Genomic DNA, 72,089 nt, shown 5'->3' on the forward strand with positions numbered 1-72,089 from the left:
ACAATTTATATATTATATCTTAAATTATATATTATACTTATATAGTTTGTGTATATATATATTCAAAATGTTTAATATTTAAATAGATATATTGATATATATTTGATTAGTATTTTAAATAAAAATATCTAACATATTATATATGAATGTTTATATAAACGTTGTTAATTTGATTAAAAACATACTTACAACCTTAATAATATTTTTAAAATTTCTATTTTCATAAACGTAATTAGTTTTGGTGATATTAATATAGATAATACTGGTAATAATAATAATAATAGTTTTAATGGAAATAATAATAGTTTTAATGGAAACAAAATAATAGTTTTGGTAACAAAAATCATAGTACTAGTAATAATAATTATATTAATAATGATAGTACCAGTAATTTTTAATATAATGGATAATTTAATAATAAATGATAATGTTACTAATAATACTTATGTTAATAATAATATAAGTAAAATAACATTAACTAATATCGATAATAACCATAATAATAATAGTCTTGATAATAATAACAATAATAATAATAATAATAATAATAATAATAACAATAATAATAATAAGAATAAAATCTACCTTTAAAGCTTTTCTAAAAATAAAATGCCTTGAGCAAGGATCGAACTCGCAACCTCTAGCTTATCCAATACACGCCCAACCAATGCTCTATTTCTCAATTTCTATTTTGATTACCCCCCTAAAATCGTTTTAACCCTTAACTATTTACGTTTTCATAATCCAATCCCCATCTTGCTTATATAATCAACATCTTTTTTTTTCACAATTCATCATGGATCCGTCCGTGGCCCAACAATAAACAAAAAATAGGACTCGGCCCAATTATATAATCTCTCCAAAAAAAAAAAAAAAAATATGAACCGGTAGCTTAGGATTCGTTTCTCACTTATCCCACCATGTAAATTTAAGTGACTAACAACAAAGAAATGTTGGCCACTTATATCTCAAACACGTACCACACTTTAACTTTATTAGCATCTTTAAATCTCTAAATTCTTCATCTATTATCACATGGTGTTTTTTTTTTATTATCATAATTATAATCATCTTCATTTATCATGAACTATCATTTTCCATAATCGATCATCTTTAATTCATCACTTACTCTCTTCGTCTCTGTTACATCGTGATAAAAATAAAGAATGGCGAGTTGCAGGTTATAAAGGTTGTTTGGTGTTGGGTTGAAGTTTGTGGTGTTTGATCGAAGAAGAATACTAGATGGTGACGGTTTTTGATGGTTCTCGATTAGAACAGAAAACGTATAGCAGAATGATTTCATCTTGTTATCCTTATCATCATCATCGTGTTAAAACAGAAACGGAAGCTGTAACAGAACAGTTTAGTAGCAGGTTTATCGAGTGATAGTGATGGTGTTATCATGAAAAAGAGGGTGATGTGGTTAAGGTGGAAGAGATTGGTGTTTCAAGGGTGAAAGGATGGTGATATGGTGAACCGAGAACTAATAAATTAAATTTGTTTGTTCTTTGGCATGAGGCTGTTCGAATAGAAATAGATACAATCAGAAGAATGATTCAGTTATGGTGGTTTATTGGGTGGCGTTTGTAACGGGTGGTGATGGTTTATTGGAGGGTTTCGATGGTGGTGTCCATTTGAGTATGTGTATGTATATTATATAGAAAGGTGATAATCGAATAAGGTGGTCTTGTAATATAGAAAGGTGATAATCGAATAAGGTGGTCTTGTTCTCGTTTAACAGCAAGCAACAAGTTTGTTGATATAGGTGGGTCTCGAAGGGGAAAGGCTGTTGCACTTGATCGTAACAGGAAAAATAATAGCTGTAAATAAGTGATAGTTGTGTGGTGTGATAGAAACCAAGCGATAGAAACTGCTGTAGCAGTTGATGGGTGGCTACAATATGGTGGAGGTGATGGAAGCGTGGTGATTGTTGGGTGGTTTATGGTGGCGGTTTAATAAAAGTGGTGGATGTTTTCGAAAGGAAACAACGAAACAGAAAGATGATAATTTAAGTGGGTTTCTTTGGTTCTTAAATGGTGATTTTTCATGGTGGTGGTGTGTGGGAATCGTTCTGATAGTAGCAGGGAACATAAGAGGTGTCGGTTGTAAAACTTGCAACAACAAGTGACAGTTAATAGGGGTTTTAGGAGTTGCTTGATCAAACCATATCAGCAGTAGTTCACGACGACATAAATATATATATAGATGCAGGTTGTGGTGATATGGTGGTTTCAAGATTTTGATGAAGGTGTTGGATTTACAAAGAGACAGAAAATAGAAGTGGTGACGGTTGTGGTGTGTTCACGGTTGAAGAGGTGGTGGCGGGTGTGGACGAAGAAGAGTGATTGATCCTAGTAGTAGAGAAGAGAGTGAATGACTTGGTGTTTATGTGTATTCATAAATATATGCACGTATAGGTATATATATATATATATATATATATATATATATATATATATATATATATATATATATATATAATATAGATAGTGGTAACAAAAACAGTACATATAAATCATTCATATTATACAGTATCAAGATAATTTTCAAAAGAGTAACAGTGGGTGTTTTGTCATAAAAATAAAATATTAATCTTAAATCACATAATCATATAAACGTGCACAGATATACAGTTAGCAGCCTATTATTTGTATCTTAGCTACCGACAGATTATCCCAGATAGTTATATCATGTTCATTGCTAAACAGTTGAAGTATAAAAGTGTTCCTAAAAACACATTGAGTAACCCTATAAATTATATAACTCATTTTCGAATCACCGTTTATTTTAAAAATCATATAAGTTCGTATTAAACTTGTTTAGGATTCATCCAATGACAATTGAGTGTTACTATCGTTTACTAAATAGCTTCGAAATAGCGAAATATATATTTAATATACTTTTTTTTATATGTATAGATATGTTTTAAATAGTAATTATTATAATACCATATTTCATAACAACAACATTCAATGTTTCAAATTATACTTCCAAGTATTATTATATATATACACACATATCTATTAACAAATAGTTGTTCGTGAATCGTCGAGAGCAGTCGAGGGTCAATTGAATATATGAAACACTTCAAAATTTTTGAGACTCAACCTAACGGATTTCTCTTATCGTGTCAAGAATATTAAATCGTATCGAGAGTTTCGTTTAAAATTAGCCGGAATTTTCCGGGTCGTGACAAAATTTTACGGAATATAGAAACTTAAACAGTTTTCTTTATGATGTAATAAAGATATTGCAAAGAGATAATTAATTGCGGACAAGAATCGTTATGAAGATATCTTTAGAAATATCGAGGATATTTATAACGAAAGATATGATGATATTTTAGAATTTCTAAAATCGATGGATAATGAAGAAATTCTTCTGTAAGGATTTAGAATGCGTAAAAAGATCTTCTGTGATTTCCTTCAGAAATCGAATCATCTAGATTCTTTGGTTATAGGTTTAGTCCTTGGGATTTGTCCTTGGTCTCCTTCATGTTTTGCTCAATCCGTCTTTCAATACCAGATATTCTTTTGAGCTTTTCCAACACACAATTCTTTATTATCAAGCTTCTGGTCATTAAGGCCATCTACAGCTTTTGCTGCTTCATCAGCATTCTCAAGGTTAATTGATCTGAATCATTGATTATCAATCTGATATGTTTTCAAGGATTTTGAAGAATGTACAATGTAATATATTAATGTGAATGTTAGATATTTCTTCGGTATTACCTACCCGTTAAAATATTTTCACAATTAACAGTTTGTACAAAAGAATTTTTAAATACAATCTTTATGAAAATATACATACATATATATTTTCTTCAGATGTAATTATGGATTTAATAAGTTAATATAATATTAAACTCATTTGATTTACGGTTGAAACGAGAATAAATAATCTCCAAAACTTTAGAGATTACATAATCGTCGCGGAATATTTCTTTAATGAAGTTATGAATCAATACTTCATCGTTCATTGTTATTAATATACCTCAGTAAATGATGTTGATGCTCGTGGATTTCTTGTGAAATTCATAAGGCACAAATGATGTTTTCGAGAAATTTTCGAGTACATCGAAAAATAGGATTGTAAAATCACACATGCATTTGAATAATACACTTAGTTTATTATGAAATGGAGTTTATTGTACTGAAGCAGTGATTAATGATTGTTAAGTCATTAACGAAGGATGTACATCATAGCGTATTAGTGATATGAATTAACCAAGTAGTACATACTAGTTAAGATTCACACGTAATAGTTTAGTACGAAAAGATTTATTATTGTTCCAAACCATATATATATAAAGTATACATATATAATTCTTCAGGAAGAATGAGTCAATACATCTTAACTCATTATTACTAATATTCCTTAGTATCTATGGGCGTATGATGTCGATGTTTGAGGTACTGATTATGATGTTGAGACGTGGGATGCTGATGTTGTTGTTGGTGAAGCTGATGCTGTTGGTGGTGATGCTGATAGTACTGGTGGTGCTGGTGCTGGTGCTGGTGCTGCTGTTGGTGCTGCTTGTGGTACTTGGTTAGTAAGTGTGAGCCTAGCTACCAAATCGCGCACTATTTTCTCCAGGGTTTCTACTTTACGCTCGAGTCTATGGATTTGTTCTACCCATTCCTCTGTAAGGTTTGTCAATTCTTGATATTTAGTTCGAAGTCTTCTAACTTCTTCTAATAACCCTTTCTGGTTAGAATTCGAGAGTAGAGGACGAATATTGTCGTTGGTTACATCGAGTCGACCTTCGAGGCGGAAAATCCTTGCGAAAAGAGTGAAAACGGTATTGCGAACAGGTTCGCCAGTAAGAGGATCAAGTACTCCGACGTTTGGTGGTAAGTTTGGCTCGTGATAAGGAGTACCTTCTTCATTTCTCCATAGGGTGAGTATTTCGCGAACCCATCCCCATTTTCTAAAGAAATCACGGTAATTGATCGGTGGGTGTGCTCATGTCACGCTATCTTTGGAGCTAGAAGAACTTGAGGAATTAGGTGAGAAATCCATATTATGTGTTTGGAATAGGGTTTGATATGAAATGGGTGTTGAATATTGAATGATATATTCATCTCCTTGAATACGTATATATAGCAGAAAGATTTCCGTAATTTACGGAGGAAATTTAGGAAAAGTGTTAGACATGGTCTATTGGGAATAGATATGCTAAGATATGATTTGTCTATACTCTAATAATGGCAGTATGACGTGTTGAGATTATAAAATGATAAGTATGTAATCTAATAATCTTTCGATTAAAGACTTTCAATTCGTATACTGTGATAACCCAATGACATTTCCCGGTTCGCAAACCGATGCATAAAGGCATAAGGCATATAGGTTCGTGATATAACAGGGAGTTATATACGTTTGAGTATGAATTATAGGAGTTTCAAAAATCTTGGATAATATTTCATGTAATACATATGTAATACACAAAACCAGGATAGATGACTAGGTGAGTTGTTCTTAATAAGTTCACCACTTATTAAGTGCGTAAGTGACTAAGTGTTGTATGATCACTATAGTCAGGTTTGATATTGTGCACCATACCCAAACATCTATGCCACCGCCGAGTCACTTGAATGATCAATTGTTACCGGTTGGCCCAGGAATTCTCGACCAAAATCTAAGTTTGGCATTCGAAATCCACAAGCGTCCCATAGTGGTACCAAGGATCACCCTAGGCCTTAAGTAGCGTTGACGTTCGAGTAATTTCACATTATCGTGTATGTTATAATCTTAAGATTTAAGTATAGTTTCTAAGGTATAGTGTAGCATTTATCAATTAAAGGCAACAATTAAAGGCACTATGGTCAAGGAAAGTTGTAGTCCTACATTGCTAAGGTACCTAATTGTATAAGGCACACATAAAATGCAATCCTGGTTCTCTACAACAACCTGCTCTGATACCAATCTGAAACACCCCCAAATTAGGGCCTAGGGTATTTGTGACTAATTATATCAAATCACAGTTGTATAAACGAGAACGACTCTATATGAGACATTTTGAATAAAACATTTATTAATAAAACAGTGGAAGCATTAAAAGTTTTACATCAAATTTAAACTGAAATAATAATAATAGTCTTAATGCAAAGTAAATGTAATGAAATGAAGACTCCATGTAGCAGCATTCAATTCATCAGGTAGCAATCATGGCAATCATCTTATTCGTCACCTGAGACAAAACATGCTTAAAGTGTCAACCAAAAAGGTTGGTGAGTTCATTAGTTTATCAAAATCAATCATTTTCGTTATAATAATAGGCCACAAGATTTCAGTTTCATAAATATCCGTACACTAGCAAGTGTATAAAAGCATTCTATAAGTTGTAGGCACCCGGTAACAAGCCTTAACGTTCATGTTTTACCCTCTGAAGTACACCAGATCAGGTGTGTTTAAAATAACCTCGAAGTACTAAAGCATCCCATAGTCAGGATGAGGTTTGTCAGACCCAATAGATCTATCTTTAGGATTCGCGCCTACCGTACATAGACAAGTAGTTTAATGTTACCAAGCTAAGGGTATATTTCTGGTTTAAACCCACATAGAATTAGTTTTAGTACTTGTGCCTATTTCGTAAAACATTTATAAATCAGCGCATGTATTCTCAGCCCAAAAATATATATAAAAAGGGAGCAAATGAAACTCACCTTAAATAGCAGTTGAAGTATTCCACGCAAGAAAGGAAAGTAAAGCAAGTAAGTGACCGAGATATCAACTAGAAGTAGTTCTTTAAGAGAGAAATGAGAGATTAAGGTGTAAGTTTGAAATGAGAAATGTATGTGGTATTTATAGTTGAAAATGTTAGGTAAAAAAAAATTAAAATAAAATAAGTAAATCTTAAAAGTTAAAATAAGAAAAATTATTTTGTATTTTTATTAAAAGTAAATCTTAAAAGTTAAAATAAGAAAAAGTAGTTTGTATTTTTATTAAAAGTAAAATCTTAAAAGTTAAAATAAGAAAAAGTAGTTTGTATTTTTATTAAAAGTAAAATCTTAAAAGTTAAAATAAGAAAAAGTATTTTGTATTTTTATTAAAAGTAAATTTTAAAAGTTAAAATAAGAAAAAGTAGTTTGTATTTTTATTAAAAGTAAAATCTTAAAAGTTAAAATAAGAAAAAGTAGTTTGTATTTTTATTAAAAGTAAAATCTTAAAAGTTAAAATAAGAAAAAGTATTTTGTATTTTTATTAAAAGTAAATCTTAAAAGTTAAAATAAGAAAAAGTAGTTTGTATTTTTATTAAAAGTAAAATCATAAAAGTTAAAATAAGAAAAAGTAGTTTGTATTTTTATTAAAAGTAAAATCTTAAAAGTTAAAATAAAAAAAGTATTTTGTATTTTTATTAAAAGTAAATCTTAAAAGTTAAAATAAGAAAAAGTAGTTTGTATTTTTATTAAAAGTAAATCTTAAAAGTTAAAATAATAAAAAGTAGTTTGTATTTTTATTAAAAGTAAATCTTAAAAGTTAAAATAAGAAAAAGTAGTTTGTATTTTTATTAAAAGTAAATCTTAAAATAAAAGTAGTTTGTATTTTTATTAAAAGTAAATCTTAAAAGAAAAAGTAGTTTGTATTTTTGTATTTATTTATTAAAAGTAGATATAGTTTTGATTTTTTTTTGTATAAAATTCTAAAAAAAAATTTGTTTAATATATTTCTAAGAACATTTAACATTTTATTTCTATATTTGTTTAATTATTAAATACGAATTTTATATAAAAATTATTATTATATTTAGTTTTTATAAAAATTAAAATTTATGATTTTTAATTTATAGTTTTTATTAGTTTTATAAATGTTATAATATTATGTATTATTTAGTTAATTATATATTCTATTAACTAAATAACAAAAGTAATATAAATATTATATATATATTCATTGATGTAATTATGTTATATTATATATCATAATCTTATTTATAATATTTATAATTATATTATTTATTTTAAGCGTACGTTTATTCGGTCAACGTTAAATTTATTCGTATATAACAACTCTAGGTATTTTAGTAAAATCGGAAGTCAAAAAGTGAGGGTTGTTATATCTTCCATGTTCTTGAAAGATTCATGCTTGAATCAACAAGATATAAGCAAGATCAAAGCTAAAAAGAACTTGATCTCCATAAATGATGATGATGGTACACGAAAATGATAAGGAAAAAGAGGAAGAAAAAGAAAACTTACAAGAAGAACTAAAGAGGAAAGAAAGAAAGAACAAGTGTGTGTGAAAATCAAATGATCAAGTATTGGAATGAGAGGCTAATGGCTAGTATTTATAGGCAAGGAAATTGACATGGATTGATGACATGGCAAAGGCCACATGGGCCGTGATTTTTGAGGAGGGGAGGGGGAAACAAATTGTTACTTTATGGATAATGGTTGTCTAAAGTGTGTACTAATGCTAGAATCTCATGTGACAATTTGATAATCCTTATCCATTATGCTAGTATGACTCATTATTTATTTATTTATTTATTATTATGGGTCACTAGTAATAATACTTGGGCTAAATAATTGGGTCACTAGCTAGAGTAGGGTGGGCTTGAGCCCAACAAGGTAGAAAGTCTAACAAGACTAATTATTGGGCTTTAGCAATTAAATAAATAAAATTAAGCATCCAAAGGTCCAAGTAATTATTATTATAAAATAATAATTAATATTTCACTGCCTAAATATTCCGGTTCCGACAAAAGTCAAACGTGCACGCAGTCCGCGGTTTATTCGTAACGGGAAGTAACACTAACGGGTATAAAGCATCTGGTGGACAAGTTAAGCATTCTACATACACCAAGGCACGTTTTAAACTATATATGAATATAAAACATGTGTGCCAAGGTTTCGGAGTAATAAAGTAACACAATACGTACAAATACGCAGTTTCGCAAAAATACAAGGCATAAAAGCAAGTCGAAAAAGCTGGGTCGTTACATTACCCACCTGTTAATGCAAATTTCGTCCCGAAATTTGAGGAGTGCTCAATAATGGTACCGTATTTGAATAAGAAGGAGCGTATCAAATTTTCGTGAGACTTGTGGGCTCAGAAGTGAGTTATTTACCTTGAAAGGTACTCGGGCGTATGAAAGTAGGAATAGGTATATGCCATTAATTAAGTCTCTTGTCCTAAGAGATCAACAAATTGATTTCGTTTCTGGCTAACATGAGTATGTCATCCGAATATATGTATCCACAGAAGGAAAGCTGATGTTTTTAGCCTTACAAGCATCTTCAGTAAGCTGGATGCATGGAATGCATCAAACTCATCTAAAACATTGAGCGCTTATGTCGCAATACAAGGCTGACAGGTAGAATGGAAAACATGGTGATCATAACCATGCGATTTGATGTCTGGATAGTGTTAGCTATGTATTTTGTACTAATCCCTTAATTTCGGAAGGAGACCATAGGTATGAAGAACCCGATATTTAAGAACGTTTCATTTGACTATATGAATTGATACTTTTGCTGAAAGTGAAAAAATGGACTTATATGCAATGCAAGCCATAATTATCTATAGTGCCTTCATGACGGTCTGAACGAACAATGAAGGATATCACCCAGTTTACCATACTGCAGGTGAACTTATCCTTAGATGGAATGAAAGAACAGTTGCATAATGTAACTTTATCCTTTCAGTTACATGTTGAAGTTAGGGTTAACATTAACTAGAACAACATATAGTTGCAACCAACGAAGGAAGGAATGTGTAGAGTAACCATATCCGTATTACAGATGTTTTAAGCAGTCCCTTCCAAGAGGATAACAAGATTCATAGATTCCTAAAGTATGTTACTTTACATTTCCGAAAGAGAATCGCACGAAAGGTGTGATCTTTGAACCAGGGTGGACTCTTCGAGCGGTTTGTTCTGAATTTATCCTTATACTTAAGGAGATGCGCGGACAAGAAGATACGTGGACCCTTGGTCGTAAAGAACGGTTTACTCTAAGTGAAAAGAATCTCAAAACGATTCCTTGTACCTCAACCTATTAATTCATAGAGATGATGTTTACGAGGATGTTGCGATTAGCCGTGAAATATTGAGAATAGAAACCCACCTAGTGCCCTTCCTACAATGGGGTGACCATTGAGTGTACCTCAGAAAACTGATTTATCGACCCGCGATTTTGCCATGTTTAACCTTAAAAGGAACATTTTTCGAGTACAAAGACTTCCTAACAAATTTTTATAAATCTGCCACCCAAAGTGGCTCAAGCGTTTTTAACAAGGATTTTAATAGTAAGCTTCATCCCTAACGGAGGGAGAGAAGAAGTGTGATCCCTACATGGTGTAGTCTAATACGGAAACCTTTAATAAAATCAACCAAGGAAGTTTTGAAAAATCTTTAAACGTTTGATGTGACAACATAAACGGAACGAAGTTCTTAGTAAATTAAGAAGTATGTACAACGTGTACCATTTTGCACAAAACTATTTGGCTTAAGTTAAACAACTCGAATAAGGAGTGATGTTTAAATAATTTGAAGGTATAACTTGGTATGTACTAACCAAAATAAGTAAGGGTGAATTTATACATATAAAATTTTATAAATCGTATCGGTGACAGAAAAATTTTATGACTTTCATTTGTCCGTAAATCTCGTGAGGACCGCACGAATAAACAACGTGTAAAAATTTTGATAAACATAGTTTTTCGTATTTCAAAGGTTACGAGTTGAAAAAGGTCGAGTGAAAAATCTTTGGATCATCGGTTGACATGTTACTTGGTAATGAAAACTAATGAATTAAATGTAGTTTTGATAACACGAGTCTTTGGGCAAAAATGTTCACGTGTGAAGCCGTTGCTAAAAAGTGAGGTATGAAGGATAGAGCATGAGGATGAGAAGTTAATCGCTTCTTGACTTTGTAAAAATGCCAAACAGGTTATGGCTAATAATAAAGTCGGAATACTAATGGTGTTAATATCGCTAGGTGAGAATCCCTTGGAATAGGATAGGACAAATAAGATTCCGGGGGTAACGCATTAATTTTGAATGGTTTAAGTGTTAGTGGATGCCCGAGGGCTCTGCATGACGTGGTAGTAAGTGCCTTCATCACATACATACACATATGAATCTCTCAATTTCGACGGTTGTAAAGTCTTCATGATGACTTGGATACGAATAAGCAACGAAAAATTTTATATAATAAGCAACGAAAGTTTTATAGAAACCGTTTTTAGGTGACAATGTAAGAAAAGAAACGAAGTTCTTAGTAAACTAGGGTTATGTACAAAAAGTACCATTTAAAGTAAAATATCTTTTGAATAAAAGATTTGATTTGTAAATGCGAAAGTAAAATTTCATATGTATTTGTCAAACATAAGTAATCATTTACTTTATTTTATATAACATATATGATTTCAAAAATTTTCACGAATGACAAACAAAATAAATTTACTTTTATAAAACCTTGGGAGGATCGCACAGTAAAATAGTGTGTGAAAAATTTTGGCAGCAAAAATTTTCATATTTCGGAGGTTACAAGTTGGAAAAAGATCGAGTAAAAGATTTTTTTTGAAAATTTTGGGTGACATTTGAGCATCAATATCACGAGGTAATGAAAACGGTTGAATTTAAATGTGGTTAATGACTATTAGTAGGGCATAAGTCCTTTGACCAAAAATTCTTAAGTGTAAAGTTGTTGCTTATAAGTGAGATACGAAAGGGAGAGTATGAGGGTGGGAATTAACTACCCATTGATTTTGGAAATCTCGAACTGGTATGACTAATATCGACGTAAGAAGGGTGATGGTGTGATTATCATTGATTAAGAATTCTCTCGGAATAAGTTAGGATTCAGTGTCGCATAAGAATGAGCATCAAATACGATTCTTGGGTAGTATAGAATTTGAATTGCTGAAGTGACAGGATACAATTTCCTTTATGTATCGTTGTCCAATGTATCGGTTTCTTTCATGGTTAGAAAGTGAGCAGACTTGGTGAGGCGGTCAACAATAACCTAGATAGTGTCATAACTGCCTATTGTTTTTGGTAGTTTCAGGATGAAATCCATCGTCATCCCTTCCCATTTCCATTGTGGGATCTCGGGTTGTTAAAGTAACCCAGATGGCTTTTGGCTCACCATTCTTGCGAGGTATACGAATAATCTTCTTACTATAAATAACTTTCACTTTCATCCTTGAAAGTCAGCCCATTCTAACTATTTCCTCAAAGCTTCCTAACTCGATGAGTATTAGGTTAATCTTAAGGTCCATTCCAACCAAATCTTATTATACTGCCGTGAAAATTTTTATCAACCTTCTCAAATAACATCTGCTTGTGCTCAGGTAACTAATCCTTTCCAACTACTACTATAAAACTTCCAAGTTTTGTTGGCATGAGGTCATCTCCAAATGACCCACCTGTTAATTTTTAAGGTACTATCTTAAATTACTCCTCTATCTCTGCCAACTTACCATTAGCTTGTCCTATAGAATACTTAACTCTCATGGTTGTTAATGGCTTATTAGTCATCACACTCGGATTCTTAGATATAAGGTTTCTATCACTCTAGTATTAAACAATTCCGAGACGATAAATCGTTGTGAAGAAACGTACCCTAACTAAAATCAGGATCCATGCGAGTCTCCATAGCTGAGATAATGATTGCTCTATCGTATGTGAGTCCAAAGTTTTTCCTATTTGAGAACTTTTTCCTTAAGTATCCAGGGTGTCTATATCTATAACAAATTTTCGGGTTATCAATTCTGCAGTCCAGGCCCTTCTCGTACAGTATCTAGACTAAATGGTTATTCCTGCCTTTATCAGACCATAATGCGTATACTCAAGTGGTTCCTACCAAAATTTCCTTTGAATCGCTTCATATTCCTTATGTAGTAACATTGGGACTTCTGCATGATTCACTTCAATATAATTACGCTGGCCTGGCATCATTATATTGTACTAAATCGTACGTTCATTCCAATATCACTCCATATGGTCAATGCAACGTGATCACTTCCAGTTCTACTCAATTTCATCCAACGGTGCTTTATCTATGCTATCTCAAAACAAAATCTACATAATTAATCTCAAGGTTTCTCGGTGTGGGTGCGTAGGTTCCGTAGGTCATGCCTCAATGTCTAAATGTCCCGAAATTTCTTCAAAATGTCCGGGTTCAAGTAATGTCGTTAGGTTCCTTTCTAGAAATTCAAGCTGGGTCTCGTGTTGAGTTGTACATGTAGCAAGTAGTAATATGATATGTCTTGAGGTGACTCCAAAGTCTTTGGGTATGGCTGAACATCAGTGGAAGGCACTCTGACCTTGTGAAAGGAGATGTCCTCCCGACTTCTCCAATGCCTAAGAGTGTTAGGGACCTAAGTCCAGAAGTGTCGTTAGATCGTCGAGTAGTGGTGGAGAATGGAAGAGATAAGTGACGGTCACGAAAGTGTATGGGATACGGGTCGTCTTGCAGAAACTGACCATCCTTCAAATCTTCATACGTTGTACGTGGCTAAATAGGGTGAGCTTGGGGTTCGGTTACTCCGACAAATCCTCGCATATCTCCTCCTCCGAGGATCAACTTTAGTGGGCGTGTAATCCAAGGGGTACTCCTCCTAGATTGCGTAAAGTAATGCTTCGATCTCTGGAACGGTGGAACAGTAGTAACAGGTGGATTACAATACTAATCCTTAGGGTTAGACGTGTGGGAAATGGGTTCAGAAGAACATCTGAACTAGGAAAGGTAAGTTTTTCCAAGTCGGTGCAGCGAATAGCAGGCATGAAGCAAGCACGTAATCAGGCACTACAGCAACCTAGCTCGTTTACAGCAGTATATAGCATGGCAATATTAACACTACTAAACAGAAGTAACATGCAATCGAAAGCAGATAGTAGCATGCAGTAGCTAGAATAAGCAAAAGCATGCAGCGAGTTTACATAGCAGTAAAAGGAAACGGTAGCATGCAGCAAGTTCATACAGTAGTAAAAGTAAGCAGTGGCATGCAGTAGTAGTAAGCAGTAACACGTAGTAATATAACACAGTAGCATACAGCATGTTCCGCAGAAACAAGTAAACTAGCAAGTTGTAGATTAGTCCTATTAGTGAATCCTACTCGGGTCGGTCCTAGACTCACAATGCAATCTAATTCCCTACAACCAATGCTCTGATACCAACTGTGACGCCCCATACAAAATCATCGTGTACGGTACATCAACAACAGGATCATTACAAGGTCAAACACTATATGCTGTTTGAAAACCAGTTTTGCATTCATGAACAGATAACGTTTTACAAAAGATGAATAGGAAACATTAACATGAGTACATGATACTAAGGTCATTACAAAGCTATTGTTTTGAAAATAACATAAGTTGCAAATGCAAAGTAAAAGTTCCATGCTTGAGACATCTCTAAGTAATGCAGCGGAAGTCTAACACAGCAAGTCTGTAACAGCAAGTCTATACACCGAGACTAGAACAGCAAGGCTAACAGCGGAAGCAACAACGTCTAAACAACTGAGAAATATATGCTTACAAAGTCAACACGAATGTTGGTGAGCTATAGTTTGTTTGTAATTAGTAATGCGATGTAGGCCACGAGATTTCAGTGCTTCAACCAGCAGTATAAATCAGTATTCAAAACAGTATGTAAAGTATATGTATAACCGTGGGCACCCGGTAACTAGACTTAACGTTTATAACCCCCTGAAAGTACACTTGGCGAGTGCGTATGTCTACGAAGTATTAAACACCCGTTAAATGCTAGCGCGACTAGCCCGAGTGGGGATGTCAAACCCTATGGATCCATATCTAAGATTCGCGTTCACCGGTTCAAAAACCAATGACTAAACGTTACCGTGCTAAGGGGAAAGTTTATGCCGTTGTATAACCCACACACATATAAAGTTTTAGTACTCGTGCCTAACATGTAAAACGTAAAAAGCGCATGTATTCTCAGTCCCAAAAATAGTAAAAGTGGTAAAAAGGGATGCTATAACTCACAGTGATAAAAGCGGTAAAGTCGGTAATGAAAGTACGCAAGTAGTAAGTCGGTCCGAAAGGTCGTCAACCTAAATCAAGGGTTACAAGGTCAGTAGGTTGTCTTTATAAATTCTAATAGTGCATAAAATAAGTTTAAGTGTTATCATCATCATCATTCATCATCATAAAAGCTAAGTAAATTCGACAAGAATAGAGATCGAAACAATAGGCTGACTTCGGTCAGCTGCTACAACCTCTACGTAAATTGAAAAGACGCATAGTCAGTGGCTATGGCTCCGTATATGAGTCCCCTAACCACTGACCAATTTCCAGAACCTAAATCTTCTTCGTTTGACCGTGGCAATGGTTTAAGTGCGAGTAGGTCAGAAATTTCAGCACAACGTTAATAGAGTGTAGTGACTCTCGGAGGGCCATAAATCCTAAACCGTAACTCGGATTAAGACGAGGCCTAAACGGAAAATCATCTACTCGAACCGAACTAACTGAAAATCAACTTTCCAGTAGCCCAGGTGGTCTGATCAGATACGAAAAACAGAAGCTAAGGTGCTCCGGTGGGATTCTTAGTGCTTGATGCTCATCACGGTTCTCATCCTTGATGCTTGTAGCTTCAAGTGTACAACTCGTTGATGGCTTAGCATCACCTTGACTAAGAATTCACCATCAATACACAATATGTTAAGACCAAGTAAGAACACAACTCATTCATGAGTCTTAGATGGATGATGAACCAAGGTTACATCATATCCTTAGTCTTAACACCAATTCAAGTCACAATTACAACTAAAACTACAAACTTTACATCAATTCAACAAGTATAAGCACAATCTAAGTCAAAAGAGGTGATGAGACCCTAAACTAGAGAGCTTGGATCCATTTCACACAAGTTACAAGGTTACAAAGCTAGAAAGCTTGAACCTTTAAGTGTTCTTGAAGATCTTGAAGCATAAAGCTTGGATCTTGAAGATACATGAAGATTACAAACAAAAGTTTGAATCTTTATCACAAAATAGAAAGATTAAAGTATAAAAGAAGTAGATCTACAAAAGATATGAAGATTCAAGCTAGAAAGCTTGAATCTTCCATGTTCTTGAAAGATTCATGCTTGAATCAACAAGATATAAGCAAGATCAAAGCTAAAAGGAACTTGATCTCCATAAATGATGATGATGGTACAAGAACATGATAAGGGAAAAGAGGAAGAAAAAGAGAACTTACAAGAAGAACTAGAGAGGAAAGAAAGAAAGAACAAGTGTGTGAAAACCAAATGATCAAGTGTTGGAATGAGAGGCTAATGGCTAGTATTTATAGGCAAGGAAATTGACATGGATTGATGACATGGCAAAGGCCTCATGGGCCATGATTTTTGAGGAGGGGAGGGGGAGACAAATTGTTACTTTATGGATAATGGTTGTCTAAAGTGTGTACTAATGCTAGAATCCCATGTGACAATTAGATAATCCTTATCCATTATGCTAGTATGACTCATTATTTATTTATTTATTTATTTATTTATTATTATGGGTTACTAGTAATAATACTTGGGCTAATTAATTGGGTCACTAGCTAGAGTAGGGTGGGCTTGAGCCCAACAAGGTAGAAAGTCCAACAAGACTAACTATTGGGCTTTAGCAATTAAATAAATAAAATTAAGCATCCAAAGGCCCAAGTAATTATTATTATAAAATAATAATTAATATTTCGCTGCCCAAATATTCCGGTTCTGACAAAAGTCAAACGTGCGCGCAGTCCGCGGTTTATTCGTAACGGCAAGTAACACTAACGGGTATAAAGCATCTGGTGGACAAGTTAAGCATTCTACATACACCAAGGCACGTTTTAAAGTATATATGAATATAAAACACGTGTGCCAAGGTTCCGGAGTAATAAAGTAACACAGTACGCACAAATACGCAGTTTCGCAAAAATACAAGGCATAAAAGCAAGTCGAAAAAGCCGGGTCGTTACACTTTCGGACATCGTCAAGAAATTTCGCTCTTTACTTTTTAATGATGACCTCAACTTTGGCCGTGAATTCAGAGTCATCGCTCGGGCCTCCAGTTTCGGTATCATGACCATTTCTCATCTTCATTCTACAAAATGGAATAAGTTAAGCAACAGAACAAACGAGAACGACATACATATATATCACACCACCCCATCTTGCTTGACATTCGTCGTACATTGCTTGATTGACACGATTTGCACCCGTAACAATGGTAGCTAATCATTGTTACGCGAGCACGTCGCATTAACTTGCTAGTACAATGCCTATCTCGCTTGATGTTCGCAATACAACACAAAAACAATTAGTGCAAGGTTAGTTCACATAAACCTAAGCACTAAACAATCCTCGGTCCGACCCGTGTCCTACAAGTCCCGCAATAAGTGCATACACAATAAAGTCTAAGCCTAGGCACCTATCTCAAGTCGCCTAAATCCCTTAGACCATGCTCTGATGCCACTTGTAACGTCCCAACCCTCGTTATACCAAAATACGAACCTAAAAAAAATTTTGTTTCAATACATCTGGACGGCGTCCAGCATTCTGGACGGCGTCCAGATCTGAAGGCATGGACGGCGTCCAGCCTTTTGGGACGGCGTCCCAATGATCTACCAGGGACTGATCACCGTGCTCATCTTACATGAGCGGAAAACCCGCTTCCCGCCACTTTCAAACGTAACCCTTTTTACAACATGTCAATATAGATTAAACTAAGAGATTTCCACAATAAAATCGAGTTTTACAACTTCGGGCCCACATCGGCCGTTTTACGAGTTTCGTTCAAAATACAAGTTTCGACCGTACGAGTTTAATTTCCAAACTACACTAGACCATGGTGTTTGGGGTTAAACTACCCACATCTTGGCCAAACTTCAAAAGCTAAACATCACAAATGCATCCCGTATAAAAACAAAGCGGGAGGCCACTAATCCAACCGAACACCCTTACCCTTGTCCACGTCGGAACCTGAAAAGAGTAAACAACAAGAGGGTAAGCATGACGCTTAGTGAATGCAATAATTATACATATACATATATCACTTACTTACTTGCAATCACTTCCAACATTTCCGCATACATACTAGCAATATAATTAGCATACCATCAAAAAGTATAACGCCAAGACTCCGATATCACAAGCTAGCATATCAATAGCATATAACACAAACAATATAATATGCTATGCACAATACACGACATTGATGTTCACAACATCCATTAGTACTCAAATCCCAGGCTAGCCCTACGAATGGTATCGTCAACATCGAACTTAAACCCCATCCGTCCCAATTAATGTGGTATCGTCAACATCGAACTTTAAACCCACACATGAGGTATCGTCTACATCGAACTTCAACCCCTCATCAAAATCACTTCAATAGCGGTATGGCATCGTCGACATCGAACTTCAACTCCATACATGAGGTATCGTCAACAATGAAATTAAAACCCTCATCCAACAAACAATAATGGTATGGCATCGTCGACATCGAACTTTAAATCCATACCCCACAAGCAAATAAATCATATATATACATATATAATTATTCCACTCACCTTAACGTCTTCGGTGAGATGATCAAGCTCGCAACCTTCAACGCGACATACCTAGACATATGATGCATATAATCAATGACACAATCGAGTTGGTCAACCAACTCACTCGTCATCCTAGTATCGTTTTGACCCGTAGTGCAATTTTGACCCATTTGCACTCTTAATCATGATATTAGGTCGACTTCGCCAAAACCCTAACACTAACAAGTTTTGGGTCTTAACTCATTCATTAACACAAGGTTATCGCATTTTCACACACATTTAGACAACTTAGGTCATCAAAGACCCTTTTGACCCATCTCAAGGTTCACACACCCATTTGATCACCAATTGCCCAAAAAACACCCACTTACATCACATCTAGGTGTGCTAGTAGTTACCTAACCAATTTAAGAGTCACAAACACCAATTTACACTTTGAAACCCTAGGTTAGTCACTATTGAGTCTTCATGACTCAATCTTACCCAAGAGCACCCAAAATCACGAAATATGGGTTTTAGGTTCAACTATAACCCAAACCCTAACCCTTAAACAACTTAGAATAAGGAAATTAGGTTTTGGACTTACCACTACTATCACAACGTAGCTAGGAAGTAGATGAATAACTTTAAAACACGCACTTTGGCCCGAAACTAGCTTCTTCCTCTATGGATTGAGCTTTCTCGCACTAGAACTCTTCTCTCTCTCTAGAATTGAATTGGAAGAGGTGTGGTTGTTGGAAATGGAGTAAATGTTGCTCAAAAACTGAATCTAGGGCCTTAAATTCATCCACAAAGTGAAATTACCAAAATACCCATTTGTAATGTCTAAAACAAGACAGCTGGCCCGCCAGTTAATCTGGACGGCGTCCAAATTGCTGAACGGCGTCCAGTCCTTCACACTTGGACGGCGTCCCATCCATTTGGACGGCGTCCCATACAACTACAAAGACAGGATCTTACAACTCTCCCCCACTTGAACCGGATTGCGTCCTCACAAACCAGGACGCATGACAAGCAAGAAGATACACTAAAACAAACTCTTCAGGCTCCCAAGTAAACTCAGAACCTATACTGCGACGCCATTGAACTTTAAAAGTTCTCACCTCTTTATTCCTCAATCTTTTCACCTTTTCATCGAGTATAGCAATCGATTCCTCAATATACTCTAACTTGTTGTTTAGCTCAATCTCGTCTAATGACACCCATGAAGAATCATCCGCAAGACACTTACGGAGATGGGAACATGAAATGTATTATGGATCCCCGCAAGCTCTCCGGGTAATTCTAAGCGATACGCAACTTCACCAACACGAGCTAAAATCTTAAATGGCCCAATAAACCGAGGAGCTAACTTTCCTCGTTTTCGAAACCGAATAATACCCTTCCATGGCGAAACCTTAAGCATCACCATGTCCCCCTCTTGGAATTCAATCATTCGCCTACGTTTGTCGGCATACGACTTTTGTCTATCTTGAACCGCTTTCAAATGAGTCCGAATCATCTCAATTTTACTATTCGTCTCTAAAACCAAATCGGTACTCCCGATTTCTCTTTGACCCACTTCACCCCAACAAATTGGAGTTCGACACCTACGCCCATAAAGCATCTCATAAGGTGGCATCCCGATACTAGTATGATAACTATTATTGTACGAGAATTCTACCAATGGTAAGTGCTCATCCCAACTTCCGCCGAAATCAATAATACACGCCCGTAACATATCATCCAACATTTGATTCGTACATTTGATTTGACCTTCTGTTTGAGGATGATACGCCGTGCTCAATTTCAATTGTGTACCCATATCTTCATGAAACTTTTCCCAAAACCGAGATGTGAAACGAGTATCTCGATCTGAAATAATAGATATAGGAACTCCGTGTCTCGCTATCACCTCCTTGATAAACAACTTAGACAAAGCCTCCGATGATATCGCTTCCCGGATGGGAAGAAACAAGGCACTTTTCGTCAATCGATCAACTATTACCCAAATCGAGTCAAATTTGGTTCTCGCCGTCTTTGGTAACTTTGTGATGAAATCCATGGTAATGTGCTCTCATTTCCATTTCGGGATTTCTAACGGTTGTAACTTACCATACGGCTTTTGGTGCTCGGCCTTAACTTGCAAACACGTAACGCATTGCTCAACATACTTTACAACATCACGTTTCATGCCCGGCCACCAATACTCCTTTCTTAAATCAAGATACATTTTCGTTGCGCCCGGGTGAATGGAATACTTTGACTTATGCGCTTCATCAAGTAGAACTCGTCGATTATCACCCATTTTAGGCACCCACACCCATCCTTGAAAGGATAACAAACCATGCGGACTTAAGGTAATAGACTCCGTTTGTCCCACGATTCGTTCTTCATACTTATTATCAACATAAGCTTCAATTTGAATCTCACCGAGCTTTACAAGGAAATCGTTCGTAATAATCATGCGTAACGATCCTACTCGTATCGCCGGATGTTGACTCTTTCGACTCAACGCATCCGTGACCACATTCGCTTTACCCGGATGATAAAGTATTTCACAATCATAGTCTTTCACCACATCCATCCATCTACGTTGACGATAATTCAAATCTCGTTGATCAAAAAGATGTTTTAAGCTGTTGTGATCCGAATAAATCGTACACTTGACACCATACAAGTAATGGCGCCAAATTTTCAACGCGCGTACCACCGCCGCCAACTCAAGATCATGAGTCGGATATCTAGTTTCGTGTTCCTTTAATTGTCGAGAGGCGTAAGCGATGACTTTACATCTTTGCATTAGAACACAACCGAGCCCATTTAATGATGCATCACAATAGACCGTCATGTCCTCTACACCTTCCGGCAACACTAACACCGGAGCTTGACACAACTTCTCTTTTAATAATTGAAAAGCAATTTCTTGCTCGTTTTTTCAATTAAATCTCGCGTTCTTCCTCGTCAACTTCGTCAATAGAGAGGCGATCTTAGAAAAGTCTTGGATAAACCGACGATAATAACCGGCCAATCCGAGGAAACCCTAACACTAACAAGTTTTGGGTCTTAACTCATTCATTAACACAAGGTTATCGCATTTTCACACACATTTAGACAACTTAGGTCATCAAAGACCCTTTTGACCCATCTCAAGGTTCACACACCCATTTGGTCACCAACTGCCCAAATAACACCCACTTAACTCACATCTAGGTGTGCTAGTAGTTACCTAACCAATTTAAGACTCACAAACACCAATTTACACTTTGAAACCCTAGGTTAGTCACTATTGAGTCTTCATGACTCAATCTTACCCAAGAGCACCCAAAATCACCAAATATGGGTTTTAGGTTCAACTATAACCCAAACCCTAACCCTAACCCTTAAACAACTTAGAATAAGGAAATTAGGTTTTGGACTTACCACTACTATCACAACGTAGCTAGGAAGTAGATGAATAACTTTAAAACACGCACTTTGGCCCGAAACTAGCTTCTTCCTCTTTGGATTGAGCTTTCTCACAGTAGAACTCTTCTCTCTCTAGAATTGAATTGGAAGAGGTGTGGTTGTTGGAAATGGAGTAAATGGTGCTCCAAAACTGAATCTAGGGCCTTAAATTCGTCCACAAAGTGAAATTACCAAAATACCCATTTGTAATGTCTAAAACAAGACAGCTGGCCCGCCAGTTAATCTGGACGGCGTCCAAATTGCTGGACGGCGTCCAGTCCTTCACACTTGGACGACGTCCCATCCATTTGGACGGCGTCCCATACAACTGCAAAGACAGGATCTTACACTAGCCCGTTTCGTCTCGATGAAAACCGTCTCATATGACAGTTAATGGTCAAAATTCGGGTCAAAGTTGAAAAAAAATCAGTTCAAAGTCTGTCAAAATTCGGAAAAGCTAGATAGTCGGTAAAATCGGTCAAATTTGTCGTATTTTAGTTTGAATTTTATGTATTAGATTAAATGTGATAGCAATTATGGGTACAAATTAGTCAATTAATGTTTTTGGCTTTAAAATAAGTACACACATATACATTTATATACTTATATATTTAAAAGTCAACTTTGGTCAACGTCCTTCTCGACCCACGTCTCGAACGTTTCGACCTTTTTAGGACCCGACCGTCTCGACCCCGTCTCACGTTTTTTGCAACCTTGATTCATACAAATGATTTCACCTTTTGTGGAACAAGGTGCTGCTATGAACAGAAAAATCTCAAACTTCCACGTCCCACCAGCAAGCATGACGATTTTCGACATTATAATTCAGCGTACATTATTTGTTACGACAAACTTATTATCCCTCTATTTGTGAAAATAACAACCAAACCAAACCCACCTAGTGAGTTACAAAGATTGGGTATCAATCTTGCTATAACGACAATGGCAATCATTTCAACCGGTGTAACAGAACATCACAGGCTAAAATACGCAAGTGAAGGACCAAAAGAAACAAGCTCGTAACTATATTTTGGCAAACTCCCCAATATGTGTTGGTGGAAATAGCCTAAGCGTCAACTTATGTGTCACACTGGGAATTTTTTGCTGCATAAGTCCCTTATAAGTTGAAAAGTAACTGGCTCGGTTTGTCTGTGTGTTCATCAGCAATGGGGAGTTATACTAGAAGTATTATATTATTATTAGTGGTAATGAAGATTACTTCGAAAGTAAACAGTTAAACACAAATAATCTAATACAAGCGTTGAATGTTTATTACATATAATGTTCTGAAACCAACCAAATGACTGAAGTTTACATTACAGACTCCATAGATGACTAGGGACTTAAACAGAAAATGCAAAAACAATATGTTTGCAACGATCAAACACGAAGACGGGTCCCATGGCTGGGTAGTGTATCTATTTTGACATTTTTGCAGTCAACTCTCTGACCAATTTAGCCGCAACCATAGCCGTCATACCATCAACAGTATCACGTTGAGGATTAAACTCGACGACATCAGCGGCAACAACATCAGCTTGAAGATTGTGAAGAATATTTAGAACGTCTCGAAACGAAAGACCACCAGGCTCGATATGGGAAACACCGGGAGCAAATGCAGGGTCAAGACAGTCAACGTCTATTGAAATATACACTCCCTTAACACCCTCTCCAAGTTTCTGAAAAAAGATAGTAATAAACAACATTGAGGTAGGTGATTATTATGTAGCAAAAAAGATAATAACATTTTTTATTTATATGTTCACTAATTTTATTTTATTTTTTGCAAGAACACGACCAATAGTAAGGGCATGTGGTAATACACAGTGACATAAAAATACACACACTCATAAGAGAGAAGAGATAGAGACCAGATTCTCTAAAAACTCGCGATCTTTTGAGAAAGTGCGCATTTCATATTGCTCAACTCCAAATCTTTTCCCCTGTTCACGTCCTTCGCTATTTATCGATCTAAGACCAACCTGAAGAAGGATTACATTATGATGAACAAATGCCACTTTGATAGCTGATTCAGCTACAAATGCCACTTTGATAGCTGATTCAGCTTATCAAACAAAAATAACAGAAAAAAAAAAAACTAACTTTTCTGACAAATATACTAGTTGAATCTTAACCCAAACCATTTCCATTTCTTTATATATAAATCATTGTACAATATGATAACCAAATTTATATTAATTCATTGTAAAATAAAAAAGGTAGTAGTACCTGCAAGAGGCGGCGAGCATAACCACCTTCCATAATTCGAGCAAAAGAAGAAGCATGAGAATACTTGTTTCCTTCAAAGGCATGATAGATATCGGGATGTGCGTCAAGATGAAGAACATCAATCGGTCCTCCAAGTTTTTCAGAAACTGCTCTTACAACAGGATACGATATTGAATGGTCACCCCCTAAAACTAAAGGCCGCAATGGACTCTGTACATTAAAAAAACCAAAAAAAAAAAAAAAAGTTCAAAATCGGTCAAAGTCAATGGTATCTACTGTTCTAAGTGGTATTTACTCTTAATATTAAAGTAGAGCTTACTTCTTCCATTACTAGTTTGACAGATTCACTGATGATATTCATCAATCTATCATCATCTATACCACAATCTCGTAGCTCTTGAATAGGAACATCACCAACATCTGTTAACACTCTCGGATCATCCAATTCCTTACCTGCATAACAACAATGTAACTGATTTATGTCATCAAACACATATAAAGTAAGTAATCTCCTAAAATTTGTAGGCATTGACAATCTATCTATTTTCAGTAAAACAACAACAAGTTCTATAATCTATTTTGAACTTGAAAAAATATTAGTGCCAAGAACGATATACTAACCTTCCTCTGTAGTAGGATTTGTACTTCCACACCAAATGGCTTCTCGAATCCTCGGTGGAGCAAATGCGGGACCCTGTAGAAACGATGAATTATGCCCAAGAGGAACTCCAAGAAGTGACGATGTAGCTTTAGCACCACCCAACGCCCGCAACATCTCTCCCTTCGTTAAAAAATTATAAAGTAAGTACAGTTTACAACGGAGTAATAATCAGTACAAAAGTTACTATAACAGTTAAAACTTTGTCTATGTTTTATTAGTTTAAGTACAATCCAGTAAAGATAATCATTAATCATGGAATAATGTACTATATATGTATATGTATTTATCATATTAGCAAACGGTTTGGTAGTTTTGCAATGGTTTACTACTAAACAAACATGTTATAGTAATTATTATTATTATGCATATATAAATATAAATATAAATTGAAATGATATGATGATATACCTTAAGTTTTGCCCTCTCACGAATGAGAGTAAGAGATGCCTCGATGACTCGACGCTGGCCTTCCTCTATCAAGTTTTTAGGAACATTACTTAATGTGTGTAAATGATGAAGTCCTTTTCTCCCAATCTTCATCATGTTTTTTTAAATACCTACTTGTTGCAGCCACCTGCAACAGAGATAAAAGTTTTTAAACACTTAAGCTCCGCTTGGCTCACGGAATTCAATGGGATTTTGGCAGCATTGGAATTGAATTTAGACACGACGAGTGTCTAAATTCAATTCCAATTCCGCCCGAATCCCATTCGATTATGTGAGCCAAACGGTGCATTAATATACAATTAAATAGCATAAATGATGCTCAAGAAGTGAATTATATACTCATAATAAAGCCATAATTATATTAAATACGTAATATTTTAAACATTAATTCAATCTCAAGTAACCAAATTTTTTATTTTCTACTCCATATATTAAATTAAATCAAAATTGAAATTGAAGATTAAATTATTGCAGCATGAAACTGGATATAGAAATCCATAAAATTCATTGTCTAAATATGTTACATAAGTTTGATAACCTAGTGGATGTAATGATCTAGTTCCTAAATAGGTAATTATAGCTAATCGTAAACAATATCTTACATAACTTTGAAATTATTAATCAGAATTAAAGAAATATAAGAAGATAATCACGTAGGAAAACAGAGTTAGGGCCAGAACGGTGTAAAATTGAAGGGGTAAAAAGAGTTACCTGGATATGATATGATATGAGCAACAAGTAACACAACACGAGATTAAATAGTGATGGTGATGATGGCGATTGAGATACGAAAACGTGGTGATTATGAATAACTATTATTGTATATTCCGTACAATATAGCTGTAATAAAACTAGATTATAAATTTAAATTATGATAAATAAAACAATAAAATAAAAGGGTTACATACTAGATAGAGGCCACCAAATTTATCGTTTGGTTTCTAATTATTGAGTGTTTCATTATAAATTATTTCTCTTTATTCTTATAGGACAGAGAATGATTGTCTACATCCCACCTTCCATATACACTATATATGTGAGCTTGAGTTTTATTGTTGTTTTTATTTTGAGTAAGGGTTTTCACCCGATAAATATTATTACCCCATGTTAATCTAAATCATCAATACATGAGGAGATCGGTAGTTACAAGTGAGTGTCCTGTAATCTAACAAAACTGGCACATGCCAGCGACAAACAGCAAGGAGAAACAACCTCCATGCACACGACACAAACCATCAACCAAACTAGGTGAGCATCCATACAGAACGAATGTGATTAACATGCACCGAATCCTTAAACTTCAAAGATCTCAACTTGAGACGGGCCGCGGAGAAAATAATTGAAAAACGTGTTCCCTTGTGTGTGACTCTCCCTTAAATAACCGAGCATTGTGTTCCTGTCATATGAAATAATTTGTAGCATCCAAAGCGATCTTAGAAAATAGTTTTGTTGTTGTCATATTTAAAAATGATTTTGTAGGTCACTAAAGTTTATCTTTTTGTGTTTATAAGTCACACAAATAACCAAATTTTTTTTAATTAACATTATTACTCGTATATAACAATTACTTGTTACCGAATATACAAGTATTTCCGTTATTTATATTTTTTCAAAGAGTTTTAATCGGATTTGGTTTATATGTAACGCATACGAACTTGAATTACTTACAAAATCACTTTCAAATATGGGTGACCTACAAACACGAAAAGATAAGCTTGCATGACCTACAAAATCATTTTTCAAATATGAGTGGCCTACAAACATAAAATAATAAACTTTGGTGACCTCCCAATATATAATCCCTAAAATAAAGTGTAAGTAACTAGAGGGGGGGTTAAATAGTTACTTAATACCTTTTTAACACTTTTTCGATTGATCACAAAATTCGATTAACTATGATCAACCAATTCAACTCAAACTTGATGTGTGTAGTATATATGTTCAAAATGATGAATGAAGTAATGTAAAGAACATAGACACAAGGATTTATAGTGGTTCGGGTGGATGTTAACTAATCCACCTTAATCCACTCAGCGATTACACTAATCGGGATTTGTTGCTTCACTAAGCACTTTTCTCCAAATCCGGTGGAGATCCGATTTACAAGTCTTCAACTTCTTTGGTATACAACAAACCTAATCTTCTTATCCATTTGAAAGATCAACTCCAACCTAGATCAACTTGTCTTCACCTTGGACAAGTATTAATCTCCAAATGAGATTAATCAACTTCCTAAGTCCCTTTAAGGAAGTAAATCACTAAGCTAGCCTATGCTTCTACTAATTGAAGTTACAAGACTTATACACTTTGTAATGATAATCCTAAGACAATACTAGGACATACAGTACACTAAATAAACTCGCAAGATTAATGATTTTGATTAGTAAGTTTACAACAACCAAATTCTATATCTACAAGATCATAGAATCTTCTCTTGCTTGATCACATTTGAGTAGTAATTAGAGCCCTTGTGATCTCTGGAAATAAGCTTTTGAAATATGCAAGAGGGTCAGCTTCAAATGCTCTTCAATGCTTGCCTTTTATAGTAGGATTCAAAAATAGTCGTTGTCACACGACTGCCAGCACGGTCGACCGTGCGTGCTCCAATCCAAAATATGTATCCGTTGTATGAACGTTTGACTGAGATTTGAACACCACATTTTGGAACCTTTACTCCATCTAGCACCTGCAAAAGAAACAACATCATATACAAGTACTATATGCATTAAGTGTGTGAGATTTGGTATTATTGAGTGAAAGTGACATAACACTCCAATAGTGGTAAACCAAACATTTTTGGAGAAGTGTCTTGATTGATATTTTGGGAAATCTCAGTTTGGTCAAGACTTAGTTAGTCAAATTAATGCATTTGGTTCAATTCTAAAGACTAGTCAATATGTGATATGGCTAAAATGGACGGTTTTATTTGTGCGGTGTCGTTAGGTCGCAACACGTCAGCTTTAGCTACCAGAAGAGAGTAATGGTTTTATTATTTATATTTAGCTGGGGTTTCCTAGCTATAATTCACCTACTTGTCTTCCTTTTAACGAGTAAGTGGTAAATATAACTCAGGTTCGTATTTTTGTATGTTTGCTCAGTAATGTGAGACAAAAGTGCCTATATAGTTAACCCTAGTGACAAGCGGTGATAGATTAAGATTAACTACGAATATATTAATATAACTGAAAGGGATAAAGATAGATAGGTATGAAGAATAGAATTCTGATGGGGAATTATCACAAGAGTTTAACTTCATAGAATAAACACTAAACCTTAATCAATTGGGCTTTAAACCTAATCGACTTGTCACTAAGAGTTTAGGCCTTGAAGATTCTGGCTAAGACGGATATCCCTACTCACAACGTTAACCTAGAGGGTTTAAACGACCTTATGGATAGAATCCTAGGTACATGAACAAAGTGGTATATCCCTAAAGGAAAGTCTCAGCTTCTCTTAATCCTAGTTGGTTTAACTAAAGTAATATTCCACCGCTTAATACTAAGCTATGCCTTAACTTTAACAGATGTGTAATCTTAGATATTCTAAGGTACTGCTAATTAGATTATAGGTCTCTCCTTTGCGATCACTTATTCAACCCCGGATCATCTTACAACATCTCAAGAATGTTGCTTCTGACACGAATCATGCTTCTAAGCAGACCAGTGTTCACTGAACTCTATATTGTCTACTCTAATCACAACCTAAATGGGCAGCTCTTCTTTGATGAATAAATGATTATTCATACGTAGGTACTATATCCCTATTGTGATGTTAAGCACACATAACTACTTACCCATATTCTAGGGTTGATCAAGTCCTAATACTAGGTTATAGCCACGTGAATAAGCGGAAAGGGTGATCCTTAAATTAAACTTCTAAACTGTCAAGGTTTCAGCATAACAATAGCATAAGTTTCAGATAAAATATTCAACATATAATAAACATTTGTAACAGATGGATAGGCATGCAAGATGAAAGCAACTTAAGATAACTTTATTAAATTAAGGAAAGCATTCACCATTTACAGACGAGATCCGAACCATTACAAGTGCTGACATCCTCTAGACTGCTCCTATTACAATCTTCGGCGTTCGCCTCAGGGTACTTAAATTCCCGCTCGGAGGTGAGAAGGCCTTGAAAGCTCTAGTGAGAGAAAGTGTATTGTTGTGAAAGAGTGAAGAGAGGTGTGTTGAAATTGGATGACAAAAAGCCTTTAAATAGACTTGGATTTTCCCTGCAAACGGCTGGCAGGCCGTTTGACAGGCCGTTTGAAGGGGCCGTTTGCCAGACCAGCCCGTTTGCAGGGGCCATTTGCCCTGGCCGTTTGGCAGGCCGTTTGTGAGCTAGGCAGGCTGTTTGGCAGGCCGTTTTGCAGGCCGTTTGGCTTGCCTGGTTCCCTGGATCGTAACTTGATTTCTTATCTTTCATCGTTTTCGCTCTAGAATCTTCGTTTTAGCTTCGTTTCTCTTGATTCTTTTTGCATCGTCTTCGTAATTACTTTACCTATAATTCTAACCGAAAAAGCGATTATTTTGCCGATAAAGTTTTTAACTTTATGCTTTTGGGACTCAATATCGGGGGTAAAAATATGACTTTTTAACCGATATCAAATATCCCACACTTAGACTTTGCTTGTCCTCAAGCAAACTTTCAAACTTTAAACACCAAAGACTTTTATTCGTAGTGATCAAGTGGTTTTTGTTCCGCAAGACGGAGGAGCGAAAACTTGGTTTTATTCTTTTTGTTATTCCCAAACCTTTTTCCGCAAGCATGAGAGGAGGTTACATAACTGAGGCTATCTCACTCGGGTCACTCAATTCACTAAAGTATTTTGGGCGTCGTATAGTTCTAAGAAATGAAATCGCTCATGGCCAGTCATGCTCACATTCTTCGTCATAGGCTTGATCAAGACTCAAATCTCCATCACTTTTTTGAGAGAACTTTCGATTATGGACTCAGCTTGAATCGTGAAGAGATGGTGGTTTGGAGGTCTTTTGGGGTGTGAAAGGTTTGATAGGAGTTTTTAAAGATCGAATTTTTGATGATCCTTTCAGCTTTTTGTCGGAAATTTCATAATTGAGCATCCTTCTTTTTGACTGCCAGGAGTTCTTTTCTCGAATCTTTCTTTGGTTCTTCTTTTATTAGAACCTAATATCTATCTATCTATATATATATATTTTGGCAAGCATCTTTTGCTTTTCTCTTGGAGGTCTCCTTTTATTGGCGGTCTCTTTGATAGTTGGCTTGGATGCTCGCGTTTTCTAAAGCGGTTTTATAGAGGCTTTCCCGAAAGAAATGATTTTGTCGGGATTATTTCTTTATTTATGAAGTGGCTAGAATGGATGGGTAGTGGTGAATGAAATAGTAGAATGGAGATGGAAATGAAGGTGTGTAATGGGGATGTTTTTGTCTTCACGAATAGCCGAGGTTCTAACCTAGTAATCCTCATCAAAATGTGTGATTCCGAAATGTAGATCAAGAGCAAGTTCTGATTTCGAGATGTTAGCATCGGCACGCTCAACGGAAATATAGTGAAGCACTAAAAATGAGTGCTTATAAAGCCTTATTTTGGGGGTGCCTCACAACAATTATAATGGGTCGAATCGCGCCTTTCGTTATGCAATGCTCTTTTGGAAATTTTGGTTTGATTTTTGCAAAAAATTTTAACCTTGTTTTACTCTTTTGTCTTTTTTTTTTGTAGCAAACACTTTTTGATCTTTTATAGAATTTTATAATCCTTGGTGTTTATAGTTCGGAAAGTTTTAAATTTTGTGAAAAATTTAGTTTACCAACACTTGAGGTTTTTACAAGAATCGTTATCTGCAACATTTGCTATCCCACACTTTAAAATAACATTGTCCTCATTGTTAAGGATGCGGCGTATCCCACACTTTAGGTTTTGAAAGAGGCGTTTTGTTATTAAAAGTTTATGTTGATAGGGGTTGCCAATCCCACACTTAGTTTTTGAAGTGGTATAGTTGTTTGCGTATATTCTATTGAAAAAGATGGTGAAGACGTACTACTCCCCTACGGTCGCAAGGCGTGCAGTCGGATGGTGTACTAATTATAGTTTCTTCAATTCGCGTGCTGACGTCATCTGCGTTCGGTGCGTCCTTGCTCCAAGTCGTGCTTCCATCTCGTATGATCTTGATCGTCATTTGTTTGTGACATTTTATTCATGCAATTTTATTCTAAATATCATACATACTCAAAAACATAAAGTAGTTATGCCATGATCGGCGTACACACATAATAATGTAATACAGTAGCATAAGTAATCATAAAAATAGTTCAGAGATAAGGGAAGTCATGGTTGAGGTGGAGGGTAAGGTAAGGAATACGATACGCTGGTGCGGGGCTGTCTTGGGTGTCTAAGGGCTGATTGCCCCTCATCGTTCATCTCCTCGTCTGTAGAAAATTGTTGTGCTAATTCCGCCGTGTTCATCCTAGAAGATACCCTGAACTGAACCTCGTCTGAACATGCGATCATCCCGGTGAGTGATGAGGTGCTCGTGTGAATCATAGGCCCTGTGCGCCAATTTTGCCACTCTTGCAAATCTCTTCCCAAACTCGAGTTCATGCCCATACCTCCCATTCCTTGTGTAACATCCTCGGTCATATATCTAGTCGCATTCTGATCCCATGCATTGTTCTGATCATCAGCAGATATATCTCTGTGGGTGCTGACGTTAGTGGTTCCAAAAATCGTGTTAGCCAAATCTTCGGCCATTGTCCTCGGTTCCCTTGGAGGGGATGGAATCACTGTGTACTAGGTGAAATGATGTTGAGGTGGAGGAGATGGAGTTCCTGTATACTGATGGCTCGGGCCTGCATCTCTGAGGTCCCTGTGGGATACTAGTACCGGATATTCGTGAGGATATGGCGGGATATTGAGTTGTCTGCCTGCATAATGCGTAAAGTGATAAAGATTCTGAAAGATCGCATGCTGGGCAAACCAACTCTCATGTCCAAGTAGATCTCCCATGTGATAATGGTACGGTGGGAAGCGCGGCCTATCCCCTTCCCCTACCGATGAGTGTCGGCGGGTGTCAGTGGCCCGTCCCTGCGTGGTGGGATCATCCTTATGCCGTGGTTCCTGAGAACCTTGCCGTCTCCGACCATCTATCGTTCTTGTATCTGTCCTAAACCCCCTAACTCTTACCCCTGGTACTGTCCGGTCCTCTGAGTCAGGTATTTCCGGATTAGCTGCAACTATTAACTGTTCACCCTCAATACGAATATACTCCCAAGTGTGCAGTATCTTATACCCTATCTCTTCTGACTCGGCTTCGATGTTATACCCAAATCTCTCAATACTCCCCAAAACACCCATCCTGCGAAGGAGCTTGGTGACAACGGTCTCCAAAACTGGCACAACTGTTCTTGCGACATTCCTTTCATTGGTGAATGTCTGGGCTAGAAGGTGTGCAACTTGCATATTCTGGTTGTGGATCATGGCGTTCATCAAGCGCATATCGTTAATGGTAACAGCACCACCATGTTGGCTTTTCGGGTGAAGGGTTTTGGTGATGAGGTGGTGAAGAATGCGGTGTACGGGATTAGTGAATTTTGAAGCCTTTTTGCTCGACCTCCATGGTTCATTATCAGAGGTGTATTCGCGCCAGAAAGCTTGATGAACTATTTGTTCAGGGTGGTGTATCCTTGCTTGAATATAGAACGGTTAAGGTGCGACGTTTTGTACAGTTATAGATGCTTCGCGAATCATGTAAGGGTTAGGTGATACATTTGATTCTGATGGCGGAAATGGATGCACTCGTGATCATTGTAATCCTCTTGGTCAACATTTGACTCGAATCTTCAAGTTGCCATGAATTCTACGTATGGCTCTTCATACACCTTTTCATTAATCTCAAATAGCCTTTGCCAGGCGCAATGGGTTTTTGTGTGTGCTGTAAAGTTCAAGATTCTTCTAAGCTCATCGGCCCATCCACACTGTTCCATTATTGCCCAGTTAATATATTTGTTGGCCCCTTTTTGCCGATTTATCCAATTCCGCATAAATGGTTCATTTTCTATTGGATCATCTTGCCCGAGGAGGTAGTGGGGTAACTCATATTCCACTGGTATATAATTAGCCATCTGCAAAGGTCAAATAACGTAGGTTATGTTCCAAAATAATAAGACTTAAAATAACATTTAGAATTTAAAAATGCACATATTTCTCCAAAAAAATTCGAAATGATATAGTCAATTATAGCCAAAATTACCGCAAATAATATCTAGTCTCACTACAAACTTATATTCAAGCAAAATTCAAAGCGTACCCGTGTTTGCAATAAATAATGCTAAAAATAATAATTATAGCGAGTTAGTCGTAATAAGCAATTTTGATTAAAATATGATGATTTTTAAGCATACAATGATTCTAATGATCATTTTTGATTACCTTAAATATTCTTAATCATCAAATTTTAGCTATAACATTCTTAAGTCAAGGATTAAGACCGTTTTACCGAAAAATAATCATTTTGCTAAAAATGTACAAAATAAGAAAAATCAAAGACTAGGATACATTTTTACTAGCAAGTCGATGATATCTTTATTTAGACTAGTTTTAAGGAAATCCTAAGTTTTAAAAACGTTTTAACTATAGGAATAACTCTAATCCTAATTAAGTGTAGTTTTACCAAAACATCAATTTTCAAGCAAACAAGCCTAAATTGTTCCAAAATTAGTTTCTAAGCATCCTAAATGAATCACTAAGCCTGATTGAGCTAGCAAAATATCTAGTTTCCAAAAATTTTACCAATTCCTAGCCTAAAACCTCAACTAACGAATCGAGAGGTAAAAACTATCCAAAATGCTTCAATCGAACCTAAAAACTAACACACATCAATCATATTATCTAACTAAGCATAAAGGAATTCAAAATTGGGCATAAAACACAATTTTTCTCAAAAGTCAAAAATTTGACTCCGAGTAAAAACTCGAATTTTAACCATGAAAGAGTACCCTTTATGCCAAATTGATGATGGAACCGCGTTTAGGAGGCACGATAGAGTCAAATTTGAGCTTTGATTTGTCAAAAACGGTCAAGATTTGAGGATGGTGTGGTGGTGGTGTAGCTGTCGGTCGAAGGGAGCAGAAGGAGGAGAAGAAAAAAAGAGAAAAAGAAGAGGAAAAGGAGAGGAGGAGAAGAAAAGAGGAAGGAAATTGGGCCCGTGTGGCTCGTGGGCTTATTTTCCCGACCCGACTCGCGAATTTTTAACTTTTTAAGATTTTTAAAAATTTAACTAGATGAAATAAAGATAAATAGAATTTTACTTCGAATTTTAATCCGGCTGTTATTTTTTAATTAAACTAAAATTTAAGAGAAAAAAGGCAAATAAAATTAAAATATTTATTTTATTAATAACTCAAATTACACAGGTTCCACAACTAAGTTCCAGAAATGACGCGGAAAGAAAGATAAATTTAAAGTTTCTTTGACCATCCAGAGTAAATCAGCGGAGTGTACCGAAAATATTTCAAAATCACTTAGCATTTTGCGCTCGCACTTTTGTAAATCTCCGATGTCGTCCATAAGTTTAACCAAAGTCCTTCTAACTTTTTTAACGTTTGAAATTCCATCCCTAGGTCCAGTATCTCGATAATTAAGTTCAAAAAGAAGTTTTTACACCGTGTCTTGAAATAACAGATCTTCCACGCAGTCAGGATCACCGATATTAATTTTAAAGTTTTTAGATATTTCTCGAATGATCTTTCTTTGTGGGGTTGTAAATGGAAATTTTGACGTAGTGAGAATTTGTACGAGTTCAGAATATATTTCCTTTCTTTTTGCGAAGAAATTCTGATGTATTCTTTCCTCGTTGGAATCCGGAAAAACTTCAATTAGTCTTTTGATGAGAAATGAGGCTGGATCGAAGTAGAAGAAATCTCGATCTCCGAATTTTAAAATAGGGTTAGGTTTCTTGCTTTCAGTCCAAAATTCTAATTCAGAAATCATTGCGGAGACATATCGGTTTATATGAATTTAAGAAAAATCTTGTCACTGAAGTGAGGGATAAAACTGATGAATGACTCTAAATTGAATTTAAAATCAATTTCTGCATCCCGATACTTGACGAAAATATCATCCCCACATATTTATTTAACTGTTTGTGAAGAGAACGAACCTGAGAACGCAGCTCTTTTAACAGATTGATTTGAAATGTTGAGAATGGGAAGTCTGAGGAATAGAGGTGCTTAATGAATTCTCTATAGACGTCTAACCTTCTACTAGGATTTAACAGATTTCCAGTAAACAGAGCTTTTGTTTTATCAGTGTGTCGTTTCTCTTTGGGATTAAATTCAAACAAGTCGGGGTAATTGAAAATAGTTGGGTATTCTTCTCGTATTTTATCTTCCATAATCAGGAGTTCGTTAAGACTGAGCCTCCCTTTTGGATCGTGAAGAGGGTCGAATCCTGGTTTATTTGAGTAAAACTTATCCAAAAGCAATGAAATCTCTAAGTCAGATGAAATTATCTAGCTTCTTGGACTACAAGGATCAAGAACTAATTCTTGATGAGATTCATCAGGGTTTAGATTTATTTTTGTTTTATAAAGAAAAACTTCGCCGGTTTCCGAAGTTGTGGGAGAGCAACTGCCATTCGCACTTTCTTCGTAGTCGGTTAAGTTTGAACTGAAATCTACAGAAATTAATACCATAATTAATATTTTGGTTTTTTTTTTTTTAGTTTTGAAAAGGTTTTACTATAATGGCGACTTTAAATCCTATACCGACAAACTCCCTGTTTGTTAAGCATGTGTGTTTCTTATCAATTTATCTTTGAAACAAGTGGCCAGGCCGACAACGGAGAGGCAGGATCCTTTTGGTTCAAATATAATTGGACACTGTTCGGAAAATTCAACAACCAAATCTGTGTATAACTGTCTTTCTTAGACACCACTCAAGAATCGCAGATATTTTGACAGAATCAACGGTTACCTTAACAGACAGAAAATAAGATCCCCGGCAGCGGCGCCAAAAAGTTACTTCTACAATGATATGGCTAAAACGGACGGTTTTATTTGTGCGATGTCGTTAGGTCGCAACACGTCAGCTTTAGCTACCAAAAGAGAGTAATGGTTTTATTATTTATATTTAACTGGGGTTTCCTATCTATAACTCACCTACTTGTTTTTCTTTTAACGAGTAAGTGGTAAATATAACTCAGGTTCGTATTTTTATATGTTTGCTCAGTAATGTGGGACAAAAGTGCCTATATAGTTAACCCTAGTAACAAGCGGTGATGGATTACGATTAACTACGAATATATTAATATAACTGAAAGGGATAAAGATAGATAGGTATGAAGAATAGAATTCTGATGGGGAATTATCACAAGAGTTTAACTTCATAGAATAAACACTAAACCTTAATCAATTGGACTTTAAACCTAATCGACTTGTCACTAAGAGTTTAGGCCTTGAAGATTCTGGCTAAGACGGATATCCCTACTCCCAACGTTAACCTAGAGGGTTTAAATGACCTTATGGATAGAATCCTAGGTACATGAACAAAGTGGTATATCCCTAAAGGAAAGTCTCAGCTTCTCTTAATCCTAGTTGGTTTAACTAAAGTAATATTCCACCGCTTAATACTAAGCTATGCCTTAACTTTAACAGATGTGTAATCTTAGATATTCTAAGGTACTGCTAATTGGATTAGAGGTCTCTCCTTTGCGATCATTTATTCAACCCCGGATCATCTTACAACATCTCAAGAACATTGCTTCTGACGCGAGTCATGCTTCTAAGCATACCAGTGTTCACTGAACTCTATATTGTCTACTCTAATCACAACCTAAATGGGCAGCTCTTCTTGGATGAATAAATGATTATTCATACGTAGGTACTATATCCCTATTGTGATGTTAAGCACACATAACTACTTACCCGTATTCTAGGGTTGATCAAGTCCTAATACTAGGTTATAGCCACGTGAATAAGCGGAAAGGGTGATCCGTAAATTAAACTTCTAAACTGTCAAAGTTTCAGCATAACAATAGCATAAGTTTCAGATAAAATATTCAACATATAATAAACATTTGTAACAGATGGATAGGCATGCAAGATGAAAGCAACTTAAGATAACTTTATTAAATTAAGGAAAGCGTTCACCGTTTACAGACGAGATCCGGACCATTACAAGTGCTGACATCCTCTAGATTGCTCCTATTACAATCTTCGGCGTTCGCCTCCGGGTACTTAATTTCCCGCTCGAAGGTGAGAGAAGGCCTTGAAAGATCTAGTGAGAGAAAGTGTATTGTAGTGAGAGAGTGAAGAGAGGTGTGTTGAAAATGGATGAAAAAAAGCCTTTAAATAGACTTGGATTTTCCCTGCAAACGGCTGGCAGGCCGTTTTGCAGGCCGTTTGAAGGGGCCATTTACCAGACCAGCCTGTTAGCAGGGGCCGTTTGCCCTGGCCGTTTGGCAGGCCGTTTGTGAGCCAGGCAGGCCGTTTGGTTTGCCTGGTTCCCTAGATCGTAACTTGATTTCTTGTCTTTCACCGTTCTCGCTCTAGAATCTTCATTTTAGCTCCGTTTCTCTTGATTCTTTTTGTATCGTCTTCGTAATTACTTTACCTACAATTCTAAACAAAAAAGCGATTATTTTTCCGACAAAATTTTGAACTTTATGCTTTTGGGACTCAATATCGGGGGTAAAAATATAACTTTTTAGCCGATATCAAATATCCCACACTTAGACTTTGCTTGTCCGCAAGCAAACTTTCGAACTTTAAACACCGAAGACTTCTATTCGTAGTGATCAAGTGGTTTTTGTTCCGCAAGACGGAGGAGCGAAAACTTGGTTTTATTCTTTTTCTTATTCCCAAACCTTTTTCCGCAAGCATGAGAGGAGGTTACATAACTGAGGCTATCTCACTCGGGTCACTCAATTCACTAAAGTATTTTGGGCGTCGTATAGTTCTAAGAAATGAAATTGCTTATGGCCAGTCATGCTCACATTCTTCGTCATAGGCTTGATCAAGACTCAAATCTCCATCACTTTTTTGAGAGAACTTTCAATTATGGACTCAGCTTGTATCGTGAAGAGATGGTGGTTTGGAGGTCTTTTGGGGTGTGAAAGGTATAATAGGAGTTTTGAAAGATCGAATTTTTGATGATCCTTTCAGCTTTTTGTCGGAAATTTCATAATCGAGCATCCTTCTTTTTGACTGCCAGGAGTTCTTTTCTCGAATCTTTCTTTGGTTATGCTTTTATTAGAACCTAATATATATATATATTTTTTTTTTGGCAAGCATCTTTTGCTTTTCTCTTCGAGGTCTCCTTTTATTGGCGGTCTCTTTGATAGTTGGCTTGGATGCTCGCGTTTTCTAAAGCGGTTTTATAGAGGCTTTCCCGAAAGAAATGATTTTGTCAGGATTATATCTTTATTTATGAAGTGGCTAGAATGGATGGGTAGTGGAGAATGAAATTGTAGAATGGAGATGGAAATGAAGGTGTGTAATGGGGATGTTTTTGTCTTCACGAATAGCCGAGGTTCTAGTCTAGTAATCCTCGTCAAAATATGTGATTCCGAAATGTAGATCAAGAGCAAGTTCTGATTCCGAGATGTTAGCATCGGCACGCTTAACGAAAATATAGTGAAGCACTAAAAATGAGTGCTTATAAAGCCTTATTTTGGGGGTGCCACACAACAATTATAATGGGTCGAATCGCGTCTTTCGTTATGCAATGCTCTTTTGGAAATTTTGGTTTGATTTTTGCAAAAAGTTTTAACCTTATTTTACTCTTTTGTCTTTTTTTTGTAGCAAAAACTTTTTGATCTTTTATAGAATTTTATAATCCTTGGGGTTTATAGTTCGGAAAATTTTAAATTTTGTGAAAAATTTAGTTTACCAACACTTGAGGTTTTTACAAGAATCGTTATCTGCAACATTTGCTATCCCACACTTTAAAATAACATTGTCCTCAATGTTAAGGATACGACGTATCCTACACTTTAGGTTTTGAAAGAGGCGTTTTGTTATTAAAAGTTTATGTTGATGGGGATTGCCAATCCCACACTTAGTTTTTGAAGTGGTATAGTAGTTTGCGTATATTCTTTTGAAAAAGATGGTTAAGACGTACTACTCCCCTATGGTCACAAGGCGTGCAGTCGGATGGTGTGCTAATTATAGTTTCTTCAATTCGCATGCTGACGTCATCTGCGTTCGGTGCGTCCTTGCTCCAAGTCGTGCTTCCATCTTGTATGATCTTGATCGTCATTTGTTTGTGACGTTTTATTCATGCAATTTTATTCTAAATATCATACATACTCAAAAAAATAAAGTAGTTATGCCATGATCGGCGTACACACATACTAATGTAATACAGTAGCATATGTAATCATAAAAATAGTTCAGAGATAAGGGAAGTCATGGTTGAGGTGGAGGGTAATGTAAGGAATACGATACGTTGGTGCGGGGCTGTCTTGGGTGTCTAAGGGCTGATTGCCCCTCATCGGTCATCTCCTCGTCTGTAGCAAATTGTTGTGCTAATTCCACATTCATCCTAGAAGATACCCTGAACTGAACCTCGTTTGAACATGCGATCAACCCGGTGAGTGATGAGGTGCTCGTGTGAATCATAGGCCCTGTGCGCCAATTTTTCCACTCTTGCAAATCTCTTCCCAAACTCGAGTTCATGCACATACCTCCCATTCCTTGTGTAACATCCTCGGTCATATATCTAGTCGCAGCCTGATCCCATGCATTGTTCTGATCATCAGCAGATGTATCTCTGTGGGTGCTGACGTTAGTGGTTCCAAAAATCGTGTTAGCCAAATCTTCGGCCATTGTCCTTGGTTCCCTTGGAGGGGATGGAATCACTGTGTGCTGGGTGAAATGATGTTGAGGTGGAGGAGATGGAGGTCCTGTATACTGATGGCTCGGGCCTTCATCTCTGGGGTCCCTGCGGGATACTAGTACCGGATACTCGTGAGGATATGGCGGGACATTGAGTTGCCTGCCTGCATAATGCGTAAAGTGATCCAGATTCTGAAAGATCGCATGCTGGGCAAACCAACTCTCATGTCCAGGTAGATCTCCCATGTGATAATGGTACGGTAGGAAGCGCGGCATATCCCCTTCCCCTACCGATGAGTGTCGGCGGGTGTTAGTGGGCCGTCCCTGTGTGGTGGGATCATCCTCATCCCGTGGTTCCTGAGAACCTTGCTGTCTCCGACCATCTTTCGTTCTTGTATCTGGCCTAAACCCCCTAACTCTTACCCCTGGTACTGTCCGGTCCTCTGAGTCAGGTATTGCCGGATTAGCTGCAACTATTAACTGTTCACCCTCAATACGAATATACTCCTAAGTGTGCAGTATCTTATATCCTATCTCTTCTGATTCGGCTCCGATGTTATACCCAAATCTCTCAATACTCCCCAAAACACGCATCCTGCGAAGAAGCTTGGTGACAACGGTCCCCAAAACTGGCACAACTGTTCTTGCGACATTCCTTTCATTGGTGAATGCCTAGGCTAGAAGGTGTGCAACTTGCATATTCTGGTTGTGGATCATGGCGTGCATCAAGCCCATATCGTTAATGGTAACGGCACCACCTTGTTGGCTTTTCGGGTGAAGAGTTTTGGTGATGAGGTGGTGAAGAATGTGGTGTACGGGATTAGTGAATTTTGAAGCCTTTTTGCTCGACCTCCATGGTTCATTATCGGAGGTGTATTCGCGCCAGAAAGCTTGATGATCTATGCTGTTCAGGGTGGTGTATCCTTGCTTGAATATAGAACGGTTAATTTGCGACGTTTTGTACAGTTCTAGATTCTTCGCGAATCGTGCAAGAGTTAGGTGATACATTTGATTAAAATATGATGATTTTTAAGTATACAATGATTCTAATGATCATTTTTGATTACCTTAAATATTCTTAATCATCAAATTTTAGCTATAAGATTCTTAAGTCAAGGATTAAGACCGTTTTACCGAAAAATAATCATTTTGCTAAAAACGTACAAAATAAGAAAAATCAAATACTAGGATACATTTTTACTAGCAAGTCGATGATATCTTTATTTAGACTAGTTTTTAGGCAATCCTAAGTTTTAAAAACGTTTTAACTATAGGAATAACTCTAATCCTAATTAAGTATAGTTTTACCAAAACATCAATTTTCAAGCAAACAAGCCTAAATTGTTCTAAAATTAGTTTCTAAGCATCCTAAATGAATCATTAAGCCTAATTGAGCTAGCAAAACATCTAGTTTCCAAAAATTTTACCATTTCCTAGCCTAAAACCTCAACTAACGAATCGAGAGCTAAAAACTATCCAAAATGCTTCAATCGAACCTAAAAACTAACACACATCAATCATATTATCTAACTAAGCATAAAGGAATTCAAAATTGGGCATAAAACACAATTTTTCTCAAAAGTCAAAAATTTGACTCCGAGTAAAAACTCGAATTTTAACCATGAAAGAGTACCCTTTATGCCAAATTGATGATGGAACCGCGTTTAGGAGGCACGAGAGAGTCAGATTTGAGCTTTGATTTGTCAAAAACGGTCAAGATTTGAGGATGGTGTGGTGGTGGTGTAGCTGTCGGTCGAAGGGAGCAGAAGGAGGAGAAGAAAAAAAGAGAAAAAGAAGAGGAAAAGGAGAGGAGGAGAAGAAAAGAGGAAGGAAATTGGGCCCGTGTGGCTCGTGGGGTTATTTCCCCGACCCGACTCGCGAATTTTTAACTTTTTAAGATTTTTAAAAATTTAACTAGATGAAATAAAGATAAATAGAATTTTACTTCGGATTTTAATCCGGATGTTATTTTTTAATTAAACTAAAATTTAAGAGAAAAAAGGCAAATAAAATTAAAATATTTATTTTATTAATAACTCAAATTACACAGGTTTCACAACTAAGTTCCAGAAATGATGCGGAAAGAAAGATAAATTTAAAGCTTCTTTGATCATCCAGAGTAAATCAGCGGAGTGTACCGAAAATATTTCAAAATCACTTAGCAATGTGCGCTCGCGCTTTTGTAAATCTCCGATGTCGTCCATAAGTTTAACCAAAGCCCTTCTAACTTTTTTAACGTTTGAAATTCCATCCCTAGGTCCAGTATCTCGATAATTAAGTTCAAAAAGAAGTTTTGACACCGTGTCTTGAAATAACAGATCTTCCGCGCAGTCAGGATCACCGATAGTAACATTAAAGTTTTTAGATATTTCCCGAATGATCTTTCTTTGCGGGGTTGTAAATGGAAATTTTGACATAGTGAGAATTTGTACGAGTTCAGAATATATTTCCTTTCTTTTTGCGAAGAAATTCTGATGTATTCTTTCCTCGGTGGAATCCGGAAAAACTTCAATTAGTCTTTTGATGAGAAATGAGGCTGGATCGAAGTAGAAGAAATCACGATCTCCGTATTTTGAAATAGGGTTAGGTTTCTTGCTTTCAGTCCAAAATTCTAATTTAGAAATCATTGCGGAGACATATCGGTTTATATGAATTTGAGAAAAATCTTATCACTGAAGTGAGGGAGAAAACTGATGAATGACTCTAAATTGAATTATGTAAAGATTAATTCAATGATGTCTTTCTAAGATAATCATTAAGTGTGTAGAGACATCAAAGTTAAGTCATACTTGAATAAGCAATCACAACTTGTTACTTAGACAAAACCAAATAAGCAATTGACTATAATTCTATTGTGAACCATTTTACACTTAATTCATTGGAGTAGGCTAGTTACTTGAATCCTAGTATTCTAACTTGTAAGCACATAGCAAGCATATTAATTAAGTTGACAAATTTATGAGTATTAAACATATTAGCAGGTAGCAAATAATACTCACACATAGCAAGAGATAGTTACTCTAAGATCAATCATATAGATATTTGCACAACTTATAATTTAAGCTTTTGGCAAGCTTACTTGCAATATAACATATTGCATGATTAATGTGTAAGCACACATTAATGTCCAACACATACACAAGAGAAGAGCAATCTCTAGTTGTTACTTGGTGACCATCCTAAATGTATCTAAGTGTATTTTAGGATTACAAGTCTTTACTAGTTACACTTGAAAGCATTGTTCTTCATTTAGCCTTAATTAATTACTAAGTCATCTTTAATAGTAATTATTGTTCTAGTGACATTGGCTTAAGTGTGTTGGTACTTGATGATCATACTAAGGATGTCTAGATAAGATTTAAGATTACAAGTTGTTGTTTAACACTTATGTGTTATGCCTAATCTTGGTTAATTTGTCATTAAGATGTCATTAGGCGTAATTAACTACGATTAGTGTTTTTATGACCAAAACTCAATTGAGTATGAAGAATGCATCTATTCTAATCATGTTAAGAAGGGTTTCAAGAATTATAGATGTCGGGAACTAGTCAAACCTAATTTGGTCAGAAGTGGTAACAAAGAAAACTGCGGTCGCACTGCAGTTGACCATGGTGGCGACCGTGCAACTTGTTTTCTCAAAACTGTGTTGTAATTCAGTTTGAGGTTCTACGGCTGGCTATGCGGTCGACCGTACCATTGACCGTGTACTTTGCTGATATTTAATTCTATTCTTTAAGCTATGTTTGACTTGGGCATTTACAAGATAAAGTATGGATTAGTGACCTTGCGTATTTTATGTTAAGATGTCGGTCATCACTTATGCATATGTATGTGTCATCATCAAAATATATTCTTTGGTTAATCATTATACTTAACTTTGTTGTTTAGTTCATTAACCAACATTCTCCCCCTTTTTGATGATGACAAACATACGAGTGATGAGGGACATTTTGATATAAATACGCAAGTGTTAACAATCACTTGTATCCATATTTCTCCCCTTTTGTCGAAGCAAAAAGGTTAGCTCCCCCTAGAACTATGCTCGCCCTTAGAGCAAAGCTCCCCCTCAAATTGTGCACGTTGGAAAATATTCATTAAAACATAACAAGCACACATTTTATTCATAGTAAGAAAGAAACATAGTTATGCATATATGAAAATATGCATGGAAGGTACAACAAGTCATTCCTAGTCTAAAATACTTGTAATCTACACTCAATGGAGTCATGCATGAATGATAATACAATTGTTCCCAGAAGACGATGTAGGAGTCAATGTGTTGAGGTGTTTGAACAGGAGTGTCAAACGACGACCGTAGGGAAAAGGTTGCATAAGATCTTGCATCCTGGAAGCCATTATGTAGGCAAGATTTACTGGTATGGACTTAGTTAAGCACCACACGAGTCCAAGTTCAATCATGGACACTTTATCATCATCTTCTTTTCTGAAGAAGATGTTGTGACTTATGATTGTTTTGCATGTCCTGTACTTTGGTCGGATGTCATTGTCAAAAACTCCTTTTTGATAGAGAGTACTTAGTTTCAGTTATGGATCAATGAAGAGTGAGGTTAGTGCTCTTCTTGGAATGAACTTGGGAAGGAGTTGTATATGATTCTTCGTATCATAGAACTCAGCTCCTTTTGTTGGCACTCTAAGGATGTAGCCAAATTTCTTAAGTGTCATCACATGGTCTTGATCAAGCAGAGTGAATTGTACCTTTTGGTCAGAGGTAAATTCAAACTTTGAATAGAATTGCTTGACAAGCGAAGGAAATGTGTAGGTTTTGAGTGAAAGAAATGATCCACATCCAATTTTGTCAAACTCTCTTTGAAGAGTAGGAGAGTCATAGAACACTTCATGTTCTTCTTGGATGTGTCTAGAGTCATCTTGAGGGTTCTTATTTTCATCACATGGAAGATGATTGAGAACTTTTAACATTTTGAGATTTGAGTGATGTTTGGAGTTTGAGAAGAGAAAGGGTTTTGAAGAACTCATTGCTTTGAGGTGCAAGATGTTCTTTGAGATTTCTCAATTTAAGGAATCTTATGTGAAGAGTTTGCATCCATTTTGAGTAATTGTTTTGTTCAAGAATTTTAAAGTTGGAGTTAAAATTTGATTGCATTTGGATATTGTTTGTAATATAGTGATATTGATTTGCTATTGGTGTGCATTTAATGAAACTCGAATGAATTGCAGTTAATCTGCGGTCAACATCACGGTCAACCGTGCCTATGGTCGCATTTTATCTGCAACATACTTTCAAGTTATTTTGAGTAGATTAAGCCATTACAATATTCCAATGCATCATGTCTACATTCAACCATAGAGTCATAGCACAATAGTCTTACACATTTCACAACATAGTTAACACACTTGAAGGATTTCTTAGGTTGATGCACTTGAATTGTCATCCTCCGTATCACTTGTCTCGCAGGTCAATTTCTTTAGTACCCCCTTCATCATCTTCACAACTTTTGACTCCTTTTTGAGGTTCTTGATTTGTTCCTTATAGATTTTTTCCATCTTTGCCATCATCCTTAATTCTTGAATTCATTCATCAGCCTCTTCGTCTTCGCTGTCAGGCATCACAGTATTTTCTCTACTGGTTCCTGCTTCACTGGTCGTTCTTTTTCGTTTGCGGGTGGTTACTTCTGAAATTTTTGGTCCTTTGAATATGGCAAGAGTGGGTTGACGAAGGTTATCACTTGTGACACCTTGATAGTCAAACACTTTATTGAGATGCAATCCGTAGGGTAATGCATGAGTGGTTTCTTTGATAATTCCATTCATCCTTGATGCCATGAGATAGGCCATGTTTACTTTGATGTCATTTTCTAAGCACCACATTAGAGCAAATTGAGTGGCATGGACATTTGAGTGATTACCAGATTTGCAATATATGTTGTAGATGATGATATTGTTCCAGATGTCATACTCATGACGAAGGTGTTTTCCTTGTACACCAGATTTCATAATTTCAGCTCTAGAAGCATCATCCTTGCAAAGGGTATCGATTAGAGGAGTTCTGTCTGAAATGAAGTCGGGAAGATTAGAGAGATCATGTTGTCTATTGTAGAATTTTTCACCATCGGTGAGAACTTCCAACATAATCCCAAAATCCTTGAGTGGATAACGATAATTAATGCCCAGAAGATTGAAGAATACTTCATCATTCACGAAGTTGAAGTTGGCGTAGAATTCTAGAATGAGTGAAGGATATATAGGACCGTTTAGAGTAAGAAAGGATTTCCATTTGAGTTTTTCAAATTGTCTTACAAGTTCAGGAAATTGAGTATGAGCAACTATTCTTCCTTCAGCAATTTTTCTGCCTGTCAGAAAATCTATGCTGTAAGCAATTCTTTCTTCAGGGTCCGATGGTGGATCGTATGAGTTCTTTTTGCGACAACGTTCTTGCCCTTTCCTTTTGCCATTAACTACACAATGATTTTTCAAATTAATTCAAGGTGTATAATTCAATTGTAGACAAACTCTAATTATCATCAATACTTAGTCGTTTTGATGTTAATATTCTTCACATTTTCACTCTTCATTAGTGTTAATGAGTTTGCAACTAGATTATGATTTTCACAAAGTTCATATGTGTTCTAGACTTTTGAGATCATCATCAACACATGTTTTGACATCTAACATTATCACACTCAATTTGCAACAATGTTGTTTATATCATATGAACAATGATTCTATGAAAATCTAACCTAGATGTATAATTAACCCTAGAATTGTCCAAAATCAAATCAATGCATAGATACGCTATAATTATCACTACAATCGTTTCTAAGTTGTTTTTCAAGAACAATTTTGATTATTTGCATCAATTTGAGTTTTGATTCATTCTAGTTAGGGTTTCTTCATAACCCTAATTCATCATACAAACACAATTGAATGCTAGGAAAGCAAGGATTAATCATACCGAAAGTAGGAATTGAGATTGAAGGAATGCGTGTTCTTCTTTGGGCAGTCGATCTCCTCAGTCGTGTGGAAGGTGTGTGTTTTGAAGTGAGTTTGAATGAGATAAAAAGTGAGGGTTTTATTTAATTAAAACAGAATCAGACCACGCATGGTCGAAGCACGGTCGACCGTGGTGTCAGCCGTAAGAGAATTTCCAGACGTTTGAAACAGGAGTCTGCGGTCAGCCGTGGTTCAGCCGTGGATTCTTCTTATCACCAATTTCTTCACTTCTTCTTCTCTTGAGCGCGTTTTGACGATTCTTAGGTTCTATAGAATACTTGAGGACAAGTTTTCTTTTCCTAACATTGAATGATCACATCCTCCCGATGTTTAATCATCAATGACACATAATTTACTATATTTATATGTATGTATGTATATATATATATATATATATATATATATATATATATATATATATATATATATATATATATATATATATATATATATATATATATATATATATATATATATATATATATATATATTCAACTATACATATAGTATACACAAAATGCATCAATTTTGTATTTAGCATGGAATACATAGTTTCATATAAACACACAATCCTAATACAAATAAACTTCCTTCAATAATCCTTTAAAATCATTTTTCAAAAACAATTTTGCACTTGTATGAAAAACCTTTCATTAATTCAAAGTCTTTTGAAAAGGTTATTCTAATTAATATTTTGATCATTGGTTTTGATTGATTTTAAGGTTACCCAATCCTTGACTTATCCCTTCCATTGAATTGCTAGCTTGGTCCATTTTTCCCATGTTCTTAATTTTTCTAATAATAGACAATGGACTTTGATTACACGATTTGTGTTTGCTAGAGTTGTGACACATATTCATTTCACGTTTATCTCTTGATGAATCATAAGTAGTCATCCTTTCAACTTTTCTTTTTAAAGTATTGTTTTCATCAAGTATAACTTTGTTAAGTTGTCTAACTTTGTGTAATTCTTTTTCTAATAGTTTTACCTTGTCACGACTACTATCATACACAAATTTAATAGTCTTATAATCATCTAACAATTCATCATAATTAGAAGGATAGAATACATTTACCTCATTGCAATCCATGCTTGAGACATCATCTTCTTTGAAGGGAGATTCAACCTCTTTTTCACTTTGACCATCTTGATTTAGAACATTCCAAGAACTCATGAGACAAATATCTTCATTACCATCCAAACCCTTTTCTTGAAAATCTTCAAGCTTCTCCAAATTCTTCCTTACCCCTTTACCCTTTAAACTCCTAGAGTTTTCTTCTCCTTGAGAGCATAGTGAATCCCAACATTCTTTTGCACTTTCACATGAGATTATCTTTATTCTTTCTTCATTAGGAAGAACTCTATGAATTAATGAAATTGCATCAAATTGTTTCAAAAAATCATTGTTTTGAAATGTTGACTTCACTAGTCTTGAACTTGCTTGTGGAACAAAGTCTTCCACTTTGATTACTCTCCACAAGTAGTTATCTTTGAATTTGAGATAAGTCTCAAATCTCAATTTCCACACATCAATATCTACCTTATCAAAGATTTGTGCTTCTTTCACTAATTCTTCCAAGTATCTCATAGTTTGAGTTGATCTGAGAATCGTTGACTCAAGTTTTTGCACAAAACGAATTTTGACACTTTCAAAAATGTTTATAGAACGAATGTGATTAACATTCACCGACACAAACCATCAACCAAACTAGGTGAGCATCCATACAGAACGAATGTGATTAACATGCACCGAATCCTTAAACTTCAAAGACCTCAACTTGAGACGGGCCGCAGAGAAAATAATTAAAAAACGTGTTCCCTTGTGTGTGACTCTCCCTTAAATAACCGAGCATTGTGATCCTATCATATGAAATAATTTGTAGCATCCAAAGCGATCTTAGAAAATAGTTTTGTTGTTGTTGTTGTCATATTTAAAAATGATTTTGTAGGTCACTAAAGTTTATCTTTTTGTGTTTATAGGTCACACAAATAACCAAATTTTTGTTAATTAACATTATTATGAGTCTATAACAATTACTTGTTACCGAATACACAAGTATTTCCGTTATTTATATTTTTTTCAAAGAGTTTTAATTGGATTTGGTTTATATGTAACACATACGAACTTGAATTACTTACAAAATCACTTTCAAATATGGGTGACCTACAAACACGAAAAGATATGCTTGCATGACCTACAAAATCATTTTTCAAATATGAGTGGCCTACAAACATAAAATAATAAACTTTGGTGACCTCCTAATATATAATCCCTAAAATAAAGTGTAAGTTACTAGATAAGGGGGGGGGGGGGTTGAATAGTTACTTAATACGTTTTTAACACTTTTTCGATTGATCACCAAATTCGATTAACTATGGTCAACCAATTAAACTCAAACTTAATGTGTGTAGTGTATATGTTCAAAATGATGAATGAAGTAACGTAAAGAACATAGACACAAGGATTTATAGTGATTCGGGTGGATGTTAACTAATCCACCTTAATCCACTCCCCGATTACACTAATCAGGATTTGTTGCTTCACTAAGCACTTTTCTCCAAACCCAGTGGAGATCTGATTTACAAGTCTTCAACTTCTTTGGTAGACAACAAACCTAATCTTCCTATCCCTTTGAAATATCAACTCCAACCTAGATCAACTTGTCTTCACCTTGGACAAGTATTAATCTCCAAATGAGATTAATCAACTTCCTAAGTCCCTTTAAGGAAGTAGATCACTAAACTAGCCTATGCTTCTACTAATTGAAGTTACAAGACTTATACACTTTGTAATGATGATCCTAAGACAATACAAAGACATACATTACACTAAGTAAACTCACAAGATTAATGATTTTGATTAGTAAGTTTACAATAACTAAATTCTATATATATAAGATCATAGAATCTTCTCTTGCTTGATCACATTTGAGTAGTAATTAGAGTCCTTGTGATCTCTGGAAATAAGCTTTTGAAATATGCAAGAGGGTCAGCTTCAAATGCTCTTCAAAGCTTGCCTTTTATAGTAGGATTCAAAAAATAGCCGTTGTCACACGGTTGCCAGTACGGTCGATCGTGGTTCGACCGTGCGTGCTCCAGTCCAAAATATGTATCCGTTGTATGAACGTTTGACTGAGATTTGAACACCACATTTTGGAACCTTTCCTCCATCTAGCACCTACAAAAGAAACCCACCATCCTATACAAGTACTATATGCATTAAGTGTGAGATTTGGTCTTATTGTGTGAAAGTGACATAACACTCCAATAGTGGTAAACCAAACATTTTTGGAGAAGTGTCTTGATTGATTTTTTGGGAAATCTCAGTTTGGTCAAGACTTAGTTAGTCACATTAATGTATTTGGTTCAATTCTAAAGACTAGTCAATATGTCATTAAATTCCTAGTTTCAATTAATCACAAGTCATGTTCATTTTAAGATTATGTAAAGATTAATTGAATGACGTCTTTATAAGATAATCATTAAGTGTGTAGAGACATCAAAGTTAAGTCATACTTGAATAAGCAATCGCAACTTGTTACTTAGACAAGACCAAATAAGCAATTGAATATAATTCCATTGTGAACTATTTTACACTTAATTCATTGGAGTAGGCTAGTTAATTGAATCCTAGTACTCTAACTAGTAAGCACATAGCAAGCATATTAATTAAGTTGACAAATTTATGAGTATTAAACACATTAGAAAGTAGTAAGTAATACTCACACATAGCAAGAGATAGTTACTCTAAGATCAATCACATAGATATTTGCACAACTTATAATTTAAGCTTTTGGCAAGCTTACTTGCAATATAACATATTGCATGATTAATGTGTAAGCACACATTAATGTCCAACACATACACAAGGGAAGAGCAATATCTAGTTGGGACTTGGTGACCATCCTAAATGTATCTAAGTGTATTTTAGGATTACAAGTCTTTACTAGTTACACTTGAAAGCATTGTTCTTCATTTAGCCTTAATTAATCACTAAGTCATCTTTAATAGCAATTATTGTTCTAGTGACATTGGCTTAAGTGTGTTGGTACTCGATGATCATACTAAGGATGTCTAGATGAGATTTAAGATAACAAGTTGTTGTTTAACACTTATGTGTTATGCCTAATCTTGGTTAATTTGTCATTAAGATTTCATTAGGCGTAATTAACCACGATTAGTGTTTTTATGACCAAAACTCAATTGAGTATGGAGAAGGCATCTATTCTAAGCATATTGAGAAAGGTTTCATAAATTATAGATGTTGGGAACTAGTTAAACTTAATTTCGTCAAAAGTGGTAACAGAGAAAACTGCGGTCGCACTGCGGTTGACCGTGGTGGCTACCGTGCAACTTGTTTTCACAAAACTGCATTGCAATTCAGTTTGAGGTTCTACGACTGGCTATGCAGTCGACCGTACCATTGACCATGTATTTTTATGATCTATAATTCTATTCTTTAAGCTATGTTTGACTTGATCATTTACAAGATAAAGTATGGATTAGTGACCTTGCGTGTTTTATGTTAAGATGTCGGTCATCACTTATGCATATGTATGTGTCATCATCAAAACATATTCTTTGGTTAATCATTATACTTAACTTTGTCGTTTAGTTCATTAACCAACATTCAACCAACATAAAGAAATAAATAAATACTCTCTTCGTCCCACACAAGATTCCACAGTACTATTTGGTGGTGATATTTTCACTTTGACTTTTGATAAATTTACTTTATATATGCATTAACTACTTGTACTATACAACTTTTTAGTGCATAAATATTAGTGGATTTATCATAAATCAAAGTGGATTTATCATTTCCCATACTATTTTGGAATGTTCCTTCTCAAGTATTCACTTTGTATTTAAACCAGAGGTTATTCTGGAGGGAAGATTTTTGATTAGTGAAGAATGAAGTTTGTGAAATTTTTCAAAATCATGTACAAAAAGTAAATGGACAATTATAATGGAAACATTGGGACAAGGAAGTATATATATATATATATATATATATATATATATATATATATATATATATATATATATATATATATATATATATATATATATATATATATATATATATATATATATAACATCTGTATTTTTTTTTATCTTTATCTCTATTTTATATAGTATAACAAAAGCAATATTAGCAAAATATATTTACGAAAATAAATCATGAGAAAAAATTAACCATTGGATCGAAAAGATTTATTGAATTACAGCCCTTGGATTTAGAGTAATATCACTATTTATCAATACGTGTCGTCTTGGATTGGACTGAGAATAAATCGAATTGATATACGTAAATAACAATAGTTGTATACTTTTATTAATTATTATTATTATTTTTTTTGGCGAAAATATAATATATATATATATATATATATATATATATATATATATATATATATATATATATATATATATATATATATATATATATATATATATATATATATATATATATAGATCATAAAGATCAAGCAACGGATACAAGTTACATAATTGTTCAGATCTGATGATATGTTGTTCGTGATCGAACTTTAAACCTAAAATCATTGACAAGTACAAAAGAACATTGAAATGAAACTAAACCGCACCAACAACTTGAAGAAGCAAAAGCAACTATAAACACCAACTAGCTGCACCCACACACCCCTACACCGCTGCAAGACCCTAACCTATCGATATACACCCCATGAGCCCGACAAAGCCCAGGAAGGCCCCCAACCCACCACCTTACCATCCCGACCTAAAGAGCAGTACCCGAACTTCAGCAAACCAAGCAACTCCGCCCACCGGGCAACCCAAGAACACCCCACCTGAGACCAGTAAACCGAAACAATCCCCAAATAAAAAGGCTAAACAACCGTACGGGCGATTGAAAAACCATCAAGAGACCCTAATCGTAAACCTCATTTTTCGATATCGATAAATTCGACTACGTCGGTAACGACATCGTCCCAACCCGTACCAGAACGACGACAGGTAGGATGGAATGAACAAAGCCACCACAACAAACCAAAAGTCCAAACCCTACCCTAACCAACCAGCCGGCAGCCAGAAACCGGCCACCACAACTGGCCGGTGACGGAAAGGTATATGTTATTATTATTATTATCATTATTATTATTATTATTATTATTATTATTATTATTATTATTATTATTATTATTATTTTTATTATTATTATTATTATTATTATTATTATTATTATTATTATTATTATTATTATTATTATTATTATTATTATTATTATTTAGGTGGGTCACGTATATGTTATACCTGTTGAGGTTCTAATTCTGCCTCGTGAATTCATAATACCAGTTTGAACAACCCGCGAGTATATCTGTTAGCCCGTGTTCTCATAAATAGTTACACGTCAATATTTGTTATAATTGTAAATTTGAACCTGTTAGAAAATAAAAAAAGAAGACTTATCTTTTTTTGGGATCAGATTCACATCATTTCCCTCAGTATTCTACAACCAAATGACAGCAAATCACAGCACTCTTTCCTTGTTTACAAAAGGCTCCTTGCCTTGTTTAGGATATAGCCGTTACAGCCTTTGTATATAAAATGCAGGCTCCTTTGTACATTGTAAATCAATTCAAGCATTATCAAATAATCAATAACACGATCAATTACAATTCTCATTCTCAATATGGTATCAGAGCAGATCTGTTGATCCTAGGATCAAAAACAGCCTTTTTCTTTCAAAAATTCATCATCTGCCTTTCAATTAGCTATCATGTCTGATCCAAACAACAATCAATTAGCTATCACTGAATTAACTAGCCCATTGGCTAAGTTACTTCAAACCAATATGGAATCACAATCATCAAGGTTTCCTGATTCATTGAAGATCAGTTTTAGCCTCAATAATTCAAATTTTGCCTTATGGTCAAGGATGATTAAGGTTGCAATTGGAGGAAAGTCCAATGCCCTCCTTAATCATCTAACCGATGACCCACCAGTTATCAAAGATCAAAAATGGGAACAAGAAGACCTGGTTGTTTTTTCATGGATCATCCAGAACATTGAACCTCAAATAGCAAGCAACCTGACTCAATTCCCAACAGCAAAAACTCTTTGGAATGCCCTTGTTACAACGTATAGCTCAGGAAAAGACAAGCTGCAAACCTTCGATCTCCATGTCAAAGCAAACAACATCAAACAAGAAGGTAAGTCAGTAGAAGAATTATGGCTTCAATTACAAGGTATATGGGGAGAGATTGAGATGAGGGATCCAAACCCCATGGAACATCCAAATGATATTGTTAAGTATAACAATATCAGATCTGAACAAAAATTTTTCCAATTCTTAAACGCATTAGATCAAAAGCATAATAATATAAAAAGAGAATTACTCAGAATTGAACCTTTACCATCTGTGGAAGGAGCATACGCTGCCATCCGTAAAGAAAATGCCCACCAAACTATATTTGGTAATCGAACCAACGCTCCTACCCACTCCGGCATCGCCTCAGGTCTTCTTGCTCCAGCATCGAAGTCAAAAGACAACGATGGTCATGGCCGTTTTCCAAAAAACCAACGCCGGTCAGACTACTCGTCATCATCCCGGGACAAAGATAATCTGAAGTGCAGCGAGTGTGGTATGAAAAGGCATACGAAGGAGCAGTGTTTTAAACTGGTTGGATACCCTGAGTGGTGGAACGATGGCCATAAAAAGGGCAAAGCAGCGATTGTGACACCGGCGGTGGCAACCGGAGGTAACTAGGAGGCCAACAACTCCGGCACCACCGCCGGATTCGGATTAATTGCAGAGACAACAGAAGCAGGTAAGTTCGGGTTGGGGACGACGAAGGAAAAAATAGGGTTAGGGATTTTATCCCCAATTGCAGACACTTTTTCACCCAATGACCCCTCTTTTAATCATAATGTTAAAATCAAACCCATGGATTGTCCAATTTTATTAAAAGACCCCTCTTGTAGCAGTCCTTTACCTGAACAGTCCTATAATAATAATAATAATAATAATAATAATAATAATAATAATAATAATAATAATAATAATAATAATAATAATAATAATAATAATAATAATAATAATAATAATAATAATAATAATAATAATAAATGTTTTTTTAAAAAATAATAGTTCTATACAAAACCCTAATAAAACCTTTTTTAAAAATAATGTTTCCTATGCTAATATTGTTTCAAATACACAAATAAATAACGGATGGATTATTGATAGTGGTGCTACGGACACCATGACTTTTGCTGAAAAAGATATTTGTCTTAACTCAAAACCCAATAAACCCAAAATTGAAACTGCAAATGGAGGGGTTATCCAAGTCAAAGGGGGAGGTACTGTGGAAATATCCTCAACACTAAGACTTATGAATTGTTTATATGTTCCCGCTCTTTCTCACAAATTATTATCTGTTAGTCACGTAACCAAAGAACTTAATTGTACCGTACTATTATGCCCAACGTTTTGTATCTTACAGGACATCAGAACGGGGGAGATCATTGGTCGTGGTACTGAGCGTGATGGGTTATATTATGTTGACGAAGTTACTCAAGATGGTACTGTTATGCTAGCTCATGGGACTCCTGATAGACAAGCTTGGTTATGGCATAGACGTCTCGGTCATCCTTCTTCTAGTTATTTAAATGTTTTATTTCCCAAGTTATTTTCCTCGAATAAAACTCTTGAGTGTGAAACATGTATTTTGGCCAAAAGCCATCAAAACTCCTATAAAACTAGTAATACAAAAACTGAACAACCTTTTGCTTTAATTCATTCTGATGTTTGGGGACCCGCAAGAGTCAATGGGGGACATAACTTTCGATATTTTCTTTTATTTATTGATGATTGTACTCGTATGACATGGACGTACTTTTTAAAAACTAAATCTGAAGTTTTTGACAAATTCACTTTGTTCTTTAACATGATTCAAACACAATTTTCAAGTAAAATTCAAATTCTTAGGTCTTACAATGGTGGTGAGTTTGTCAACACCCAAATGGATCTTTTTTGTAAACAACATGGCATTATTCATCAAACTACGTGCCCATATACCCCACAACAAAATGGGGTAGCTGAAAGAAAAAATCGGATCCTCTTAGAAATAACTCGCGCTCTTATGATTAAATCAAAGGTTCCCAAATCTTTTTGGCCGGAAGCCCTGGCCACCGCCACTTATCTTGTTAACCAACTTCCTACTCGAGCTCTTGACCTTAAAAACCCCCTAGAAGCTTTAACCAAATTCTACAAACCTCCTTCAAACCTTACTCTTAAACCACGAATATTTGGCTGCTCTGTATTTGTTCATATACCCAAAAATGAACGAACCAAACTTGATGCTTGCGCTGAAAAATGTGTCTTTGTCAGGTACGGAGTAAACCAAAAAGGATATCGATGTTACAACCCTAAGAAAAAACTCATGTTTACTACTATGAATTGTGATTTTTTGGAAACCGAGTACTTCTATGCTACCCAACACACAAGTCAGGGGGAGACGACATCCAATGACAATGTGAGTTGGCTAGACATACCATCATCAGAAGAAGTCACTCATAACATCCCATCTATCAGTACTACAACTGAAGATCCCCCCGACAACCCTCAGGTAAGTAAGGAGTTTATTGAAACTGATACTACTAATCTTGAAAATGAAAGAAATGTATCAGTACAGGAAAATTCTGCAGGTCAACCCGATTTTCAAACTGAACTTGAACCACAAAATGAGAATGAACCACAAACTGAACCTGAACAACAAACACAACCTCATTCTGTTCTCCCTCCAAGAGCCAACCGAGGAGTTCCGCCGAAAAGATACTCACCAGAAATAGAACCTCGGAGATCAAGATATCCAATGGTGAATATTGTCAAAGGAAACTTGTCAACAAAGGTCAAACAGTTCACTTCCGCATTATACTCTGAAGAAATTCCAAATTCGGTGGAACAAGCCCTAAAATCAGCTCAGTGGAGAAAAGCATTGGAAATTGAAATGGAGGCTCTCAAAGCAAACAACACATGGGAAAAATGTGTTCTACCCGAATCAAAGAAACCAGTTGGTTCTCGATGGGTCTTTACAATTAAACATAAAGCTGATGGTACAGTTGAAAGATACAAAGCTAGACTTGTAGCCAAAGGATATACTCAAACTTATGGTATTGATTACTCAAAAACTTTTTCACCAGTAGCAAAAATCGATACCATTAGAGTCCTCTTTTCAGTAGCTGCAAACAAAGATTGGCCACTTCATCAGTTCGACGTAAAAAATGCCTTTCTACATGGAGAACTTAAGGAAGAAGTTTACATGGAAGGACCTCCTGGCATCACATCAGACTTCAAAGAAAGGGAAGTTTGTCGCCTAAAAAAATCTCTTTATGGGTTAAAACAATCCCCACGGGCATGGTTTGGGCGTTTTACTATAGCAATGAAAAGTTATGGTTTTAAACAAAGCAACGCTGATCATACTTTATTTCTAAAGAAACGAAAAAACCTTATCACATGTCTCATAATTTATGTTGATGACATGATTATTACTGGAAATGATCAAGAGGAAATTTCAAAATTAAAGACAAATTTATTTAAAGAATTTGAAATGAAAGACTTGGGAGGGCTTAAATATTTTCTAGGGATTAAAGTTTTAAGATCAAATAAGGGAATCTTTATTTGTCAAAAGAAATATATACTCGACCTCCTTGCTGAAACAGGTATGATCGACTGCAAACCAGCTGACACACCGATGATTCCGAATCAAAGATTATACATGGAAAAAGATGCCGACTTAGCTGACCGAGGTCTATACCAAAGAATAGTAGGAAAGCTCATTTATCTCGCTCACACTCGTCCAGACATAGCACACGCTGTAGGGGTTGTTAGTCAATTCATGCATCAACCTCAACACCAACATATGGAAGCTGTATGGAGAATAATCAAATACTTGAAAGGAACAGTTGGAGATGGGGTATTATTCAGCAAAAACAATCACCTAGAAACCCAGATTTACACTGATGCAGGGTACGGGGGAGAAAAATGAGACAGGAAATCAACCTCTGGGTACTTTGCTATCGTCGGGGGTAATTTGGTCACATGGAAAAGCAAGAAACAAAAAGTTGTAGCCTTATCAAGTGCCGAATCCGAATTTAGAGGGATTGCTAGAGGTGTTACAGAAGCTCTGTGGATTAAGAAACTCTTAACAGAAATTGGGTTTCCTCCTAGTGAGCCTATCAGGATCATGTGTGATAACGAAGCAGCTATAGCTATCTCCGAAAACCCAGTTCAACACGATCGAACCAAGCATATAGAAATTGACAGACACTTCATCAAAGAGAAACTTGAGACAGATATTATCTCTCTTCCATTCGTGAGATCTGAAGACCAGCTAGCAGACATCCTAACAAAGTCAGTCAATGGAAGACTCTTCAAAGACGTTCTCTTCAAGTTAAATATCGGGAATCCCACTATTTAACTTGCGGGGGAGTGTTAGAAAATAAAAAAAGAAGACTTAGCTTTTTTTGGGATCAGATTCACATCATTTCCCTCAGTATTCTACAACCAAATGACAGCAAATCACAGCACTCTTTCCTTATTTACAAAAGGCTCTTTGTCTTGTTTAGGATATAGCCGTTACAGCCTTTGCATATAAAATGCAGGCTCCTTTGTACATTGTAAATCAATTCAAGCATTATCAAATAATCAATAACACGATCAATTACAATTCTCATTCTCAATAGAACCAATTGCCTCTATTTATTAGGTTTGTTACAATTCTCATTCTCAATAGAACCAATTGCCTCTATTTATTAGGTTTGTTAGTTTTGTTGTTTGATGTTATGTTAGTTTTTTTTATGAGTTTTATTATATATTTTTATAAATCGTAGATGGTTGGTATACATGGGTTATAGTTATGGGCAAAAAAAATTAACTTGATGGGTAAAGGAATTTTTTTTGTATGTGTGCGTTGATATAAGAGATTCGTGTATCGCCGTTGTCATATACACACTTAATACCAATTTATAATTACACTCGTACAATAAATGACGACTATAAAAATCGTCGAAAAATACTACTTGAACAGCTTTACGACATTATACATATACATTTTTAAAAAAAATTATGTGTTTAAAAATCTCGCGAAACCTCGAGTTATAAATAGTAATAATAATAATAATAGTAATAATAATAATAATAATAATAATAATAATAATAATAATAATAAATGATCAAATAATAATACTAATATATATATTTGATCATACTAATATATACTATATATATATATATATATATATATATATATATATATATATATATATATATATATATATATATATATATATATATATATATATATATATATATATATATATATATTATACATAGTATATTAAAGAGTACAAACTGATTAAGCAAATGTGGATCACAAAAAAAAATGACGAATGATTAATTTATCATTTATCATATAGTGATGAATGATAAATAAATCCTTAGTCGTCGTTTTGATAAATGATAAATTATTCATTCATTATTTTTTTGTGGTCCACATTTGCTTAGCCAGTTTGTACCCCAAAATTTGATTAGTCATGGATCCGTCCAATATATATATATATATATATATATATATATATATATATATATATATATATATATATATATATATATATATATATATATATATATATATATATATATATATATAGGGGAGATCAAGGGATAAGTGACTTTTTTGAGATAAGGGGATAAGTAAAATGAGATTTTTATATCTTTTACATTAGAGCTCCAATTTAAAAAAAAAAACAATTTCCGTGATCTACTAACATTGTATAGATTCATAATTTTTTAATTTTTTTTCAACAGGTGCTTAAAATGCATCTGATGCATGTTAACGTTTTTTGAGGTTTTTTTTATTTTAGTTTTTCTTTTAGGATTTAGCCCGATTTAGAGTTTAGGGGTTAGGGTTTAGGGTTTTCGGGTTTACTCCGTAAACCCTAAACCCTAAACCCTAATGCCTAAACCCTAAACTCTAAACCGTTTGTATTAAAAACTCATTCTAAAACCCTAATTTCTAAACCCTAAACCCTAATTTCTAAACCCTAAACACTATTTTTTTTAATCAAAAGTCATTTTTTTTGTTTTTTGTTAAGATGCGTCTGACGCATGGAAGGCAGTTAACATGCATCAAACAGCAACTAACATGCATCTTAACGCTCCAGTTAAAAAAAAAAAAAATTCTGAATCTACACAATAAATATAGATACCAGCCATTTTTTTAAATCGTAGCTGTAGTATTAAAGATATAAAAATCACAAAATCACTTATCCTCTTATCCCACACACACCCACTTAGCGCTGGATCCTTGGCATATATATATATATATATATATATATATATATATATATATATATATATATATATATATATATATATATATATATATATATATATATATATATATATATATATATATATATATATATATATATATTACGAGTATATAATACTATTTTCGTTCCAACACAAGTGTCCACATTATTATTTTGAGAAGTCTCATTTTAAGTGTTCACTTTGTATTTCAACCCATCAGAAAAGGTTATTCTGGTGAGAGTTCCTATAACTATGTGAAAAAAATAAGTAAACATTTATAATGGGACGGAGGACGTGTGGATGCGGAATTTGTCTTCAAATGGTATGTTCACTGTCAAAAATCTATCCTCTTTAATTGATGAACAATTGCTTGGATCGTATACTTCACATCAACATACTCTTCGAAATAATCTCGTGCCAAAAAAGATTGAGTTATTTACTTGGAGGTTGTTGAAGAAAAGAATACCCGTAAGATTGGAACTCGATAAAAGAGGAATAGATCTACATAATGTCCGTTATCCCCTATTCGACGACGACGTGAAATCGGTAAATCACTCTTTCATTTTTTGCAAGCATTCTCGTGATACTTGGGAACGAATTTATAAATGGTGGAACTTAGGAAACTTCACAAGTTATGACATTCCCGATATTTTAAACGACAACATGAACATCTCCTCTTCGTGTTTTGGAAAAAATTATGGCAAGCATTGAAATGGTTAGTCTCGTATTCGATTTGGAAGAACCGTACAACATGGTGTTCAAAGGAAAATCTTGGATCATCCTGGTTATGGTAAATGAAATTAAAGTAAAATCATTCCAGTGGATCTCTTCAAGTGTGAAAGGAAGGAATTTTGATTGACTAACATGGTTATCAAATCCTAGTAACTACCTTAGTATGTCGTGATTACGTTTTTGTATTTTCGTTTGAGTTGCTTTCTTTGCATCCCTTTTGACTCCATTGTAAAAGTATTTTCGAGTGTCTCCAAGGGCTATCTAGTCAATATAAAGATACACATGTCCTCGTAATCTTCGTGCTTTAATATAAAAATTTGTCTTAAAAAAAAAATAATCGGACGAAAGTAATATAATCCTACTATACATTAAAAGAGAGTCTTTATTAGCTAATAAATGTTTTCAAAACCCCCTTAATCACCGTTAGATTAGAAAACTACGTTACACTACCCTTTAATCTAATGGTCCATATTCATCCTCTTACATTATAATTATAATTATAATTATAAATATATTCAATAGAAAGTATAAATTTACTATTCCTAACATTATTTTATTACCAAAATTCATTTTTCAAAATGACCCCCAACTTTGATCAAAATACAAATCGGCCCCCAAAACTATGAATTCACTATTTCCAACAATATTATTATACCAACATCCACTTTTTCAAAATAACCCCCCAACGTCGCGAGTTAAATTTTTCCAACAATACCGTTGAACTCGAAATAATTTTACGAACACAACGCCACTAAATACTCACAAAACGGATGCCTTTTAAATAACGCTAAATGGTTTGAGCCACCTTTCACACACATTGTTTTTTTTCTTTCAAACACTTGGTTTTCCATTAGGGCTTGCTTTGGAGTTCCGCTGCGAAGCGCGGGCTCCTTAACTTGTTATTAACTAATAAATCAAAAAATTCTCATCGTGTACCTAAACTACCCTTAAATTATGAAAAAACATAATAAACCTAAAATAAGATGTCTGTGAAAATAATCTCATTCTAATGCTCAAAAACCCTAATCTTCAAAAGCCGGAATCAGTAATAGTAAATTCAAAACCTATCCAAAAGTAAAACTAAGAACTTCAAAACACAATATTGATATATGTTATCCGATCTGCTGATATTTGAATCGATTTGTTTCATCTGCTTCATGTTATGTTTCGTTTTTGATCCGATGGTTAAGGTATTGTTTAATTTGTTTGTTTGTGCTTTGTGTATATATGATGTTGTTCTAAGCGCTTATATATGTAATATATGTATTACAATATTACAACGTGTATTTTATATATATATATATTAAAAAAACTTCTGTTAATTTTTGAAAGGCTAATATTAGCTTTATTCGCTATAGGGAGGGATTTGTTTTATAAAGTTCTGCAATCGGCGAAGATGAAAAACCAAAGCACATAAAGGTTTTGGTGATTGTAACTTTTTGACTTGGATAACGAGTATTGTCTTTCGAACTTTATGATCATGGATGAAATAAACAATCAACAACTTTATATAAAAGATATGAGGTATTTTTGGAAGCTGAATATGTAGTACTCCCGTATGAACTAATGCTTCATTTAAAGAAATACGAATTAGTTAGTAGATGTGACAAAGCTCTGGTCTCCTGGTATCATTTGAAAGTTTATTTGCTAAAAGTTTATATACAGAGATAAGGATTTGTTAGTTGATTTGATGAAGCTTATATGAGCCTGATTTAATCTGCCCTACTTTTTTTGGTATAGGTTCGTGTTTTAATTTTTTCTTGTCGATATTTGAAGAGTTTAATTGAAAACTTATTGTGGACTAGTGTTGCAGGTTCCAATCTTAATGGACTATTTGGAAGGCAATCTGTGTGACGACCCGAAAATTTTCGAACAAATTTAAACTTTAATCTTTATACGTTTCCGACACGATAAGGAAAGTTTGTTAAAATGAAACTCAAGAATCTTAAACTGTGTTCATACATTCATTTAACCTCAACCAAATTCCAATGATTCACGAACCATTATATGAACGGATATGATTATATGTATATGTGTATATATTATAACTTGAAAATATTAACAAAGTATTAGACGTATAATACTTTACATAAACGTATTTGTTTCAAAATATATTCAAATAATTATCGATGGAAATAAAAAGATGATATCAAATGATTGAATTATCAGATACATTGAATTATGATTACGAGTCTCTGTTGAGAGGTCCACTTTAATTTAAGAAATCTATTTTTCTTTTTAACGGTATTCGAAAAATGGTAAAGTGATTTGCATATAAGAACAATGTGTCAGATATCGAGGGTTAGACAAAAGCTAGTGGAAGACTAAAATTACATAATAATCAATTGATGTAATTTTCAACTATACGAAAATGCTTTTCGATATAATAGAACTTATTTATTTAAAATGTCTTTGATTAAATAAACCTAGGTTGGAATTTTGGTTGTTATATATATAAATAACTTGCAACGTGTATTTAAAACGTGTTCATTAAATATATATGTTTTCAAATTAGTATAGTATACGATAGTAACTCTCATTTAGTAATGCGATTGATATTTAAAAAGTTAGTACATAAATGAATTGTATCTATTTAAGTTTTCAAATGAAAACGTTACGAGTTATAATATTTTTCTAAACGATTTTAAAACGAACTTTGAAATATAATTAGTTTTGAAAAACTAAATATTATATCATTAGATAAATATTTCAAACATATATATTATGTATAAATTTACAATTTTAAATAAAAATATATATATATTTTAACTTAGTCATAAAACGTCCTAATTTAAACTAATATATTTTGACAAACAACGAGCCACTGATTTATAGAAGCAAATGACTACAATGCTAAATTTTATAAGTTACATTTATTATAAGATAATTTATTGATGAGTAAGTCAAATTATTAATAAGAGTACACGTCGCGTAATGTAAAAGGCTAGTTTTCTAAGCGTACGAAAATGCGTTCGAGAAACCAGAACCGAGACATGAGTTGTGTGACAACGTTCGTGTCATTTGGGTAAAAATTACATTTTTACCATGAACGTAAATATAATATAATATATATGTAATTATATAAATTAAATATAATATATATATAATAATAAATAAAGGTGTCGGCAAGGATTTTTACGCATTTATGAGCTGTCAACAAAGGCCATACGATCGCATGGCCATACAATTCCTAAACCATGTGATCGCATGGATGGGTGAGGTGGGCAACATGTTTAAAGCTTGAACGATTTCCAGTTTTGAATCATTTTATGTCCATCTATCTCTCGTAAAACTCTATATATATATATCATAATTATTATAATTATTATTATTACTATTATTATTATTATTATTAAGATAATTAATCTTATTATTATTAGTATTAGTATTATTAAGAGTAATATTACTAGTATTATACATAAAATACTACGACAATGGGTACACGCGAGTTATTGCAACATGGGTTTTATGAGTAGGATAGGGCTAAGAAAATTATGGGTTATAGCTATGGAAGTGATGGGTATGGTTTATGGGTATGCTCATGAGGTCAATTTAGTATATATTATCTCCGCTGCATCTACGTACCTTTCCTGCAATATTGAATCTCAATATTGATACGTGAGTACTCATAATTTAACTTTTATATATTAATAGTGTATCCTTGACTAGTGCTCGAGTATATAGGATTATGCATGCTTGTACTTTTGATATTGTCGTTAGATAGGTTATGTTGAATTCTGAATTAGATACATATGCTGCTGAGATAGGGTATATGATATGTATGTCGATGGAAAGCTAGCGAAAAATTAAGAACTTTTCATTTAGAACTCAAATGGTTTCGATGAACAGATTAGAAATTATAGTCAACTGAATTTTAGTATTATTGTTAAAATGATTATTATTACTATCGTCGTTATTATCGTCGTTACTATTTTTATCTATTAATTATTATTAATATTATGATTATTAATATTATCATTTTTAATATAAGTATAATTATTAAAAGAATTTTTATTGTTATTATTATTATTATTATTATTATTATTATTATTATTATTATTATTATTATTATTATTATTATTATTATTATTATTATTATCATTATTATTATTATATTTATTATTATTATTATTATTTTTATTATTATTATCATTAAAATAGTTATTAGTATTATCATTAAGGTTATTATAATAATTATTATTATTAGTATAATTATCATTAAAATTGATATTAGTATCATCTAACTATTATGACTAATATTATTATCATTATTATGAATGCGATATAAAGACGACTAAAAGATATTAAACAAATCGATTAGGAAATAATGAGTATGAATATCATGGTGAAATTAAAATATTGTAAGATATTGAATTAGATAAAATTATCATTCTTATTAGTTTTATCATTTTATTATTATTAAAAGTATTATTATTATTATTATTATTAAAACTATCATTTTTACTAAAATTATCATTTTTAATAGAAATATCATTGTTATTATAAAATATCATTATTATTATCAGCTTAGTGCTATTATTAATAAAAATTATTATTTTAATATCATTTTTAGTAAATATAAATATAGATATTTTATTAGCAGAATAATAATAACTATTATTACAAAATAATACAACTTCTAATTATTATTGTTATTATCGATATTATTTTATCAAATAAATATGTAATACAAAGATATTTTATTACACGTTATATATTTACATTAATAATATCTATCGTTATATTAAATGAACTTTATAAATTTTATTACTTAAGCTATAAAAAGTATATTTTTATCATATATAAATTTTAAATATAAATTTTTCTTAACAAATGACTTTTATTATTTACTTTCATAAAACCTGTTAAAAATATTAAATATATATAAAACGATGATATTTAAGTTATATGATAATCATGTATGGATTTTGGAAATCATTTTGGATCAAGTTTACTTTTTATTGACTGTTGCATATTAGTCTCGAGCATTAGGATTGTGATACACTATGACCTAACCTAAATTGTTAGAAAAATATTGACCAACATATATATATATATATATATATATATATATATATATATATATATATATATATATATATATATATATATATATATATATATATATATATATATAGGTTCGTGAATCCGAGGCCAACCTTGCACTTGTTCAATGATGTTATATGTATTTTTACTACGAAATACAGTATGGTGAGTTTCATTTGCCTTTTTACCCTTTATATTTTTGGGCTGAGAATACATGCACTGTTTTTTACAAATGTTTGACGAAATAGATACAAGTAATTGAAACTACATTCTATGGTTGAATGATCGAAGCCGAATATGCCCCTTTTTGCTTGGTAGCCTAAGAATTAGGGAACATCACTAATTTTGAGAATTAGTGCACCCCTAATTGACGCGAATCCTAAAGATAGATCTATTGGGTCTAACAAACCCCATCCAAAGTACCGGATGCTTTAGTACTTCGAATTCGTTTATATCATGTCCGATGGATGTCCCGAAATGATGGGGATATTCTTGTATGCATCTTGTTAATGTCGATTACCAGGTGTTCAATCCGTATGAATGATTTTTGTCTCTATGCATGGGACGCATATTTATGAGAAATGAAAATGAAATTCTTGTGGTCTATTAAAATGATGAAAATGAATGATTATGATAAACTAATGAACTCACCAACCTTTTGGTTGACACTTTAAAGCATGTTTATTCTCAGGTATGAAAGAAATCTTCCACTGTGCATTTTTTAATTTAAAGATATTACTTGAAGTCATTCATGGCATATTTCGAAGAACGTTGCATTTGAGTCATTGAGTTCATCAAAGATTATTATTAAGTCAATTTATCGGTGGATAGTGGATAATATGAAATGGTATGCATGCCTGTCAATTGTCTATGTGAAGAAAGTTTGTCTTTTAAAAACGAATGCAATGTTTGTAAAATGTATCATATAGAGGTCAAATACCTCGCGATGTAATCATATGTTATTGTATTTGTTCTTATGGATTAGGACGGGTCTTTACAATCTGGTACCACTGCTGGATACTCTTACTCTGCTACTAATAAGAGCAAGGTTGTTCAATGGGAGGAAAATACTCTATACGACTATCTCTTGAATCCCAAGAAGGTATGAACTTTTGGCTACTTTTTTAAGCTTCATTTCTAGAAATCAAAAATAGTTGTGAACCTGTGTGCATCTACATATATGTATTGAATCATCACTTTGGTTTTAATATATATCATGTTCTAAACAAATGCTAAAATAGTTTCTATTCTTATGATGCACCTGTGTGAATAATAATGTTTGATGTTTAATGATAACTAAGTATTTAATCATGTTGAAAATTAAATCATTTTATTTCATGTTATGTGGGTGTCACATAAACCAGATGGCCTCTATCAAACGATAAAGATAAACGTTAATTTTAGTTTTGGATTTAGGGTTTTGAATCGGGGATGAATTTTGTGTTGTAGATTTGGTGTCCCTGACTTTTTTCTGATTAAGATAAAGATAAAGGTTAAAATGACAATTTTACCCTCACATGCAATGCACATGTCATGACTTAACGGACATTTCTAGCAGCTGGTTGACGGAGGGACTCGGTATGTTTAAATGGAATAATGTAAGGATGCTGTTAGCAAAACAAAAAACCAGAGGGACGCTGTTAGCTTTTTGGTGTATAATGGAGGAACCAACGGCACAAAAAAGTCTATTTTGTACTTAATCGTATTTGTTAGTGGCCATTCCAGCCCAAACGTAATATAGAAATGGGTAAGATGGGTTGCCCAAAGTGTACCGCCAATGATTATTAGAGTGTGAGGTCTTATTATGACTTAAATGATGGTTGATGAGATACTTATAAAGAGTTGAAGAAAGTGGACTGCCAATCGTTTGGATCGAATAACTTTACCCAAGGGGACCCTCAAGTGGGTTGAAAATTGCCCAACTCTAATATAATTCTTTTACTCTATTGTTTTAAGTATGTGTTAGCAATCTTGATTAATACATGACAAATTTATCTCTTCATTCGATATTCATAATATTTTGGGCTATGTATATTAATGGTAACTCTATTTATTACTAAACCGTCGTATTGATTACGTGCTCTATTTTACGTTTCAGTTTTATGTCATTTTTAATTTTAAATATACGTTTACATAATATTGTTTCATCTCAATTACGTTTTTCTTTTATTCATTTCATATAATATTAATAATAATAATAATAATAATAATAATAATAATAATAATAATAATAATAATATTTATTGTTGTAACTATTTAAGTTTATTTGCTTCCGCTATTTTATTGGGGAGATGATACTCACACACTCAATATTGATCCATACACATTTAATTGACTATTATGTCCTTACTTATAAACATAGAGGTTCAAGTCCCAAGATACATTTAAGGATATAATTATAAGTTTTATGGTAAAAAGTGTGTATGGATCAAAAACTGGTGTGTGAGTATCACCTCCCATTTTATTGCGTATTTATTTAAGGATTCATTTAAATAGCCGTCTATTTCCTCAATTGTATTAAACTACAAAAAATTCTTTTCAACTAAGTAAACTAATAAATTATTATTTGATATGAGCTTTATACACAATTCATGATTACGATCATAATACAATCATAAAGTAATATGTGGGAAACTTGACTATAATATTAGCTACAAAGTAAACCTTTTTCCCTCTTTTGGTGTTTTCAACTTTGTGTAATTTTTTTTTCCAGGTTATAACAATATAACTCACTTGCTTTATTATTAGGAAGTAAACATTACTACTCTGATTTTTTAACAACTAAATAAATACTATATTATAATATTAAAAATGATACAATTAAAGCATAACTATTTTGTAATATTAATTTTATTTTTCGAGAAATATTGTATCAATGTTTCTAATCCTTTCTTATGCATTTAACTCCGGAGTTAATAGTGAACCATATTGAATTATCAAAACAATAACATGCAGAAATCAAAAATAATAAAATTTTCAACAATACAAGAAGAGGCTAAAATTACAAAAGAAATCGATAACTTGAAAGATCTATCAGACACATTTTTTGGCAAATCTTTTGTTGGAAAAGGAGATGATAATACTTTGTCCAACTTGTAAAAAAAACATGTTTGAACAAGTTGGCAAGTTAACATCAATGAAAAACTATTTAGCTAATGTGACTTTATTATATACTTCATTTATGCATTACTGATATTATATCATATTTTAAGTTTTTTTTTTTTTTTTTTTATAATTGACACATATGGTTTTATTTTACATAGTTCTAATCACATTAATTCATAAAATTAATGGAGGCCAGTAAATTGCACGCTATTGCCTATAAGGAGCTACAGAGTGTACTTGTAACATAACAAACGACTTTTGCTATGTATGCAATTAATAAACATGTTAAACGATTACAATCGTGGAATAATTTGTGAGAAACCAGACCAAAGTTATAACTACAAAGTAGACTATTTGGTGTTAGCCTTTCGATTTCTTTTAGATGTATCATGTTAAATTTCAAAATAACTACATTGATTTTATATCATGTAACATTACTATGGTAACCGTATCGAGTTATTGTAAATCAAAGAGATAGTACATAACATATAATGAAATTAACAAGTCGATTGACATATAATCCTCAATAAACCTCGCGAATTCTCGTGTCTTCATCACAATGAAGCGATAAACATAACAAAAAGGAGGATGCCTTAATTAAGAGAGTAAGGGATTTTAGAATAGAGAAGTTTAGGGAGGAGGTCTATGTTTATAACTAAATGTTCCAATGATAGGTAATTTGTAACGAAACCCATTAAAAACATAAATTTTGAGCTTTACATGATCATGTGGTCTGAAAAGCCAAGTAAGTCCTGGTTTATTATGTTAATGTGTTATTTTTTAAGATAACAAAGTTAACACTACAATCTGGTATGGAAAAGGAGAATGAGAAAACATCAATGGTCTTTTGTGTTTGAAATGTCAACCTCAATCAAGTCAATTAGTTGTTAAATGCTTTTGGTCCCAATTAAGTCATATTTTGAAAATTGGTGTTTGTACACCCATTAAAAAATCACTAATTATGTATCTTTATGCTAACAGTCGGGGTGTGGAGTGAAATATCCCGTTCATATTGATTATAAATGTTCCATATTAATTGATTTCGTTGCAAGGTTTTGACCTCTATATGAGACGTTTTTCAAAGGCTGCATTCAATTTTAAAACAAACCATAACTTTTAAAACATTACGACAATTATCAAATAATGATAATTTAAAATATAGCGTTTTCACACTACCATTACATAATGGTTTACAATAATATTACACATCAATATATGCCTTCGAATGCAGTTTTTAAATAATATTATACAAGCATGGACTCCAAATCTTGTCCTTAATTTAGTATGCAACAGCGGAAGCTCTTAACAATCACCTGAGAATAAACATGCTTAAAACGTCAACAAAAAATGTTGGTGAGTTATAGGTTTAACCTATATACTTATCAAATTATAATAATAGACCACAAGATTTCATTTCTCATAAATACACATCTCGTATCAGGCATTTCGCAAACTGCATTGAGATAAAAATCATTCATATGGTGAACACCTGGTAACCAACCTTAACAAGATGCATATAGAATATCCCCTATCATTCCAGGACTCACTTCTGACATGATAAATTCGAAGTACTAAATCATCCGGTACTTTGGATGGGGTTTGTTGCGCCCAATAGATTTATCTTTAGGATTCACGTCAATTAGGGTGTCTGTTCCCTAATTCTTAGATTACCAAACTAAAAAGGGGCATATTCGGTTTAATAATTCAACCATAGAATGTAGTTTCACGTACTTATGTCTATATTGTGAAACATTTATAAAACTTCATGTATTCTCATCCCAAAAATATTAGATTTAAAAAATGGGACTATAACTCACTTTCACAGATTTTTACTTCGTCGGAAATTTAAGACTTGGCCACGGATCGATTCAAGAACCTATAACAAATATATACATATATATCAAAGTATGATCGAAATATATTCACAACATTTTTTATTACGTTTTAATGATTTAAGTTTATTAAGTTAGCGGTCCAACGTTAGTAATCTACAACTAGTTATCCACAGTTAGATGTACAGAAATAAATCAATATATATTATCTCGAATCAATCCACAACCCAGTGTATACAAGTCTCAAGCTAGATCACAACTCAAAGTATATATATTATTTTGGAATCAACCTCAACCCTGTATAGCTAACTCAAGCATTACTGCATATAGAGTGTCTATGGTTGTTCCAAATAATATATATATAGATGGGTCGATATGATATGTCAAAACATTGTATACGTGTCTATGGTATCCCAAGATTACATAATATATGTTAGAATACATGTATAATACAATATAAGTTAGTTAAGTTATGGTTAGTCTAGATTTGTTACAAAATTTTCGTAGCTAAAACTAGCAAATTTTTCAAATTTTGTTTTACCCGTCATTTCTTCGTTTCAAATCCGTTTTGAGTGATTCAAGTTGCTATGGTTTCATAACGAACTGAAATTTATGAAACTAAACAGAAAAAGTATAACTTTATAGTCAGAAATACAGGTTACAAGTCATTTTTTAAAGAGGTAGTCATTTCCGTCGAAAAAACGACATCTTGATGACCATTTTAAAAAACTTACTTCCACTTTGTGTTTAACCATGATTTTTGGATATAGTATCATGTTAATATGTAATATCATTTTTCCAAAAAACAAACTTCCAATTCAAAGATTAAGATAGTTTTTTATTTTTATAACCCAAAACAGCCCCCGGTTTCACTACGACGACGTATGTCCGGTTTTACGGTGTTTTTCGTGTTTCCAGGTTTTAAATCATTAAGTTAGCATATCATATAGATATAGAACATATGTTTAGTTGATT

General features: G+C 34.1%; 1 protein-coding gene across 1 annotated transcript; it reads right to left on the bottom strand.

The window, feature by feature from the left end:
* Positions 1-23,156: 23,156 nt before the first annotated feature.
* On the bottom strand, positions 23,157-25,987 carry LOC139902785 (arginase 1, mitochondrial). The gene is made up of 7 exons (XM_071885396.1): positions 25,971-25,987; positions 25,221-25,386; positions 24,773-24,932; positions 24,471-24,604; positions 24,152-24,361; positions 23,794-23,904; positions 23,157-23,601 (listed from the first exon to the last, which is right to left on the bottom strand). The coding sequence occupies exons 2-7, from the start codon at positions 25,353-25,355 to the stop codon at positions 23,341-23,343; spliced, it is 1,011 nt and encodes a 336-aa protein (XP_071741497.1). The 5' UTR covers positions 25,356-25,386; positions 25,971-25,987; the 3' UTR covers positions 23,157-23,340.
* Between the last annotated feature and the right edge of the window lie 46,102 nt (positions 25,988-72,089).

This window comes from Rutidosis leptorrhynchoides, chromosome 3, assembly GCF_046630445.1.
Source record: "Rutidosis leptorrhynchoides isolate AG116_Rl617_1_P2 chromosome 3, CSIRO_AGI_Rlap_v1, whole genome shotgun sequence".
NCBI lineage: Eukaryota > Viridiplantae > Streptophyta > Magnoliopsida > Asterales > Asteraceae > Rutidosis > Rutidosis leptorrhynchoides.

Excerpts from the sequence above, each read along its gene's own strand:
- LOC139902785 (XM_071885396.1), bottom strand. The coding sequence starts at position 25,355 with ATGATGAAGATTGGGAGAAAAGGACTTCATCATTTACACACATTAAGT. Across the intron at positions 23,905-24,151 it reads ATGCTCGCCGCCTCTTGCAG|GTTGGTCTTAGATCGATAAA; the intron begins GTACTACTACCT and ends ATCCTTCTTCAG. Across the intron at positions 23,602-23,793 it reads GCGAGTTTTTAGAGAATCTG|AAACTTGGAGAGGGTGTTAA; the intron begins GTCTCTATCTCT and ends ATCTTTTTTCAG.